The sequence below is a fragment of the Zea mays genome, chromosome 1 (genome assembly GCF_902167145.1).
Source record: "Zea mays cultivar B73 chromosome 1, Zm-B73-REFERENCE-NAM-5.0, whole genome shotgun sequence".
Taxonomy (NCBI): Eukaryota; Viridiplantae; Streptophyta; class Magnoliopsida; order Poales; family Poaceae; genus Zea; species Zea mays.
In genome coordinates, this window is record NC_050096.1 from 151,474,111 (window position 1) to 151,546,199 (window position 72,089).

Below are 72,089 nucleotides of genomic sequence, written 5' to 3' on the forward strand. Positions count from 1 at the left end.
ATTCTGGGTGACATAAGCAAGGGAGTAACTACTCGCTCAAGATTAGCTATTTTTTGTTAGCATTACTCGTTTGTCTCTTCTACTGAGCCTTTCAGGGTAGAAGAGGCCTTGCAAGATCCGGACTAGGTGTTGGCCATGCAGGAAGAGCTCAACAACTTCAAGAGGAATGAAGTTTGGAGCCTGGTGCCACGTCCAAAGCAAAACGTTGTGGGAACCAAGTGGGTGTTCCACAACAAGCAAGACGAGCACGGAGTGGTGACAAGAAACAAGGCTCGACTTGTGGCAAAAGGTTATGCCCAAGTGGCAGGTTTGGATTTCGAGGAGACTTTTGCTCCTGTGGCTAGGCTAAAGTCTATTAGAATATTATTAGCCTATGCCGCTCACCATTCTTTCAGGTTGTTTCAAATGGATGTGAAGAGCGCTTTCCTCAACGGGCCAATAAAGGAGGAGGTGTACGTGGAACAACCCCCTGGCTTTGAGGATGACAGGTACCCCGACCATGTGTGTAAGCTCTCTAAGGCGCTCTATGGACTTAAGCAAGCCCCAAGAGCATGGTATGAATGCCTTAGAGATTTCTTAATTGCTAATTCTTTCAAGGTTGGGAAAGCTGATCCCACTCTTTTCACTAAGACTTGTAATGGTGACCTTTTTGTGTGCCAAATTTATGTCGATGACATAATATTTGGTTCTACTAATCAAAAGTCTTGTGAGGAGTTTAGCAGGGTGATGACTCAAAAATTTGAGATGTCAATGATGGGCGAATTGAACTACTTCCTTGGGTTCCAAGTGAAGCAACTCAAGGACGGCACCTTCATCTCCTAAACAAAGTACACTCAAGATCTTCTCAAGCGGTTTGGGATGAAGGACGCCAAGCCCGTGAAGACACCGATGGGAACCGACGGACATGTCGACCTCAACAAAGGAGGTAAGTCCGTTGATCAAAAGGCATACCGGTCTATGATAGGGTCATTACTTTATTTATGTGCTAGTAGACCGGATATTATGCTTAGCGTATGTATGTGTGCTAGATATCAATCCGACCCAAGGGAATGTCACCTTGTGGTCGTTAAGCGGATTCTTAGATATTTAGTTTCTACGCCTTGCTTCGGGATCTGGTATCCAAATGGGTCTACCTTTGACTTAATTGGATATTCAGACTCCGATTATGCTGGATGCAAGGTTGATAGGAAGAGTACATCAGAGACGTGCCAATTCCTAGGAAGGTCCCTGGTGTCTTGGAGTTCAAAGAAACAAACCTCTATTGCCCTATCCACCGCTGAGGTCGAGTATGTTGCCGCAGGACAGTGTTGCGCGCAACTACTTTGTATGAGGCAAACCCTCCGTGACTTTGGCTACAATCTGAGCAAAGTCCCACTCCTATGTGACAATGAGAGTGCAATCCGCATGGCAGATAATCCTGTTGAACACAGCCACACTAAGCACATAGACATCCGGCATCACTTTTTGAGAGACCACCAGCAAAAGGGAGATATCGAGGTTTTCCATATTAGCACCGAGAACCAGCTAGCTGATATCTTTACCAAGCCATTAGATGAGAAGACCTTTTGCAGGTTCGTAGTGAGCTAAATGTCTTGGATTCGCGTAACTTGGATTGATTTATAGCATACATGTGTTTTATGCCTTTGATCAAGTTACTTTATGCATTTATGAAATTTGTTGATTATTTATGGTGCTCAAGTTGTGCAAGGGATCCCCGGACCTCACAAGTCCATGTGTGAATGATGCACAGATTTAGGGGGAGAAGTGCTACAACTTGACCCTTTGAGACTAACCTTTGTGTTTAAGTGTACTTGATGTAGTCTCAAAGGTGCATTGAAAGGGAAAGGTGAAATTGGACCATGCAAAGACTTCCACTGCACTCCGGTATTAGTGTACTCACCTCCAAGTCCATTCTTATGCTCTTATTGCCTTTTGCTCTTAATTGACAATTTTGGTGAGGCAATGGGGTTAAAGGGCCAAAAATGATCCTGTTTTGGTGCTTGATGCCAAAGGGGGAGAAATCAAGGCCAAAGCAAATGGATCAGCTACCACTTGAGAATTTTGAAAATAGTAGAGTTAGAATTTTTGGTTTGCCAAAATACTCTTATTGCAAAATTTGGTCTCTTGTGAGGAGAACTTATAATTATGGGGAAAAGGGGGAGTTTTTGGATCTTGTTCAATTTCACTTTTGGAATATCTCTCTTCATGCCCAAACAAGTGAGTTTGACTTAGAGATAGGAAAATGAATTTGATTTGCAAAAACAAACCAAGTGGTGGCAAAGGATGATCCAAATATGCCAAATTAGAGTAAAAAACAATTTGGTCTTCAATTTGATTCGATGTTGCATGTTTTGCATGGCTTTTTGTTGTGTTGGCATAAATCACCAAAAAGGGGGAGATTGAAAGCAAAATGTGCCCTTGGGCCATTTCTATAATGTTTTGGTGATTAAGTGTCCAACACAAAGTGAGTGAAATATTATGTGCCAAACAAGCAAAAGATGCAAATCATGTAACAAGGTACGTTTCTAGACTTAGTACATTGTTTTGAGTACTAACATATGTTGTCTAAGTGCTAGAAACAGAGAAAAGAAAAGAACCAAAAGACTTGGCTCGGTGCAGCCAAATCTCTGCTCAGTCTGGCACACCGGACTGTCCGGTAGTGCACCGGGCAGTGTCCGGTGCGCCAGGCTGGACTCCGGTGAACAGGCCGCTCTCGGGAGAATTTGGCGGCGTACAGACTGTCCGGTGAGCCAATGGCCGCCAGCGCAACGGTCGACCACGCAATCCACGGGCGACGCGTGGCCCGCGCCAACGGTCGGCAGGGGGCACCGAACTGTCCGGTGTGCACCAGACAGTGTCCAGTGCGCCAACTGCCACGAATCTGCAACGGTCGTCTGCGCCATAATAGGAAGGAGATCGCGCACCGGACATGAACAGTGGCTGTCCGGTGGTGCACCGGACTGTCCGGTGCGCCACCCGACAGAAGGCAAGGATAGCCTTCCTTGTTGGCCTCCAACGGCTCCTAGTTGCCTTGGGGCTATAAAAGGGACCCCTAAGCGCATGGAGGAGTCACCCAAGCATTCACTAAGCATTCTAAGACTCCCACACTCCGTCTCCGCGCACTTGATCGATCGTGTTAGTGATTTGAGCTCCGTTCTAGTTGTGAACTCTTTGTGTTTCATCTTGAGCTCAAGTCTTGGCTTGTGTGCGTGTGTGTTCTGTGAATTTGTGTATGTTGCTCCCAACCTTACTCTTGTGTGTTCATTGTGATCTTTTGTTGTAAGGGCGAGAGACTCCAACTTGTGGAGATTCCTCGCAAACGGGAAAAAGAGAAAAGCAAGAAAAGTCGTGGTATTCAAGTTGATCATTGGATCACTTGAAAGGGGTTGAGTGCAACCCTCGTCCATTGGGACGCCACAACGTGGAAGTAGGCAAGTGTTACTTGGCCGAACCACGGGATAAAATTGTGTGTCTCTTGTGATTGTTTTCTCTTTGATTGTCAGTGTTCACAAGAGCTCGTTTCAAGCCACTTAACCGTTCTAACCTTCATAACCAAAGTTTTGTGGCTATTAGTGTTGAATTTTACAGGATCACCTATTCACCCCCCCCCCCCTCTAGGTGCTCTCAGTACCCCCTGTCCAGAATAGAAGATCTATTTGACTAGCTGAGAGGAGCCAGTGTGTTCTCGAAGACAGATCTAAGGCCCGATTATCATCGGCTCAGAATCCGACCTTCCGATGTACCGAAGACCACATTTACCACCAAGTATGAGTTGTATGAGTTCACAGTGATGTCATTTGGTCTGACCAATGCATCAGCTTTCTTCATGTATCTGATGAATAGTGTGTTCATGGATTATCTGGACAAGTTTGTGGTGGTGTTCATTGATGATATTCTCATATATTCTTGGACTGAGGAAGAGCATGTGGATCACTTGAGAAAGGTGTTGCAAAGGCTACGAGAGCACCAGTTATATGCCAAGCTGAGTAAATGTGAGTTCTGGATTCATGAAGTCCTGTTCTTGGGTCACATCATAAACAGAGATGGATTAGTCGTGGATCCAAAGAAGGTAGCAGATGTTCTGAACTAGAAGGTGTCGAAGGATGTTCGTGGAATCTAAAGTCTCATTGGAATGACTGGATACTATCGCCATTTCATTGAAGGTTTTTCAAAGATTGCGAGACCCATGACAGCCTTGCTAGCAAACAAAGTTGAATTCAAGTGGACCCAGAAGTGTCAAGAGGCCTTTGAAGCGATGAAAGAGAAGTTGACTACAACGCTAGTCTTATTTCTACCTGATGTCCACAAGCCATTCTCAGTATATTGTGATGCTTCTTACACCGACTTGGGTTGTGTGCTAATTGAAGAAGGTAAAGTTGTTTCGTATTCGTGATTGTTGCATTTTGGGGTATAATTTTTTTTTTTGCTCTGTACTCAAAATTCAGGTGTTACCCTTTCCTTTCTTCGCTCTTCTTTTCCTTTTATCAAAACAATAGAGAGTTATTTTATTCTATGTTGGCATGAGCCCTACAAGTGTCATGATTGTTGCATTCATGATATTGCATAGTGTTTCTAAGTGCAAGAAGTGTTTGAAACATGTTAATATATCTTGTAGAAGTCTCCCGCAAAATTTCATATTTTTATGAATATTTTTCTATTTTCCAAAATTCAAAATCTATTTATTTGAGGTACTTAAAAACATTTTTCAAAAGTTCTAAATATGTTTTTGCATTAACTGAGTGCCAAATCATGTCTAGGAATTTTCCTAGAATCTTTAGAACCTTTGAGATATGTTTCGGATATTAAAAACGATTTCAGCCTTTTTCTGAAATTACTTTTAATTTTAAAAATGGGATAATTACGGAAAAAATATCTTCAAACCCTTGCAATATATATGGCTGGAATCCTCTTGTAGAGCCCTTTCTGAATTTCGAAACCGCACCCCCAGTCTAGATCCGAAACTCCCAGAATTGCTCACCGAAGTTCGGGACGGTTCCAACTCCGACGAGCAATAACTTTTGATTCGTGTGTCATCGGCGGAATCCGAGGGTACCACTGCATGTGTCTCGTCGAGAGCTTCGTCCCGGTGCTTTCAATTCGTCGATCCGACCTCCGGTTCACCGTCAATCGACGGATTTCTCCTCGGCTCCGGCGAACTTCATCTTCTCCGGAGAGCCTCCACCATTATTGCACCTAGGGTTTTCTCGTTTTTCCATTTTCCTGTCTGTGCAGGGGGCCCTCTACCTTCCCTCACCTCCCCTGTCGGCAGCGCCCCCTCCCCCTTCTCCCCCCCGGGCACGGCCTGCCCGCCCGCTCGCCCCTGCACACGCACGCCCAGCTCGCCCTCCCCAGCGGCCGGCACGGCCCCCTGCGACGCCCCCCCACACCGTGCGCCCAGCCCTCCCCTGTGTGCCCCCTCCCCTCTCCCTTCCTTGCCATGGTGAGAGAAGGAGGAGGAAGAAGAAGATGGAAATTTTGTGAAAAAACCCGTGGCGAATTCAAAATGTGCACACAAATTTAGTTCAATTTAGAACTATGATAACTTTTGCGATTTAAATCCGATTCAATTCATTCAAGTTACGTTAGATTCGTATTAAAATTGTCTACATGTTAGAAACATTATTTCTTGATGTTGCACATTTTATTTAATTTAATTTAACGTTTGTTTGACCGATGGTTACTAGAACGACGTTTCAATTTAAATCTAATTTAGAATTTTGATTTGCGCATTTATAAATCAACATCAGCGTGGTTAATCTTAACTAAATTATTCTTATTAAATAATTATTTAGTTTAATCATGCTATCTATTAATTAGTTCTCGCGTGTCGTGTCGGCCCGCACGCCGTATGCGTGTTGTTGTGTGTACTGTGCACGTGTCGCCGTGCTGTTTCGCGCGTTGCGTTTTTCGTCTCGCGCTGTTATTTCGTATCGCTTAGAGTCACTAATGTTATTTAAATTACTCATCTAACTGAAAGTTGTTAGCGTAGCAAATTAATTAAAAACTAGGCGATAACTTTAGTTGTATTTAATAAATGTTGTTTAATGCGAGTATGCCGAATTAAATGTTCTATTTCATATTTCCATCGTAGCTTCGATATCAGCGTTTATTTTTCTCGTGTGACCATAGAAACGAGCGCTATTTTGTATTTCACATGTTTTCCCTTGTATGGTTTACTGTTTCTTTCTGTTCCAAGAATGTTAACTGTATGTTCGCACTCGCTTAGATAACATTCCATCCGCGGAGGCCGAGGAAGTTGCAAAAGAAGCCCCTGAGCAGCAACAGTTTGGTGAAGACAAGTGTCCTCTGACCTATTATGTCCTATCTACTTTATTATTCACTGTCCCGCATACTATGATTAACCTAAGTATTGACTAGCTTTCAATTTATCCTTTCCTTGATTACCTTTTTGGGTTGGGTTATTATAATCAGTTACTTGCTAGTGCTTTACTCTAATCAACGAACATGATGATAATAACTTTATGATATTATGATTCATTATGATTATGATTATGAACTTGTGACATTTTAGGGGGCTCAGGCAGTTTCCCAAGTGCCTCTTTGTAAGGACCTGTTCATTGAGAGACCACCCGGGACAACAATACAACCATGAGGGTGGAATGAGACACCCTTAGCTGATCAATTGGAGGAACCTGGGGGTGTAGTTTGCTTCGCCGTTGTGCCGTCAATGGGGGCTGGGGCATAGTGCTTGCTCTGCTAAGGGTGGGTGCCGAGGTTCATTCGATTTGGTTTTGTTAGTCACCCACCTTAGGGAGGAGTACCGTGTTTGTACGACCGGCGAAACTTAACAGGCGGCTACACACCAGGAGAATCTTTGTAAAGGCTACGTAGTGAATCCCTAGACATTCACCTCAGTAGTGAAGATTGGGTCTTGCAAACCCAGACTGGAGAGGGATCACGACTCGTAGGTAAAGTGTGCAACCTCTGTAGAGTGTTAAAAACTGGTATATCAGCCGTGCTCCCGGTTAAAAGCAGTCTTGAGATCCTCTTTGATTAGAGATACTCTGGATTCAATTATGTTGATGGTTTATTATGATGGCTATAATTATGATATATGGTACTTTCCTCTTGGAGGAAGTGCTTTCTTTTGGGAATATCAACTTAGATTATATGATAAAACTTGGCTTCTATTAATGATAAATACCTGACCCATTAAAAGCAAATGCTTTGAGCTTAACCTCACACACAGCTAGTCCACTTCAGCCAAATAGAACATTTATTGAGTATGTTGATGTGTACTCATCCTTGCTTAAACGTCAAACTCCAGGTTGTCCCTATTACAACCATTGCTCAGGAGAAGATGAAGGAAATGCAGAGGATTTCCAGGAGTTTCAGGACTTCGAGGAATTCTAATCTAGACTAGCGGCGAACCCCCAGTCGGCTACCTGTGAAGGCCTTATCTTATTACATTTCGTTCGGCACTTTGGTTTATGTTTAAGTTAATGACTTTGTGGATGTTTTGGGCATCATGATGTAATAAAGTTATACTTATTTCCGCTATTATGTGTGCATTGTGTGATGATGTCCAATTATGTAATTGCTGTGTACGTGAATTTCTGATCCTGGCACGTGTATGGTTCGCATTCGGTTTACTTTCTAAAACTGGGTGTGACATTATGACACACATACATTAGTAAGAAATGCTATTTTGAATGTAAAATTAAAGGTTCATCCACAATTTAATATTTACTACTTATTAAGTTTTAGGGGAAGTTAATATATAACCTCTACCATGCATTATTTTAGTTCAAACATTTTTAAAGAGTGGTTTAATTATGTAAAGGGAATAATATCTAGATTGAGAGTCCCTCTCTTATTTGTTGCTCCAACTTTTAGTTTTAAGTGTTGGTTCTAAGTTTTGAGCTACCAAACTATTTATTTACTTTTAGGGGAAATATATTTTATAAAGAAAGGAATCATTATTAAAAGATATTTGATCTCAAATCTTTTTTTGGAGAACTCACTCTAAATCACCAGACTGAGATTTTGGGCGTTAGAAATTCTACCCTATAAAAATAATCTCGTACTTGAGATTAGTAAGAAAGGGATGCAGAAGGTCTTGTTTGTAGTTTCACTTTTAGTTTTCAATTGGATAAAAACTAGGAAGTTTCTTTCTAATTAGCAGGTGGTTTATCTTTCATGTCTAGCCACCTATTAGGCAAGAAGAGAGGTGGTTAAAGCAATGATTGGTTGGGGTACGGAAGACTTACAACAAGGAAAAACTCCATCCCAGTTGGTGGATCTTGACTCATCTGGTGATTTGTTTGCCTCCTTCCTTCGTTAACGAGGTTGATCTCCTTCTTGGGTCCTGGTGTCTTCATCCGAGTTAATGATATATAGTTAATACAGATTTGTAGGTAACCCAAATAGCTTAGTAGGTAGAGCAGGTGGCTTAGTAGGTGACTTAAGCTAAATGAGATTAAGCATAATCTGGTTTGGTTGTTTTTGCTTCTGGATTGGGCTAGATAGGTTATACAACCCACTATGTAAGTTAGGTTGTTGTTCATGCCCGAGTTGGTCTAAATCACCAATTTAGGATTAAGTGAAACTAGGCGAAAAAAATAAATTCTAGGTGTAGGATTTAATCTATTAATTAATATGGGTTAATTTGCTCTACCCTTTAAATTGGTGCAAGAAATATGTGCCGATTAGACTAGGTTTTATTAGATTAGATTAGATCCGATTCATTTTGATTAGATCAAACTAGTCTTAGGTAAGATTATATTTATCCACATTAGTTTAGAATAGATTAGATCACATTAGTTTACATTAGATTGGATGGGATCTAGATTAGATACGATATGACTAGGTCTTATTGGATTAGATTATAGATTATGGTTATTCTTATAGGTTGGGATAATTAGATTCATTAGGATAAGATGGAACCTATTAAGCTAAGATAGAATCTTCTAAGGTAAGATGGATCTATTTTTTATGTGGGATAATCTAAGTTGACTTGGTTTTCTTTATAAACGTATTTTATGCCTATATATATGCAGATGCAATTGCGAGCATTACTCCACAACTCATCACACTCAATCAAAGAACCAAATCAACCAAGGTTCATAAGAACAAGCATTCAAGCATATTGGTACTATAAAAATAGTTTTTTTCTCTTATGATTAGGTGCTTTATTCTTAAGGATCACTTTAAGTACATGATTCCAAGGTGTGAAATCCAATTTGTCTTTTAGGGGCGAAAATGTAAGAGTAGTCAGAGTAAAGCAGCAATAGATGAGAAAAGATTCAAAAAAGTTTAGAAAGAATCAGAGTAGCATAAGAAATTAGGTAAGGGTTTGTCTAGGTCTATCTACGTTACGTCATACAGTCAACATTGCTCTGATACCACTTCTGTCACACCCGGATTTAAGGACAAATCCAGATGCATTTCATATGTACGCCAAATAAAAATCCAGACATACAATGACTCAGTGTATAGAGACGAATGTTATCAACTTTATTACATAACGAGATGTCAAGAGTGTTAGTCCAAACAAAGAAGCAAGAAACATATTATAATGTATGTGTAACTTATTCAAGTACTTAAGCTTATTTTTTGTAGCTTTACCCAAAGTTGCACTTTTGGCCTTCCAATTCAACTTATTTGGACTTCTTGTCTTCAATTTTCTTTCTCTAAACCTGTGCTCATGTTCATATCAAGAGTGTTAGTCCAAAGTGGTGTGTTGAGTACTAAATCACCAAAACAACTAGCAATGGCACAAAGGTACATTTGCCTTCATTTCAAGATTTTTTTGTAATTCACTTTTGATGGAAATGGAAGTTCTATAAATGGGATGCGCTACATAGATAGGGCTGGATATCGAGCCAGCTCGGCTCGTCTGAGTTCGAGCTAGCTTGTTGAGCTAACGAGTTGGCTCGGTTCGACTCGTTAAGCTAACGAGCTACATAGTCACCTCGGCTTGGCTCGACTCATTTAGCTCGTGAGGCAGAATAGAAAAAAATAATATGTATATAATAATCAATTTCTAATTAATTACAAAATAATTTAACAATATAAAATAGTTATTATACTCGTAGTTTCACAGACCATATCAATGTAACATCAAATTAACACAACTCATCACTCATCAATTCATACACATGTTCATCAGTTTAACTCACGGTTATATTCACATATACCAATTAAACAAATATACACAGTTCATCAATTACTAGTTTAACTCATAGGTCATTGACACCACACATACATATTACATGTTAATCAACTAGTTTTATTTTGCTGAAATGTGATAGCTCGTTTAGCTTACGAGCTGGCTCGTTAATAAACCAGTTTGACTCGTTAACGAACCAAGATAGGATGTTAGCTCAGCTCGTAAAAAAATCAAACAAGTTGATCCAAGCCAATTCAAACTGACATCAAACCAATCGAACTGACGAGCCATGAGCATTTAGTCCAGCCCTCACAAACAAGAATTTCGTCGTCCTGGAGCAAAACGCTAGCAAAGAAAGGGCTTTGCTTCACATGGACGCAGAGCTAATAATGATTAGCAACGTTTTTGGAGGGAATATGCTAGGTAGATGTTGCGCAAGGACAGAAGTGCCAATCTTTGACAAATGAAAAAGGGCTTCGAAAAGAGTACGCACATTGTACCTGGACGTGAGACGTGACGCTTGACTGTTTTATGGAATTTCAGGGAGAAAATTCCTTCAATGCCACCCAAATTTATACCAATCACTTCAATGCCATCAAAATTTATAGCTTCCCTTTAATACCATCAAATTTAAATTTTAATCCTTTGAATATCATCACCGTTAGTTTGAAGTTAACGTCGTTAGTTATATTTAAAGCAAATCCCTCCAATGTCATTAAAATCTATACCGATCCCTTCAATGCCACTAGAAATTGGTTTGATCTATTTGAGTTTTAAAAATTTTAGAATAGAAAAATTTTTGAACCCAAAATTTTTGAAACGTAAATATACCACATTGATTTTAAAATTTATCTCCCTCTGTTATCATTAGTGTTTGTTGTTAGTTTGAAAAAATATTAGGAATCAAATAGACCGAACAGATGTAGTGGAATAATTTTTGATGTTTACAAAAAAAATATGTACTAAAGTTTTTGAAAATTGTGGAATTGGTCCATATTTTTTTATTCTAGAATTTTTAAAATTCAAATAGATCAAACCAATTTCTAGTGGCATTGAAGGGATTGATATAGATTTTGATGACATTGGAGAGATTTGCTTTAAATAGAACTAACGGCGTTAGCTTGAAACTAACGACAATGGCATTTAAGGGATTAGAATTTAAATTTGATGGCACTGAAGGGAAGCTATAAAATCTGATGGCATTGAAGGGATTAGTATAAGTTTGGATGGTATTAAAGAGATTTTCTCAATTTCAGGACGTCTGACTATCTATGGAATTTCAAGTTATTTTAAGCGGTATAAAAACCGATAATATGAAAACGCATATAATTTGCTAGAAGTAGTCTGCGAGGCTATAAAAATTTCTCTCTCCGTCTTAATTTATAATCCATTTAACTTTTTTAGACTCGTCTTATTAACTTTTTTTTGAAAAAAATGACAAATTCAAAGGTACACTTAAATTATATTATGTGCTAAACAATATCACAGTAAAAATTAAAAATATTTATCAAAATTTTAAAATAAAACGAGTCGGTTAAACTTGAGTTACGAACTGTAAATTAAAATGGAAGGAGTACTTCTCAATGCTCGACACCAACAAATGGAATAAAGTTTTACAGCCAATTGACATTTTGGAGAAAATTCGTTTGACTTTTTTACGCACATCTTATTCAAATTTTTTGAAAAAATGACAAGCTATACTTAAATTATATTATACGCTAAATGGTTTCATAGTAAAAATTAATAATAATTATATTTTTTTTAAATAAGACGAATCAGTTAAACTTGAGTTAAAATTTCTCAATGCCCACTACCAACAAAATGGAATAAAGTTTTACAAGTTAACATTTTGGAGAAAAAACTGTTGATTGAAGTTGTATTTAGGACATGCAAAACTTAACTTGAATTCAAGGCATAGATAAATATCATGTTCACTTCAGATTAAGGCCTTGTTTGAGAGGGCTTCACTTAAAGAATTATAGCTTCAGTTTTTGTCGGGGACCATAATTAGGGGTGCCCCCAAGACTCCTAAATCTCAGCTGGTAACCCCCATCAGCACAAAGCTGCAAAGGCCTGATGGGTGCAATTAAGTCAAGGCTCGGTCCACTCAAGGGACACGATCTCGCCTCGCCCGAGCCCAGCCTCGGGCAAGGGCAACCGACCCCGGAGGATTTACGTCTCGTCCGAGGACCCCCTCCAGCAACGGACACACCTTCGGCTCGCCCGAGGCCTAGTCTTCGCCAAGAAGAAACCTTGGCCAAGTCGCCACACCGACCGACCGTATCGTAGGAGCATTTAATGCAAAGGTGGCCTGACACCTTATCCTGACGCGCGTCTTTCAGTCGACTGAGCCGAAGTGACCGCAGTCACTTCGCCGCTCCACTGACCAGCCTGACAAGAGGACAGCACCGCCTGCGCCGCTCCGACTGTTGTGCCACTCGACAGAGTGAGGCTGACAGCAACCAAGTCCGGCCTCGGGCGCCATAGGAAGCTCCGCCTCGCCCGACCCCAGGGCCCGGACTCGACCTCGGCCCCGGAAGACGACGAACTCCACATCGCCCGACCCCAGGGCTCGGACTCGGCTTCGACCCCGGAAGACGACGAACTCCGCATCGCCCGACCCCAGGGTCGGACCTGGCTTCGGCCCTGGAAGACGACGAACTCCGCCTCACCCGATCCCAGGGCTCGGACTCGGCCTCGGCCCCGGAAAACGACGAACTCCGCCTCCCCCGACCCCAGGGCTCGGACTCAGCCCTGGCCTCAGCCGACAGTCTCCGCCTCGCCCGACCCAGGGGCTCAGACTCGACCTCGGCCTCGGAAGACAGACTCGACCTCGACCTCGGAGGAGCCTCCGCCTCGCCCGACCCAGGGCTCGGACCGACCACGTCACAGGAGGGGCCATCATTACCCTACCCCTAGCTAGCCCTGGCTACGGGGAACAAGACCGGCGTCCCATCTGGCTCGCCCCGGTAAACAAGTAATGATGGCGCCCCGCATGCTCCATGACGACGGCGGCTCTCAGCCCCCTTACGGAAGCAAGGAGACGTCAGCAAGGACTCGACAGCCCCGACAACTGTCCTTCCGCCAGGCCCCAGCGCTCCTCCGACGGCCACGACATCACACAAACAGGGTGCCAAAACCTCTCCGGCTACCACGACGGCATGTACTTAGGGCACTAGCTCCTCTCTGCTAGACACGTTAGCACACTGCTACATCTCCCATTGTACACCTGGACCCTCTCCTTACGCCTATAAAAGGAAGGTCCAGGGCCCTCTTACAGAGGGTTGGCCGCGCGGGGAAGGACGGGACGGCGCGCGCATAGGCCTCTCGCTCCCTCCCGCGCGGACGCTTGTAACCCCCTACTGCAAGCGCACCCGACCTGGGCGCGGGACAAACACGAAGGCCCCGGGTTTCTCCTTTTACGCCAGCCTCCCTCCGGCTTTCTCCCCCCTTCGCGCTCCGTCTCGCGCCGACCCATCTGGGCTGGGGCACGCGGCGACAATTTACTCGTCGGTCCATGGACCCCCCGAGGTCGAAACGCCGACAATTTTACAGCTTCACAATGAAACAACTTCAACAGATTGGTAAGGCGAGATTCAAGAGTGTTTGGCATGTACATAGACTACTCTAGCTTCCATAATACAATTAATTTGTGTGATTTTTCTTAATTACCCTTGATGATTAGTAGGTGGAGAAAGATACCTAAATCGGTAGGTCATGTAACCAATGACATGGTGGGCAATTTTTGTGCAATTATCATGAGGATGTATGAAAACAGTGTTTTCGAAGCACCCTTTGAGGAGCTTCAAAAGTTTCATGAAATTGACCTCTAGTTTCAGTTTTTTGAAACTAGAGCTCGTGGAGCTGTACCTGTTTGGATAGAAGCTGAAATAGATTTGAAAATTTTGAAGTAAAGCTCTCCCAGCCTAAAGCCAGCTGTTTAAACTATTGTAACTGTAATCATAGAAAAAACACTATATAAATAAAAACCAAACCAAGGGGCTCAAATAGAAACCTCGCAGAAAGCCTGCTTGTCGAAAGGTACACAGTTACTAGCTATGTAGTATTTTTATCGTTCTCTTTTCATTTTTTCATGTTCCTTTTCACTCCATACTTTATGAAGCAGTGTAATCTGACCGACTATTATGTTAGCTCACGGATGGAGCTACCTAGACCAGGCAAGGCTTCCAGACCACAACTGGCTTTAAATTTCACTCTTTTTTATTTTAACTATTTAAAACTAGAGCAAATAAAGTTATACGAGGCATGTCTGAGCTGCGGCTCGAATAATTCGAGTGTTGATTCACCCTTAGGGCCTGTTTGTTTTATACTTAATTCATGTGGATTAAAGTAAATTGAGTGAGATTAAATTCTAAACAAGTCAAAATCCTCCTAATTTCAATTATATCTAATCCATGTGAGGTGGAAATAATTGAACAAGACCTTATTTAAATACATGTCTAGAGTCCAAAAAAGGTGGCTAACCAGAAATTTAGCACATCTTCTTTTTCTTCTACATCATGCTTAGGATCATACTCTAACGGACTCTAAATTTTATACTATAAAATTTAAGAATTAAATCATATTAGGATCATACTCTCTTTCTATTTATTTTTAAAGTTAGCTTAATTAAAGGCTCAAACGAATGCATATGGACATGACTAGATGTTTTGGTCAAAAGTATGCACTTCTAAAGTATAAAATTTATTTAAATCAAGTAGACACCTAAAAATAGAACTACCAGACTCTAGTTGTATCTTTTTACGTTCTCTTCGTTTGAAGTATAATAATTATATCTTTATATACATATTTACCATTTTTATCCAAAATTTATATTTTGAGACGGGAAAAAGAAAAAAAAGGTCACACTAATAACAGACACATGTGAAAAAAGCTGACCAAAATTGTGGCATGCAAGCATGCCGTTCCGGGACAGTTGAGTGGTATAGGCACCCACAAAAGGACCCTACACACCACACGCAACAAAAGCAAATCATATAAATGAGCACCAAAACAGAACTGGCAAGCATAATATAGTATAGATCTAGACAGTTAAAAGCCAAGAAATAATCCCGAGCCTATCCGAAAATTGCAGTGATAGCAGCAACCAATTTCCCAGTTGCCAACATTTTTTCTCGTCAAGGATGACAACACAGGTTGGCACTGGCAGCAAGTTAGATGGATAGGGACAGGGACAGGCGCTGTGTGGATCAACACAACACCCAAGAAAATATACAAAAGAAATTGAAAATTGCCGAAACAGAAAAAATGGGCATAAAATACTTTTTGAGAAGGCTACAAAATATCAAACAAAAACTAAGACCAGATGCATAAAATGCCACCAGGAGACCAGCAAGCAGCCCCGGCAGTTTTTTATTGCCATTATTATTACTACTATTGTATTTTATTCAATCTCCATCTGGATGCGTGTGTGTGACCGGTGAGCGAGACAGATTCCACAGCAATTTGCTCCTCTTCCACGCACAGGCAAGACTGCTCCCCAGAAAAGATTGTAGTTTTCATCGATTTAGCCGGTTTCTGCCCGGGGGGATCGCTGCTGGAGATCTCAGAGAACCGGGAGGCTCCGAGCTTTTGCTCCGTTTGCGTCGAATCTGCCTCGGGAGCGGAGAAAGGAGCGGCCTTCCGAGCTCGTAGGGGCCGTCCCTGAGAAGGCGAGAGGGGACGCGGCGGCGGCGGAGTCAGCTCTAGGGCGCTCGTGGAAGTCGGTGATGCCGGTGGTTTGAGGACGAGGCGGCCTCGGTGGTTTTGAGGAAGCCAGCCTCTGCCGCGGCAAGGATGGACTCCAGCGGGGAGGAACTCCTGAAGAAGATCCGGGAACTGGAGGTTGGGCAGGCGCAGCTCAAGCAGGAGATGTCTAAGCTAATACCCGGCGCTGGGGAGCGTCGGCGCTCGCAATCCGTCTCGCCGCGGCGCGGCGTGCCGGTGCCGCCGCCACCGCCGGCCAAGGCGAAGGCGGGGGCGCCAGGTAGGCGGCTGTCCGGGGGGTTTGAGGGCGGGCAGCGCGCGTGGGCCCGTGGGTCGGCGTCTTTCCCGCACTCATCACCGCTGCAGCGGGAGGGCCGCGCAGGCGCTGGAGACGCTAGCACCAGCGCTAGGCTGCCGGAGAGGCAGTACTCCAGGGTGCTTCAGTCAATGGGGCAGTCCGTCCACATTCTTGACCTCGACGGGAGGATCATATACTGGTTAGATTTCTGGTGCTTCACTGTGTTTTTTTTTATTTGCTTGCCTGCAGAGCTTGACAAATATTCGAAGGAATGCAGTAGTGGTCTTGCTGGTTTGATATGTTGATTATATTCTAGTGCCTGCAATGGAGTAAGTCTTGTGTAATTGAAGCTCTTGCAATAGCAATCCTTGACCCTTGAGCAATTCTTTTGTGTCATTTTGATCTATCAATAACATGTGATAGAGGTTGCAGTGGCGTAGTGCAAATGACAATCTGTTGCACTGTCGGCATCCTATAGAACCCTAGCTACGTAAGGATGTGTCATTACTTTTTTTTTCTCGCAGGAGAACTACGCATCATTATATTGAAAGAGAGAAAGGTCCGAAATGGACCAAAGTACAATGCCATAACAGGCAAAAAATAAAAAAGGAAAAACAGTACAACCTCATGCACTAGGAATAGCCCTGACCCTAGCAAATGCAGCCAGAAGTCCGAGACTCTCGAGCTGCTTCGCACCAGCCATACACCAGCACTCCACCTCATTCAAGAAAAGCCTCTGAATGGTGCTCAATGAAGGGTTGACACCATCAAATACCGCCTTATTGCGATGCAGCCATAAACACCAGGCCCCTAGGATAATGAGACTATGAATACCTTTTCTGATTTGCTTGGGGACTCTCCTTTGCACCTTGTCCCACCAATCCACAAAAGAGCCCGCCTCTCTAGTAGGCGTAAGATGTCCCAACCTCAAAGCTGAAAATATAACATGCCAAAATTGTCTAGCAAAACTGCAAGAGCACAAGAGGTGCAAGATAGTTTCCTGCTCTTGATCACATAATGGATAAACCACCGGGTGCGGTAGTCCTTTCCTCTGAAGTCTATCCGCAGTCCAACATTTATTCCTTATTACCAGCCAAACAAAAAATTTGCATTTGGGGGGTGCCCACGACTTCCACACCCATTTCCATGGCTGGAAAGAAATAGCTCCCATAAACAACGCCGAATAACAAGATTTTGAGGACAATACTCCAGAGCTCGAGTGCACCCACACATGTCTGTCCTCCTCCTGATTAAGCACCACTCCACTTAAAGCATCCCACAGCTGCAAATATTGCTGTAGACCAATCAAAGATAAATGATTCACGATATCGCAAACCCATTGCCAATTATGCAACGCCTGAGCAACAGTTCTCGAATTAAATGGCCTGCTACTCACCATACTTACAACTTCAGGGCCAAAATCATGTATCCTCTGCCCATTCAACCATCTGTCCGACCAGAAAAAAGTATTGGTCTCATTCCCAACAACAGAGACCACCGAAGATTTAAAAAATTGTCTAACTTGCTGCTGCACGGGGATACTCAAACCAAGCCAACACATTTCAGATCGTCCTCAATGGGTTTAACAAAAAGGACCACATCATCAGCATAGATAGAAAGCCTGTTACGGACTCTTGCCCCTTCCAAACTATGCAGCAATCCCCTACATTCAGCAGCCCTAAAAAGACTGCTAAGCACGTCCATGATCAGCACAAACAGCATAGGGGAGAGAGGGTCTCCCTGATGAAGACCTCTCCGATGCTTTATATGGATTCCAGGAAACCCATTCAATAACACTTGCGTAGAAGATGAAGCCAACAGATGTGTCATTACTTATTATCTGTGCGAAGTCATAGTAATGAAATGCTGGATGGGATGCCTAGACTTTACCTGGTTCTGGTGACGAGCTTGTACCTTGAAGTTCTACTACATTATTTATCATATTGGCATAACTATAATACCATGTTAAGGCACAAAATGCACCAGTCTATTTGCCATTTTAGCTGGTTCTGGTGACGAGCTTGTACTCTGTAGTTGTTGCTTGCTTGAGGGCCAACATTGATGAGTCACAAGATGCACCAGGAGCTCCCTACAAGATCAAAATTCGTTTTGAGTTGCATTTCTTATGTAAGTTTTGACAGAATATGCACTTTGTGTCATGACAGTCTATTTGTCATTTTTTAAATCTTAAAATGCTGCTGCTTTGCCCTTTAATCGGATAAACATCTTGGTTTGACAAGTATGTATGCTTCTTAATTTTGCTACATAAGCACAATAGGTTCTTCACAAGTGTTCTTGATCCCATTTTGTTCTTGTTTGTGCTTCCTGTTTCACCATATATTTTTTCATTTACTTATTATGTAGGAATCAGTCTGCGGAGAATCTGTTTGGCTATCCTGCATCAGAAGCCCTTGGTCAGGATGCCCTCATGCTTCTGGTTGATTCCCATGACCACAATGCGGTAAATAACATCTTCCAACGTATTTCTATGGGTGAAAGTTGGACTGGGAAGTTTCCAGTTAAGAACAAGCAAGGACATAGATTTTCAGCTGTTGCCACCAATACACCTTTCTATGATGAAGATGGCAGTTTGATGGGTTTCATTTGTGTTTCAAGTGATTCCCGCCAATTGGAGCAGATATTTTGTAAGCCTCCGACCTCTGCAAGGTCCCAGTCAGAATCATCTATGACATCTTGTGATGGGAGTTGCAGCAACACTAGTCACAGAATCAATTCGTTGAATAGAAGTTCTTTTGATTCTAATCTACCCCTGCAAAGCACTTTAGCATCCAAGATAACGAATTTGGTAAGTTGTTTTTTCATTATATAAAACAAAAGTTGTAGATGTACCACTACTTCATTTCCCAAATACATAGCATTCTACCTTATTCAAATATTGTTCTTATAATCATGCTAAAGTGCTAGTTGTGCCGTGTCGTGATCTGGACGCGGTGTCAAGTGAGCAAGGATCAGGTCGTCGCTTCCTAAGTGGCGCGCTACATCGGCGTCTGGATGTAGTGACAAATGTGCAAGGGTCTTAACATCTGTCTCAACGGGTGCGTGGGGTAAGGAAGCTAGTTGAGCTGACTAGGATTCATGTAGGTATTAGGAAAGTAGGATCTCTTACAGATAAGCTAAGAGAGTTAGTCGATGCAGTGAGCGGGAGGCGTGTTAATATCCTATGTGTCCAGGAGACAAAATGGAAGGGGCAAAAAGCGAAGGAGGTGGAGAACACTCAGGAACAATGGCAAACAAAAATGGAGTAGGTATCCTGATTGATTAGAGCCTCAAGGATGGAGTGGTGAATGTCAAAAGGCAGGGAGATAGGATTATCCTAGTCAAACTAGTTTTGTGGGATGTAGTCTTGAACATTATAAGTGCATATGCCCCTCAGGTTGGTCTCAGTGAGAGCGAGAAGAGAAAGTTCTGGGAAGACTTAGATGGCTTGGTTAGAGCAGTACCCACCAATGGGAAACTTTTCATAGGAGGAGATCTCAATGATCATGTAGGTTCAACAAATGCAGGTTATGAGCTGGCTTATGGAGGTTTCGGGTATGGTAGTAGGAATCAAGGAGAGGATATTTTGGACTTTGCTGTAGCCTTCAACCTAGTGATAGCCAACACTTTCTTCAGAAAGAGAGATTCTCATGTGGTGACTTTTAGCAGTGGCCATCGTTCAAGCTAGATCGATTTCGTTCTCACAAGAAGAGAAGATAAACAAGCATGTTTGGATTGTAAGGTGATACCTAGAGAGAGTGTTGTGCCCCAACATAATCTTGTGGTGGCTTACTTCCGTTTTCGGATCCGTACCCATATGGATAAACAAGCCAAATTTGCGAGGACGAAGTGGTGGAAACTCAAAGGGTAGACATTCGAAGTTTTTAAGGAAAGAGTTTCTGTGGAGGACACTTGGCCTGAAGAAGAAGATGCAAACAACATGTGGGTGAAGATGACAACTTGTATTAGGAAGGTGGTGTCAGAGGTGTTTGGACTTTGGAGTGACCAAAGGGAGCAGAGGTGAACCTAAAGATACTTGGTGGTGGACCGATGACGTTTAAAAGGCAATAAAGGAGAAGAAAGAATGTTACATGAGCTTGTTCCATGACAGGAGCACAATCAACATAGAGAGGTATAAGGTGGCAAAGAAGACTGCAAAGCGAGCTGTGAGTGAGGCAAAGGGCCGAGCCTATGATGATCTTTACCGAAGACAAGTACAAAGGAAGGGAAGAAGGATGTCCATAAGATGGCTAGGATTCGGGAAAGGAAGACGATGGACCTCAACCGAGTTAAATGCATTAAGGATGAGATGGATCAACTCTTAGTGAAAGGACAAGAAATCAAACAGAGGTGGCAGAGGTATTTTGACAATCTTTTCAATGGTGAGAATGGGACTATGGACACCCAGTTGAATGACTCCTTTGATGATCTAAATAGATGCTTTGTACGCAGGATCCAAGAGTCAGAGGTCAAAAAAGCTTTAAAGAGGATGAAAGGGGGCAAGGCAATGAGATCGGATGATCCCAATAGAGGTGTGGAAATGCCTTAAGGATATTGCTATAGTTTGGCTAACCAAGTTGTTCAACTATATTTAGATCAAACAAGATGCCCGTGGAGGAGTACATTAGTACCAATCTTCATGAACAAGGGAGATATTCAAAGTTGTACCAACTATCGAGGGATTAAATTCATGAGCCGCACTATGAAGCTATGCAAGAGAGTTATTGAGCATCGCTATGAACCAATTTGGATTCATGCCCGGAAGGTCAACCATGGAAGTAATTTTCTTAATAAGACAAGTCATGGAGCGGTATAAGGAGCAGAAGGATTTGCACATGGTTTTTATCGACTTGGAAAAGACCTATGATAAAATACCTAAGAATCTTATGTGGTGGGCATTGGACAAGCATAAAGTCCCAACAAAGTATGTTATGCTCATCAAGGACATGTATGACAAGGTTGTGACTAGCGTCTGAACAACTGATGGTGATACAAATGTTTTCTTGATTAACATAGGACTACATCAAGGTTCAGCTTTGAGCCCTTATCTATTTGCCTTAGTGATAGATGAGGTCACGAGAGATATACAAGTAGATATCCCTTATGTATGCTTTTTGCTGATGATGTTGTTCTAGTAGATGAAAGTCGGGAAGGAGTAAATAGAAAGCCGGAGTTATGGTGTCAGACCCTAGAGTCAAAAGGTTTCAGAATTAGCAGGACCAAAAGATGTGACTTTGGTACTACAATTAGTGATGATGGAGATGTAAGCTTGAGAGGCCAGGTAGTACCCAAGGACACCTTCCGTTATTTGGGATCGATGCTACAGAGAGATGATGATATTGATGATGATGTTAGCCATAGGATCAAAGCGGGGTGGATGAAATGACGTCAAGCGTCGGGAGTCCTATGTGATAAGAGAGTGCCACAGAAGCTGAAAGGCAAGTTCTACAAGACGACGATTAGGCATGCTATGTTATATGGGGCTGAGTGTTGGCCTACTAAGAGACGACATATCCAACAACTAAGTGTCGCAGAGATGCATATGTTGCGTTGGATATGTGTACACACAAGATTGGACCGAGTGAGAAATGATGACATACGCGATCGGCTAAGAGTAGCGCCAATTGAAGAAAAGCTCATTCAACACCGGATGAGATGGTTTGGACATGTCCACCGGAGACCCTCAGAGGCACTAGTGCACAGAAGCATCATAAGACGGGACAATAATGTGAAGGGAGGTAGAGGGCGGCTAAACTTGACATGGGATGAGGCAATCAAAAGGGACTTGAAGGAATGTAATATCCCAAAGGAGTTGTGTTTGGATAGAAGTGCTTGGAAAGAAGCTATTCATGTGCTCGAACCGTGATTAGGCCTATTCTCTTTTAGTTCTCTCAAAAGCTTTTCCCCCTCCTCTTTCTCTCTCTTTCTCTTTTTGGTGACTTCTTATTGGGTTTCAAGTTTCAACTCTAGCTTACCCAACTTGTTTGAGACTAAAATGCTATATTGATGTTGATGATAATCATGCTGTCTTGTGAATTGATATGGCTTTTTTTTCAATGGTCCATTCATAGTTCAAATAGCGTTTACCAGGCATGCTAGAATTTAATACCATCTCAAAACAACAACTCTAACTTATTGTGGGCTTTAAATGTGTGTGCATGGTCATTTCTAGATGTACCTTGATTCTTCTGCTAAATTCTAGAATGATATCTTTGGCATAACATGTGTAGTAATCAAATATGGTCTCTTTTTAGTATATATTCGTATTTGTTGCTGGCATATTCCTTTTTGATTTTTAGAATAATAACACAGGCTACCAAGGTCACAAATAAAGTTCGTTCTCGGGTCAGGACAGACGAGAATGACGATGGTGGCAGTGGTGAGAGCCATTGCTTGGATCGTGGTGCAAAGGAAGAGCCAACATCTAGCGGAACAAGCACACCAAGAGGGGATGCACCACATGGTCCCTTTGCTACAGAAGAGAACTCACCTGGGAAATCAACGAACCCAAACAGCGACGAATCAGAAGGAAAAGTAGGTCTGCACAAGATTTTGGGTTCTAAGGCAGAGGCACTATTGAACAAGAAAGGGATATCATGGCCTTGGAAAGGGCGCGAGAATGAGGGACCTGATGAAAGAAACCATGTGATATTGCCGTGGTTGCATGGTGGCCAAGAGAATGGTGTGAATCATCAGAAGGTTTCTGATTCTAGTATATCTCCAGACGCCCAAGGCGCTGAACACAACCAACCTAGCAAAAATGAGGCATCAGGTTCCTGGTCCTCTTTCAACAATAACAGCACAGGCAGTGCAAGCAGCACGGGAAGCACTAATAGCAGTGCTCTCTACAAAGTAGATCATGAAGCAGATTGTCTGGATTATGAGATCCTGTGGGAAGACCTTGTCATTGGAGAACAAATAGGTCAAGGTAATTGCTTCTCCTTTTGTGAATGGTTGCTTGATCATATGGAATTTTTTGTTCATGGTTTCATATTTGGTTTGCTTCAAATGGAAACAGCTTCATCTTTCTTTTGTGCCGTTTATTAATTGTTCTTCGGCAACATTTGGCTTGTGCTCTTGTCTGCATTCTGCATTTCAGAGTGGCTACTTTATCTCTAGATTTGTTTGCACATTCTCTATTTCTGAGGAGAAAAACTAGACATGCACCACAGTTGGAGATGTGAACCTGTTTTTGTGGAAAAGCTAGACATGCCCATATTCCCTAAACCATGTTGGCCCTACATTCTTTCTAAATTTATTTGAAGTGGAAACCATGTCCTCATGATGAAAACCTAGTGCTAAAACCTTTTTTTGGGGGGTGGAGGTGGGGGAGGAGGTGCTAAATAGCTTGAAATATCAGGCTTAAATTTCAAAAGTTGATGGTGCTACTAGTTTGTATGTTCATCATGTTCAAAGCACTAATGCTCTGAACCTCTGGAGAACTTAGATCACCAGTGTGCTCTTGAAACTTCCATACATTTAGTCTTCAACGTTTCTTTTTAATAAGCCATGGATTTAACTTTGCCAAATAAGTCTTAGCGTGATCTTTCTTATGGTGATACAATAGGAATAGTCTTCACTTGAGGTTCATATTAAAAAAGAGTCTTATGTACAAGCTTGACAGACATCCAACTAAACCACACTGCGGTGTACGTGTATTGCTTTCTATTATATTTAATGTGTTCTAATCGTTCTCTGTTTAACTTCTACATGTCCAGGCTCTTGTGGGACAGTATATCATGCTTTGTGGTATGGTTCGGTATGTTATGTTTCTTGACTGTTGCATTTAATTACTAATCTTTGTTTACTTTTGGTTTTAGCTTCATCATCTTATGTTACATGTTCTGGCAGGATGTGGCTGTTAAAGTTTTCTCCAAGCAAGAATATTCAGAAGAAGTGATACTGACCTTTCGACAAGAGGTAGATATCCATCCCCAGCTACAACTTCTGTACAGCTTCTAACAGGTGGATATGCAGGCATGCAGCTCATCCTAGAACTGCAGAGGAATTATTAGGTTATGGACCAAAATAAAGAGACTTCAAACAAATGAATACAAATTGTGTTTCAATTTCAGGTTTCCTGCCTAACCTACCAACCTTGCCACCAAATATATTGATGTAGATAGACAAAAAAAACATGCTCACAGATCTTCATATATGTTTTCTTTAGAGTTTATTCTGGAAAGTGGTAGTGAAGCCTATGCTAACTTCAGATTTTGTGACTTTCATACCAAAGGTGGCACACTTAAGTTATAACACGGATATCATTTATATGTGAAGGTATCCCTTATGAAGAAATTGCGCCATCCTAACATACTGCTCTTCATGGGTGCGGTTATGTCTCCACAACGCCTTTGTATTGTATCAGAGTTTCTCCCCCGGTATGTTTGCAAGTGTTTCTTATTCTGTGGCATTTTCTCACTGTTGCACATCTACATGAGTTTAGCCGAGAAGTTTGTTTGCATCTGGTTGATGGTCGACTACAACAACAATTGTTGCATAAGGAAAGGAAATTTAAATTCAGAAATCCTAGGCTTGGTTAAGTTGAGAAGTCATTTTGCATTCATTTTTCTGTTGGAAGTGGTGTATCCTGTAAAAGTTGGATTGGTTTGGTTGCATGTTCAAACTACTGTCAAGCACCCAAACACCTTTTTTTTGTTCATTTTCCTATTTTCATCCTGTCTTTTCAAATGCAGTGGAAGCTTGTTTCGCTTACTTCAAAGGAGCGCTACCAAGTTGGATGTGAGACGGCGTGTCCACATGGCTTTAGATATTGTAAGTGCATTTTTTTGGTTGGTAATATGACTCCACTATTCACATGATTCAGTTAAAAGTTTGGGGCCAGCTAGTTCGTGTTTCATATTTGAGCAAAAACTGCCAACTCTGTAGCAATTTATTTCATTGTTTCTGTATGTATGCTGCACTGCAACCCCTTGGTCATTGTTTTGTATTTATGCAGGTAAGGGGCATGAATTATCTTCACCATTCCAGCCCGCCTATCATTCATCGAGATTTAAAATCATCTAACCTTTTGGTCGACAAGAACTGGATTGTGAAGGTAACATTGCGGTTTATTTGTCTTCCAAATATGTTGTATTTCCCTGCTTGCCTGGTCTCATTTCTTCTGACTCAACCAGGTGGCAGACTTTGGTCTTTCACGTCTCAAGCGTGAAACTTTCTTGACAACAAAAACAGGAAAAGGAACAGTAAGTTGGGTTCAAGCAAACTTAATTCGAGTACTTGATGTATCGAATGTGATTGATATAAAACTTTGACCTGTGTTATTTTTGGTTTAACTTATTTGATGTGGTTTTCCTACCCAGCCCCAATGGATGGCGCCCGAGGTGTTGCGCAATGAACCTTCCGATGAGAAGTAAGCTGTGGACAATTTTAATCGAAGGAAGATCCTCTTATCACCTCTGTATATTAACTAATATTTTCTTTATGGTGCGAATGCAGGTCTGATGTGTACAGTTACGGGGTTATCCTGTGGGAACTTGTTACTCAGAAGATACCCTGGGAAAATCTGAACTCAATGCAGGTACATCCCTGTTGTATGTTTTGTGTTAGTTATTAACCTTTGAACTTGACCATATACGTTTGCTTACAACTTGTGACCATGATACTGTGAGCTTAACCGCGAGTTCTGCACAAAGATAAAATAATTAGGAGTGATAACAAAGTAATGAAATTTGAAGCAAGCAATGATAATGGAGTTACTTCTCATTCTGGGTTGTTTACTGACACGATGGACTAGTTGACTGCTTCAAGTTTTTCCTTTTAGATTGTGATTACTGCTAGTATAAGTGGCTACATGGAAATGATAGCTACTCAAATTGCTAGGTTCTGCGGAGCACACTTTTACCCAGTAATTCTTTTCAAGATAATCCTTATCTTCCTAGTTTTGACAATTTCTATGTAGGTCATTGGTGCAGTGGGTTTTATGAACCAAAGGTTGGATATCCCAAGTGAAGTAGATCCTCAGTGGAAATCAATTATCCTGAGCTGCTGGGAAAGGTACTTACTGCTTAATGCTTATCCCTTCTGTCTGTACTGCTTTTAGGGAAGGGTAAATTTTCAGGCTAAGCGCTAATGATCTTGAACTGTCTGTCCCTGTAGAAGAAAGCTATTGTACTGTGCTTAACTATTCCTGTTAACGATTTCCCTTGCTGTGAGCAGCGACCCGCAGCAACGGCCGTCGTTCCAGGAGCTTCTTGAGAGGCTCCGGGAGCTGCAGAGGCACTACGCCATCCAGCACCGGAACACAAAGAACAGCATCGAGGAGTAAAGAACACAATGCGACCTCTCAGAGCGGCTTGCTTCGAAGCATTTTGCGAGCGAACGAACGAAGAACCCCAGGTCTCTAGAAGGGCCTGGACCCTCCTGTACTGTATGGTTTTGCTTCTGCGGAACAGCCAAGGCTGGAAGAAGTTTGTTGTACAGACGGGGGTACGTTCTTCTTTGTTTGACAGGGCAATTGTGACTGTAATCTCTGGGTCCTGACACCCAAGGGTAGGGTAGAGACTATAGAGTGAGTAGTGACTGAGCTCCGGATTGCTGGCGCATTTGGGTTCTTCTGATTCGTGGCAATGCAAATGCGTGGTTAACAATAACATCCAATCCGGGGCTTGTGTTTCTGGAAAAGGGCATGATGATGTGTAGATTGTTTGCTCTGACAAGAGTGGTGCGTACATGTGATCGGTTGTGATCATGCGTGATTGTGAGTTTAATCGATGTAGTAAAATCTTAATATTCTAAAATGCCTGCGTTTCCTTGAAAAATAGTAAGGCCACGGCAACAGATAAATCTCCATTATCGGATTCGGACCGGGACAAAAAACAAAAGAAGCAACAGGTAAATCTCCATCGTCGAATTTGGAGCAAGACAAAAAAAAAGGAACATTCGACCATCCTCTAGAGTCTTCAAGTGAGGTTAAGCCGTCAGCCGATCTATTCTCATCCTCCCCTTTTCTTATAAACAAAAAACGAAAAAAAAGACTCTAGAACTCTTGCAGCTGGTTGTCGATGTTCCCCACAGAGCTACAGATCTCCATCCTCCTACCTCAGTGAGTTCCTCCACGACCCCGTCAACCTCCCCTCCTCAATATGGTTGGTTGTTTGCCCCCATAGCCTACTGGGGAGCTCTGGCGCTCAGCAATCCCAAGTGTCTCTGTCACGACCCTATCAGAAAAGTATAGATGCAGACAAGGTAACAAGAGGGGATAGAGTAATACAGCTGTAAGCTGCTGGCATCCAGCTGTAATAACTGATTAGATCTGTCATCTAGCTGTAATCCAGCTGTAATAGCTGATTAGCAGTTAGAGCCACTTTGGGTTGCTATAAATCTGAGTATTTATAATGGAGAAGGCAAGAAATGAAATAAAACAGAAATCCAGCACTACCACATACCTGTGTGATTTAGGGTTCTTGTTTGATTCGGCCAAGGGGGAAACCTCACATCGGATGAACCCTAGGGAGAGGGAAAGCCATACCTGGGCACAGATCCAAGGGTGGGCGAAACCCTAGACCAGGGTTCCTCACAATTGGTATCAAAGCTGTCGAATCCTTGGAGGAGAGATTAGCGGGAAGACAGTTTGACACAAGTTTGAAAGAAGGGAGGTGCTCAGAAAATTTTGTTCATCACGACACCTTCAATTAAGCCGTCGGCCCAGTCCCGGTTGGTGATCGAGGCTATCACCATGGAAGCAAAGCAGGCTGAAGCACGCTGGGAGAAGATGATGCTGGCCATCGAGAAGCTGACAGGAAAGGTTGATGCCATGGAGGAAGAGAGGACGCTGTTTCGCAAGCAAATGGAGGAGACCGGGAAGGCTGTTTCTCTTCTTCGGGTGGAAGCCATGGCAAGGGATATGGATCGTTATGGGAATGAAGGAGCAGGAGAAAGAGACAGCATAAATTCTCAGAACAGAGGAGAAAGAATGCACAGAGGTAGAGAGGAGAGTTCTGGGCAACTGGACAGAGATGGGGAACAGTTGCAACAACATATACCAAGGATGCCCTTCCCAAAGTTTGGAGGAACAGATCCAGCCATTTGGATCATACAATGTGAAGATTACTTCAACCTCTACCGGGTCCCTGATTTTTTGAAGTCCACTGTGGCGTCTCTCAACTTTGAAGGTACTACAACACGATGGTTGCAGGTAGTCAGGTTGAAGCAAGGGTTGGGTGATTGGAGGAATTTGTCTAGGCTGGTATTAGACAAATTTGGAGCCGAGGAATACCCAAGAGCGATGAGGAAATTGTTGAATATGAGGCAAAAGGGGGGAGTAGAAGAATATGTGAAGGAGTTTGAGGAAGCAAGATATGCTACTGTTGTTCATAATCCTATGATGGATGAAACATTTTATGTCAGTCAGTTTGTCAAAGGACTGAAGAATGAAATTCAGTATCCAGTTATGTCCCAGCTCCCTGCTACTGTTCACAAGGCACAACTATTGGCTCAAGTTCAGCAGGATATTATTGATAAGGGAGGAATGAAGTTTACCAAGCAACCTGTTCTTGGTAGATTGGGAGGAGGAAATAGAGCAGATGGTAAAGGTGTTGAGGTGGGAGGATGGAGTAAGGAGAGACAACTAAAGGAGTATAGAAGAGTGAATGGTCTATGCTTCACTTGTGGAGAGAAATTTGAACCTGGTCATCAAGCAAGGTGCCAGAGAGGGAATGCAGTCCAGTTACATGTTCTAGTTCCTGAGGACATGGAGAAGGTTTTACTCCTGAAGTATTGGAGCAAATAGAGCAAGAGGAGAAACAGGAAGAAGAGGAACTGAAGCTGTCTCTAAATGCTATTAATGGGGCTGATGATTCTCAATGTATCAGACTTAGAGCATTGATTCAGCATCAGATGCTATTAATGTTGGTTGATTCTAGAAGTTCTACCAGTTTTATTAGCAAGCAGATGGTGGAGAAGTTAAAGTTGGAGGTGGAAGAATGTGACCCAGTGAAGGTCAAGGTGGCTAGTGGGGATATTATGGTCAGCACTCAGAGAGTAAGGGAAGTAAAATGGTGGACTGGAGGGCACACCTTTGTTTTCCCTATGAGAGTGTTGGACATTGGAGTATATGATTCCATTTTGGGATTTGACTGGTTGAGGGCCCATAGTCCTATGAACTGTGACTGGGATAACAAGACCTTGGAGTTTTACCATCAGGGACAGAGAGTCCAAATACAAGGAGACTGTGCTAAGGTTACAGAAGTTTCTCAAGTGCATGTTTTTCAGGTGCAGAAATGGTTAAAAGGGAATGAGGTCTGGGCTTTTGTGTTGCTGGAACAGGTGGTACCAAAGAAAGAAGAGGTGAAGGGGCAGTTAGCAGCACTACTCACAGAATTTCAGGATTTATTCGCTCAGCCTGCAGCCTTACCTCCCAAAAGGGTGTTTGACCACTATATACCTTTGCTGCCAGGGTCAGTTCCAATGAATGTCAGACCATATAGATACTCTCCACTACACAAAGATGAGATAGAGAGACAAGTGGCAGAATTGCTCAAAGCAGGCTTAATTGTTCCTAGTGTAAGCTCTTTTGCTTCTCCAGTATTACTGGTACAAAAGAAAGATGGAACATGGAGGTTTTGCATAGATTACAGAAAGCTCAATGATATGACAGTGAAGAATAGGTTTCCAATGCCTTTGGTGGATGAGATTTTAGATGAATTGGCAGACACCCAATATTTTTCCAGTTTGGATATGACAGCTGGGTACCATCAGATTAGAATGGGCGAAGAAGATGAGCACAAGACTGCCTTTAAAACCCATCATGGGCATTATCAATTCAGAGTAATGCCATTTGGGTTGACAAATGCTCCTGCCACTTTTCAGTGTGCTATGAATAGTATTTTGGAACCCTTCCTCAGGAAGTTTGTGCTTGTTTTTATTGATGATATTCTCATTTACAGCCCAACATTGCAAGATCATGTTCAACATTTGAAGCAAGTTTTCACTGTGTTAAGGCATCACCAGTTTTATCTCAAAAGGAAGAAATGTGTGTTTGCTCAGGCGGAATTGCAGTATTTGGGCCATATTATTTCTAAGGAAGGGGTTGCTACTGATCCATCCAAGACTGAGGCCATGGTCAGGTGGCCAGTGCCTACTTCTGTCACTGAGTTAAGAGGTTTTCTAGGTTTGACTGGGTATTACAGGAAGTTTGTCAGGCATTATGGTACTTTGGCAAAGCCTTTGACAATATTACTTCAAGGCAAGAAGGCATGGGTGTGGACGATTGAAGCTCAAAGGGCTTTTGAACATCTTAAGAAGGCCATGACTCAAACACCTGTTCTAGCTTTACCAAGGTTTGAGATACCTTTTGTGGTTGAGACTGATGCTTGTGATGAAGGCATAGGAGCTGTTCTTATGCAGGAGCACAAACCATTGGCTTTCTTGAGTAAGGCCCTGGGTATGAAGAACAAGCAACTATCCATTTATGAGAAGGAATTTCTGGCCTTAATCATGGCAGTCGACAGGTGGAGACCTTATTTGCAAAGGTCCCCTTTCACTATTATGACAGACCATCAGTCTCTGTCTTTCTTGGGAGAACAACAACTTCAGTCTGAATTGCAAAGAAAAGCTATGGCTAAGCTTATGGGTCTCCAGTTCAAGATAGTGTACAAGAAGGGAAAAGATAATGTGGTGGCAGATGCTTTGTCAAGGGTGGGGCAGCCATGACTTTAGCACTGGTTTCAGAGGTCCAACCGGTTTGGCTTCAGGAAATTTTGAACTCTTATGCCACAGATTTGCAGGCCCAACAACTTTTACAGAAATTGGTAATACAGAGTCCTGATGAAGATGGCTATTTTCTTCAGCAGGGAGTTGTCGGGGACCATAATTAGGGGTACCCTCAAGACTCCTAATCTCAGCTGGTAACCCCCATCAGCACAAAGCTGCAAAGGCCTGATGGGTACAATTAAGTCAAGGCTCGGTCCACTCAAGGGACACGATCTCGCCTCGCCCGAAGCCCAGCCTCGGGCAAGGGCAGCCGACCCCAGAGGATTCACGTCTCGCCCGAGGACCCCCTCAAGCAACGGACACACCTTCGGCTCGCTCGAGGCCCAGTCTTCGCCAAGAAGCAACCTTGGCCAAGTCGCCACGCCGACCGACCGTATCGCAGGAGCATTTAATGCAAACATTTAATGCAAAGGTGGCCTGACACCTTATCCTGACGCGCGCCCTTCAGCCGACAGAGCCGAAGTGACCACAGTCACTTTGCCACTCCACTGACCGGCCTGACAAGAGGACAGCGCCGCCTGCACCACTCCGACTGCTGTGCCACTCGACAGAGTGAGGCTGACAGCAGCCAAGTCTGGCCTCGGGCGCCATAGGAAACTCCGCCTCGCCCGACCCAGGGCTCGGACTCGGGCTCGGCCCCGGAAGACGACGAACTCCGCCTCGCCCGACCCAGGGCTCGGACTCGGGCTCGGCCCCGGAAGACGACGAACTCCGCCTCGCCCGACCTAGGGCTCGGACTCGGGCTCGGCCCCGGAAGACGACGAACTCCGCCTCGCCCGACCCAGGGCTCGGACTCGGCCTCAGCCCCGGAAGACGACGAACTCCGCCTCGCCCGACCCAGGGCTCGGACTCGGCCTTGGCCTCAGAAGACGACGAACTCCGCCTCGCCCGACCCAGGGCTCGGACTCAGCCCTGGCCTCAGCCGACGGTCTCCGCCTCGCCCGACCCGGGGGCTCGGACTCGACCTCGACCTCGGAGGAGCCTCCACCTCGCCCAACCCAGGGCTCAGACCGACCACGTCACAGGAGGCGCCATCATTACCCTACCCCAAGCTAACTCAGGCTACGGGGAACAGGACCGGCGTCCCATCTGGCTCGCCCCGATAAACAAGTAATGATGGCGCCCCGCATGCTCCATGACGACGGCGGCTCTCAGCCTCCTTACGGAAGCAAGGAGACGTCAGCAAGGACTCGACAGCCCCGACAGCTGTCCTTCCGCCAGGCTCCAGCGCTCCTCCGACGGCCACGACACCACACGAACCGGGTGCCAAAACCTCTCCGGCTGCCACGACAGCATGTACTTAGGGCACTAGCTTTTCTCTGCTAGACACGTTAGCACACTGCTACACCTCCCATTGTACACCTGGATCCTCTCCTTATGCCTATAAAAGGAAGGTCCAGGGCCCTCTTACAGAAGGTTGGCCGCGCGGGGAAGGACGGGACGACACGCGCATAAGCCCCTCGCTCTCTCCCACGCGGACGCTTGTAACCCCCTACTGCAAGCGCACCCGACCTGGGCGCGGGACAAACACGAAGGCCGCGGGTTTCCCCTTTTACGCCTGTCTCCCTCTGGCTTTCCCCCCCTTCGCGCTCCATCTCGCGCCGACCCATCTGGGCTGGGGCACGCGGCGACAATTTACTCGTCGGTCCAGGGACCCCCGGGTTCGAAACGCCGACAGTTGGCGCGCCAGGTAGGGGCCTGCTGCGTGTTGATGAACAGCTTCCCGTCAAGCTCCAGATGGGCAGTCTCCAGCAACCTTTCCAGCCCGGGATGGTGCTCCGTTTCGGGAGTCTTGAGTTCATGTCCCTCGACGGTAGCTACGACATGATACTCCTTCCCCCGCCGCACGACAGCGATAATGGCGGCCGACAACCCGCCCGCCGGCGGCGGAATCGACGACGTCTTCCCCACATGGCGGAAGAACAACATTCGGGCTTGTCCCGTCCCCTCCCCCGCCGACGGAGGAGGAGGCGGGGCAACCAAGGCCAAGCAGGAGGCGGCACCTCGTCGGCTGTCAAGCGAGTCGACGACGTCGGCGCCCCAACGGGGGACACGTCGGGCATCGACCTCGCGTCTGAGACGAAGACGAGCGTCGTTTCCCCGCAACACGCCAACCCCAAGCAAATGAACGACGCCAGCACGCTCGCAAAGGACTTGCTGGGCGTCACCCTCATACCTGAGACGACGGTGCAGTCTACCCCTGACGTGACTTCGTCACCGCCCGTCGTCCAAGAGGTACCGACCGATTCCCGTCTCGTGCCTTTTGGATTCAGCCTCGACCCACCAAGCGACTTAGCTTTGGTGGACGCTTTCGTAGAGGCAAGTCCAAACCCTCCGGGGTATCGTATGCGGTCACCCTGGGACCGGCTGACAGCCGCCTCGACCATGGGCCCTTGGGTTCCGAGGAAGATGACGAGCCCGACTTTAGTTGGGATTTCTCCGGACTTGGTAACCCCAGTGCCATGCGGGACTTTATGACCGCATGCGACTACTGCCTCTCCGATTGTTCCGACGGTAGCCGCAGCTTCGGCGACGAGGACTGCGACCCAAGTCGTGAATGTTTCCACGTCGATCTAGGAGGTCCCGGCGAAGGCAACCATCTTGGTACACCGGAAAACAGTGATCCCCCTAGGCCTGCGCCTCGCGTTGACATCCTTCGGGAGCTAGCTGTGGTCCCCGTCCCGGCGGGGGGTCATGACCCACAGCTCGAGCAAATCCGTGAGATGCAGGCCAGGCTCGACGAGGGAGCAGGAACGCTTGAGCCGTTCCGCCAGAACATCGGGTAGGAATGGGCGGGCCAACCTCCGGCCGAAGAAGTGCGTCATCTACCCCAGGGCATCCAGCACCGCATCGCCGACGATGTCAGGGTAAGGCCGCCATCGGTTTCCAGTGGGGTCGGCCAGAACCTGGATGCAGCGGCAATACTTCTCCGCGCGATGCCGGAGCCATCTACCACCGAGGGGCGGCGTATCCAGGGAGAGCTCAAGAATCTCCTAGAGGATGCCGCGGTCCGACGGGCCGAAAGCTCTGCCTCCCGAAGGCAGGGATACCCCTCGAAACATCGCGCCGCGACTTCTCGATTCATGCGGGAAGCCTCGATCCACACCGGGCGCATGCGCAACACAGCGCCTGCGGCCCCGGGTCGCCTCGGCAACGAGCACCATCACCGCAACCGTCGAGCCCACCTCGACGAGAAGGTGCGCCGAGGCTACCACCCCAGGCGTGGGGGATGCTACGACAGCGGGGAGGATCGGAGTCCCTCGCCCGAACCACCCGGTCCGCAGGCTTTCAGCCGAGCCATACGACGGGCGCCGTTCCCAACCCGGTTCCGAACCCCGACTACTATCACAAAGTACTCGGGGGAGACGAGGCTGGAACTGTGGCTCGCGGACTACCGGCTGGCCTGCCACCTGGGTGGAACGGACGATGACAACCTCATCATCCGCAACCTCCCCATGTTCCTCTCCGATACCGCTCGGGCCTGGTGAGAGCACCTAGAGGGGGGGGTGAATAGGTGATCCTGTGAAACTTAAACTTATAGCCACAAAAACTTGTTAAGTGTTAGCACAATAATCGCCAAGTGGCTAGAGAGGAGTCTCAACAAAACACAATACCACAAGAGATCAAACACAGAGATGACACAGTGGTTTATCCTGTGGTTCGGCCAAGACCAACGCTTGCCTACTCCACGTTGTGGCGTCCCAACGGACGAGGGTTGCAATCAACCCCTCTCAAGCGGTCCAAAGACCAACTTGAATACCACAGTGTTTTGCTTTTCCTTTCAATATCCCATTTGCGAGGAATCTCCACAACTTGGAGCCTCTCGCCCTTACACTTGAGATTCACAAAGAAATACGGAGTAAGGGAGGGACTAGCAACGCACACAAGACTCAAAATCAGAGCAACAGCACGCACACAAGTCGCAACAAGAGCTCGCAACACAACTCAATGAGTTCACAACTCAACAAGAGCTCTAGATGCTATCACAATGAACCAAATGCGGGGAATCGATGTCTTGGTGCTTAGGAATGTTGTAGGAATGCTTGGTGTGTCCTCCATGCGCCTAGGGGTCCCTTTTATAGCCCCAAGGCAGCTAGGAGCCGTTGAGCGCAAATCTGGAAGGCCATCCTTGCCTTCTGTCGTCGGGTGCACCGGACAGTCCGGTGCACACCGGACACTGTCCGGTGCCCGATTTCCTTCCTAAAATGGTGCAGCCGACCGTTGCAGATCTGGGAGCCGTTGGCGCACCGGACATGTCCGGTGCACACCGGACAGTCCGGTGCCCCCTTCCGACCGTTGGCCCGGCCACGTGTCGCGCGCAGATTCCGCGGCCGACCGTTGGCCCGGCCGACCGTTGGCTCACCGGACAGTCCGGTGCACACCGGACAGTCCGGTGAATTTTAGCCGTACGCCGTCGGCGAATTCCCGAGAGCGGCCACTTCACGCCGAGTCAGCCTGGCGCACCGGACACTGTCCGGTGCACCACCGGACAGTCTGGTGACCCACCGGACAGTCCGGTGCTCCCAGACTCAGCAGATTCTTGGCTGCTCGAGCCAAGACATTTCCAATTGGATTTTTCCTGTTTCCAGCACTTAGACACAATACATTAGTCCATAAAACAATGTACTAAGTCTGAGAAACATACCTTAATTCTTGATTTGTACTTTGTCCACCTTTTTACACTTAGGCACTTGTGTTGGACACTAAATCACCAAAACACTTAGAAATGGCCCAAAGGCACATTTCCCTTTCAATCTCCCCCTTTTTGGTGATTTATGCCAACACAACATAAAGCAAGTAGAACAAGTACAAAATCAAATCAAATAAGAACTCAAAATTGTTTTGATTCAATTTTGACATATATGGATCACTCTATGCCACCACTTGGTTTGTTTTTGCAAATCCAACTCAAATTTCTATCTCTAAGTCAAACACACATGTTAAGACATAAAGAGAGTCATTCCAAGAGAAATTGATTCAAGATTTCAAAAATTTCCCCTTTTTCCCATAATCAACACTTCTCCCCACAAGAAGCCAACTTTTGACAAGAGAGACAACAAAAGAGTTTTGACAAACCAAAAGCTCTATTCTACTGTTTTCAAAATCTCTCAAGTGGTAGCTGATCCATTTATCGCTTTGGCCTTTATTTTCTCCCCCTTTGGCATCAAGCACCAAAACGGGATCAATCTTGGCCCTTTAACCCCATTGCCTCACCAAAATCTTCAACTAAGAGCAAATATGCAATAAGAGTATAAAGATGAACTTGGAAGAGTTACTCTTTTCATCGGAGTGCAGTGGAAGTCTTGCATGATCCAAGTCCACCTTTTTCCCTTTCAATTATCCTTGGAGACTAAAACAACCAAACTCAAGTACATGGTTAGTCTCAAAGGGTCAAGTTGTAGCACAACTCCCCCTAAATATGTGCATCACTTGCAAACAGGACTTGTGAGGTCCAGGGAGTGTTTGTACAACTTGAGCACCATAAGTAAGCAACGAAATGCATAAGGAACATGATCAAGGGCATAAACACATGTATGCTATAAATCAATCCAAGTTCCGCGAATCTAAGACATTTAGCTCACTACGCAACCTGCAAAAGGTCTTCTCATCTAGAGGCTTGGTAAAGATATCGGCTAGCTGGTTCTCGGTGCTAACATGAAACACTTCGATATCTCCCTTTTGCTGGTGGTCTCTCAAAAAGTGATGCCGGATGTCTATGTGCTTTGTGCGGCTGTGTTCAACTGGATTTTCCGCCATGCGGATAGCACTCTCATTGTCACATAGGAGTGGGACTTTGCTCAGATTGTAGCCAAAGTCCCGAAGGGTTTGCCTCATCCAAAGTAGTTGCGCGCAACACTGTCCTGCGGCAACATACTCGGCCTCAGCGGTGGATAGGGCAACGGAGGTTTGTTTCTTAGAGTTCCACGACACCAGGGACCTTCCTAAGAATTGGCACGTCCCTGATGTACTCTTCCTATCGACCTTACATCCAGCATAGTCGGAATCTGAGTATCCAACCAAGTCAAAGGTAGACCCCTTTGGATACCAGAGCCCGAAGCAAGGCGTAGCAACCAAATATCTAAGAATTCGCTTTACCGCCACTAAGTGACACTCCTTAGGATCGGATTGAAATCTAGCACACATGCATACGCTAAGCATAATATCCGGTCTACTAGCACATAAATAAAGTAAAGACCCTATCATTGATCGGTATGCTTTTTGATCAACGGACTTACCTCCTTTGTTGAGGTCGGTGTGTCCGTCGGTTCCCATCGGAGTCTTTGCGGGCTTGGCGTCCTTCATCCCAAACCGCTTCAGCAAGTCTTGCGTGTACTTTGTTTGGGAGATGAAGGTGCCGTCCTTCAGTTGCTTCACTTGGAACCCAAGGAAGTAGTTCAACTCGCCCATCATCGACATCTCAAATTTCTGCGTCATCACCCTGCTAAACTCTTCACAAGACTTTTGATTAGTAGAACCAAATATTATGTCATCGACATAAATTTGGCACACAAAAAGATCACCATTGCAAGTCTTAGTAAAAAGAGTTGGATCGGCTTTCCCAACCTTGAAAGCATTGGCAATTAAAAAGTCTCTAAGGCATTCATACCATGCTCTTGGGGCTTGCTTAAGTCCATAGAGCGCCTTAGAGAGCTTACACACATGGCCGGGGTACCGTTCATCCTCGAAGCCAGGGGGTTGCTCTACGTACACCTCCTCCTTGATCGGCCTGTTGAGGAACGCGCTCTTCACATCCATTTGGTACAACCTGAAAGAATGGTGAGCGGCATATGCTAGCAAGATACGAATTGATTCTAGCCTAGCCACAGGAGCAAAAGTCTCCTCAAAGTCCAAACCTGCGACTTGGGCATAACCTTTTGCCACAAGTCGAGCCTTGTTCCTCGTCACCACCCCGTGCTCGTCCTGTTTGTTGCGGAACACCCACTTGGTTCCCACAACGTTTTGCTTGGGACGAGGCACCAGTGTCCAAACTTCATTGCGCTTGAAGTTGTTGAGTTCCTCCTGCATGGCCAATACCCAATCCGGATCTAGCAAGGCCTCCTCTACCCTGAAAGGCTCAATAGAAGAGACAAAGGAGTAATGCTCACAAAAATTAACTAATCGAGATCGAGTAGTTACTCCCTTACTAATGTCACCCAAAATTTGGTCGACGGGATGATCCCTTTGAATCACCGCTCGAACTTGGGTTGGAGGTGCCGGTCGCGCTTCTTCCTCCATCACGTGATCATCTTGTGCTCCCCCTTGATCACACGCCTCCTTTTGATGAACCTGTTCATCGTCTTGAGTTGGGGGATGCACCGTTGTTGAGGAAGAAGGTTGATCTCGTTCATCTTGTTCCTGTGGCCGCACTTCTCCAATCGCCATGGTTCGTATAGCGGCCGTCGGAACATCTTCTTCATCTACATCATCATAATCAACAACTTGCTCTCTTGGAGAGCCATTAGTCTCATCAAATACAACGTCGCTAGAGACTTCAACCAAACCCGATGATTTGTTGAAAACTCTATACGCCTTTGTATTTGAGTCATAACCTAACAAAAACCCTTCTACAGCTTTGGGAGCAAAATTTGAATTTCTACCCTTCTTTACTAGAATGTAGCACCTGCTCCCAAATACACGAAAGTAAGATACATTGGGTTTGTTACCGGTTAGTAGCTCATACGAAGTCTTCTTGAGGAGGCGATGAAGGTAGACCCTGTTGATGGCGTGGCAAGCCGTGTTCACGGCTTTCGACCAAAAACGCTCGGGGGTCTTGAATTCTCCAAGCATCGTCCTCGTCATATCGATTAGCGTCCTGTTCTTCCTCTCTACCACACCATTTTGCTGTGGTGTGTAGGGAGCGGAGAACTCGTGCTTGATCCCTTCCTCCTCAAGGAACTCCTCCACTTGAAGGTTCTTGAACTCGGACCCGTTGTCGCTCCTTATCTTCTTCACCTTGAGCTCAAACTCATTTTGAGCTCTCCTGAGGAAGCGCTTGAGGGTCCCTTGGGTTTCAGACTTATCCTGCAAAAAGAACACCCAAGTGAAGCGGGAAAAGTCATCAACAACAACTAAACCATACTTACTTCCTCCTATGCTTAGATAGGCGACGGGTCCGAAGAGGTCCATATGTAGCAGCTCCAGGGGTCTTGATGTGGTCATCACATTCTTGCTGTGATGCGCTCCTCCCACCTGTTTACCTGCCTGACAAGCTGCACAGGGTCTATCTTTTTCGAATTGTACGTTAGTCAAACCTATCACGTGTTCTCCCTTTAGAAGCTTGTGAAGGTTCTTCATCCCCACATGTGCTAAGCGGCGATGCCACAGCCAGCCCATGCTAGTCTTAGCAATTAAGCATGCATCTAGACCGGCCTCTTCTTTTGCAAAATCAACTAAGTAAAGCTTGCCGTCTAATACACCCTTAAAGGCTAGTGAACCATCACTCCTTCTAAAGACAGATACATCTACATTTGTAAAAAGACAATTATATCCCATATTGCATAGTTGACTAACAGATAGCAAATTGTAACCAAGAGACTCAACTAAAAACACATTGGAGATAGAGTGCTCATTAGAAATTGCAATTTTACCTAACCCTTTTACCTTGCCTTGATTCCCATCACCGAATATAATTGAATCTTGGGAATCCTTATTCTTGACGTAGGAGGTGAACATCTTCTTCTCCCCCGTCATATGGTTTGTGCATCCGCTGTCGATAATCCAGCTTGATCCCCCGGATGCATAAACCTGCAAGGCAAATTTAGGCTTGGGTCTTAGGTACCCAACTCATGTTGGGTCCTACAAGGTTAGTGCAAATATCCTTAGGGACCCAAATGCAAGTTTTGTCTCCCTTGCATCTTGCCCCTAATTTTCTAGCAACTATCTTCCTATCCTTTCTACAAATAGCAAACGAAGCATTTAAAGCATGATATATTGTAGAAGGTTTATTAACTTTCCTAGGAGCATTAACAACATTTCTCCTAGGCATATTATGAACATCATTTCTCCTACCAACATTTCTATCATGCACATAAGAAGAACTAGAAGCAAACATGGCATGAGAATCAAAGGCATTATATGCATTACAACTCCTATAACCATTTCTAGATTGTCTCCTATCATAGTACATAAAGGCATGGTTCTTTTGCACACTACTAGCCATAGGGGCCTTCCCTTTCTCCTTGGCGGAGATGGGAGCCTTATGGCTTGTCAAGTTCTTGGCTTCCCTCTTGTAGCCAAGTCCATCCTTAATTGAGGGATGTCTTCCAATTGTGTAGGCATCCCTTGCAAATTTTAACTTATCAAATTCACTTTTGCTAGTCTTAAGTTGGGCATTAAGACTAGCCAATTCATCATTTAGTTTGGAAATTGAGACTAGGTGTTCACTACAAGCATCAATGTCAAAATCTTTACACCTAGTGCAAATCTCAACATGTTCTACACAAGATGTTAATTTACTAGATTTTTCTAGCTTAGCATTTAAATCATCATTAAAACTTTTTAACGTAGCAATAGTTTCATGACAAGAAGATAATTCACTAGAGAGCATTTCATTCCTCTTAATTTCTAGAGCAAGAGATTTCTGTGCTTCTACAAATTTATCATGTTCTTCATACAACAAATCCTCTTGTTTTTCTAAAAGCATATTCTTGTCATTCAAGGCATTAATTAATTCATTAATTTTGTCTACCTTGGTTCTATCTAATCCCTTGAATAAGCATGAGTAATCTATCTCATCATCATCACTAGACTCATCCTCACTTGAAGAAGCATAAGTACTAGTATGAGTGCTTACTTTCTTCTCTCTTGCCATGAGGCAAGTGTGACGCTCGTTGGGGAAGAGGGATGACTTGTTGAAGGCGGTGGCGGCGAGTCCTTCATTGTCAGAGTCGGAGGAGGAATAATCCGAATCCCACTCCTTTCCGATATGTGCCTCGCCCTTGGCCTTCTTGTAATGCTTCTTCTTCTCCCTCTTGTTCCCTTGGTCCTGATCACTATCATTGTCGGGACAGTTAGCGATAAAATGACCAAGCTTACCGCATTTGAAGCATGAGCGCTTCCCCTTGGCTTTGGTCTTGCTTGGCTGCCCCTTGCGACCTTTAAGCGCTGTCTTGAAGCGCTTAATGATGAGGGCCATCTCCTCATCATTGAGCCCAGCCGCCTCAACTTGCGCCACCTTGCTTGGTAGTGCCTCCTTGCTCCTTGTTGCCTTGAGAGCAATGGGTTGAGGCTCATGAATAGGACCGTTCAACGCGTCGTCCACGTATCTTGCCTCCTTGATCATCATTCGCCCGCTTACGAACTTCCCAAGAACTTCTTCGGGCGACATCTTGGTGTACCTGGGATTTTCACGTATATTGTTCACCAAATGAGGATCAAGAACGGTAAATGACCTTAGCATTAGGCGGACAACGTCGTAGTCCGTCCATCGCGTGCTCCCGTAGCTCCTTATTTTGTTGATAAGGGTCTTGAGCCGGTTGTATGTTTGGGTTGGCTCCTCGCCCCTTATCATCGCGAACCATCCAAGCTCGCCCTCTACCAACTCCATTTTGGTGAGCAAGGTAACGTCATTTCCCTCATGAGAAATCTTGAGGGTGTCCCAGATCTGCTTGGCGTTATCCAAGCCGCTCACTTTGTTATATTCATCCCTGCACAATGAAGCTAGAAGAACAGTAGTAGCTTGTGCATTCTTATGGATTTGCTCATTAATGAATATAGGACTATCCGAACTATCAAAGTGCATTCCACTATCTACAATCTCCCATATACTAGGATGGAGAGAGAATAGGTGACTACGCATTTTGTGGCTCCAAAATCCGTAGTCCTCTCCATCAAAGTGTGGGGGCTTGCCGAGTGGAATGGAGAGCAAATGTGAATTTGAACTTTGCGGAATACGAGAGTAGTCAAAGGAAAAGTTCGAATTAACCGGTTTCCTTCTCTCGTAGTCGTTGTGGTCGTCGTCCTTTTGGGAAGAAGTAGACTCATCGCTGTCGTCGTAGTAGACGATCTCCTTGATGCGCCTTGTCTTCTTCTTCTTCCCTTCCTTTCGTCTATGACCAGAGCCGGAGTCGATAGGCTTGTCATCTTTGGGCTCGTTGATGAAGGACTCCTTCTCCTTATCGTTGATCACTATCCCCTTGCCCTTAGGATCCATCTCTTCGGGCGGTTAGTCCCTCTTCTTGAAGAGAATGGCCCTGATACCAATTGAGAGCACCTAGAGGGGGGGGTGAATAGGTGATCCTATGAAACTTAAACTTATAGCCACAAAAACTTGTTAAGTGTTAGCACAATAATCGCCAAGTGGCTAGAGAGGAGTCTCAACAAAACACAATACCACAAGAGATCAAACACAGAGATGACACAGTGGTTTATCCCGTGGTTCGGCCAAGACCAACGCTTGCCTACTCCACGTTGTGGCGTCCCAACGGACGAGGGTTGCAATCAACCCCTCTCAAGCGGTCCAAAGACCAACTTGAATACCACAGTGTTTTGCTTTGCCTTTCAATATCCCGTTTGCGAGGAATCTCCACAACTTGGAGCCTCTCGCCCTTACACTTGAGATTCACAAAGAAATACGGAGTAAGGGAGGGACTAGCAACGCACACAAGACTCAAAATCAGAGCAACAACACGCACACAAGTCGCAACAAGAGCTCGCAACACAACTCAATGAGTTCACAACTCAACAAGAGCTCTAGATGCTATCACAATGAACCAAATGCGCGGAATCGATGTCTTGGTGCTTAGGAATGTTGTAGGAATGCTTGGTGTGTCCTCCATGCGCCTAGGGGTCCCTTTTATAGCCCCAAGGCAGCTAGGAGCCGTTGAGCGCAAATCTGGAAGGCCATCCTTGCCTTCTGTCGTCGGGTGCACCGGACAGTCCGGTGCACACCGGACACTGTCCGGTGCCCGATTTCCTTCCTAAAATGGTGCAGCGACCGTTGCAGATCTGGGAGCCGTTGGCGCACCGGACATGTCCGGTGCACACCGGACAGTCCGGTGCCCCCTTCCGACCGTTGGCCCGGCCACGTGTCGCGCGCAGATTCCGCGGCCGACCGTTGGCCCGGCCGACCGTTGGCTCACCGGACAGTCCGGTGCACACCGGACAGTCCGGTGAATTTTAGCCGTACGCCGTCGGCGAATTCCCGAGAGCGACCACTTCACGCGGAGTCAGCCTGGCACACCGGACACTGTCCGGTGCACCACCGGACAGTCCGGTGACCCACCGGACAGTCCGGTGCTCCCAGACTCAGCAGATTCTTGGCTGCTCGAGCCAAGACATTTCCAATTGGATTTTTCCTGTTTCCAGCACTTAGACACAATACATTAGTCCATAAAACAATGTACTAAGTCTGAGAAACATACCTTAATTCTTGATTTGTACTTTGTCCACCTTTTTACACTTAGGCACTTGTGTTGGACACTAAATCACCAAAACACTTAGAAATGGCCCAAAGGCACATTTCCCTTTCACCTGGCTGGAGCACCTGCCTCCGAGGCAGATCTCCAACTGGGACGACCTGGTCCAAGCCTTCTCTGGCATTTTCCAGGGCACGTACGTGCGCCATGGGAACTCTTGGGATCTCCGAAGCTGCCGCCAGCAGCCAGGGGAGTCTCTCCGGGACTACATCCGGCGATTCTCGAAGCAGCGCACCGAGCTGCCCAACGTCACCGACTCGGATGTCATCGGCGCGTTCCTCGCCGGCACCACCTGCCGCGACCTGGTGAGCAAGCTGGGTCGCAAGACCCCCACTAGGGCGAGCGAGATGATGGACATCGCCACCAAGTTCGCCTCTGGCCAGGAGGTGGTTGAGGCCATCTTCCGGAAGGACAAGCAGCCCCAGGGCCGCCAGCCGGAAGATGTTCTCGAGGCGTCCACTCAGCGCGGCACCAAGAAGAAAGACAAGAAGAAGTTGCAAGCGAAACGCGACGCTGCCGACGCGGACCTTGTCGCCGCCGCTGAGTACAAGAACCCTCGGAAACCTCCCGGAGGTGCCAATCTCTTCGACAAGATGCTCAAGGAGCCGTGCCCCTATCATCAGGGGCCCGTCAAGCACACCCTTGAGGAGTGCGCCATGCTTCGGCGCCACTTTCACAAGGCCGGGCCACCTGCGGAAGGTGGCAGGGCCCGCGACGACGATAAGAAGGAGGATCACAAGGTAGGAGAGTTCCCCGAGGTCCACGACTGCTTCATGATCTACGGTGGGCAAGTGGCGAACGCCTCGGTTCGGCACCGCAAGCAAGAGCGTCGGGAGGTCTGCTCGGTAAAGGTGGCGGCGCCAGTCTACCTAGACTGGTCCGACAAGCACATCACCTTCGACCAGGGCGACCATCCGACCGCGTGCCGAGCCCAGGGAAATATCCGCTCGTTGTCGACCCCGTCATCGGCAACGTCAGGCTCACCAAGGTCCTCATGGACGGAGGCAGCAGCCTCAACATCATCTACGCCGAGACCCTCGGGCTCCTGCGGATCGATCTGTCCTCGGTCCGGGCAGGCGCTGCGCCTTTTCACGGGATCATCCCCGAGAAACGCGTCCAGCCCCTCGGACAACTCGATCTACCCGTCTGCTTTGGGACACCCTCCAACTTCTAAAGGGAGACCCTCACGTTCGAGGTGGTCGGGTTTCGAGGAACCTACCACGCAGTGCTGGGAAGGCCATGCTACGCCAAGTTCATGGCCGTCCTGTGGCAGAACCTCCCAAGTTATTGGGCCCACATGCACCTGTCCTTGTCTCAAAGACCCCAGACAGCTATGCATGTGCACTAAATAACTTAACAGGATCCGTCCGATTGCCCCAAGGACATCGGATAAACCACTTACAACCAGAACCGCGGGATTAAGTAACACCAATCACACACACCAATATTTTTGCAGCGGAAATCTTATTACCAAATTTTACAAGTTACAAAAATTTTACATTATTTTATCGGAGTGGTTACAAAAGTGATTCAAAGAATTAAACTTTGAAATATTATAAATTATTTATAAGTTTGAAATATATGCTAGCTTAAGTGACCATCCTCAGTAAGAAGTATAGAAGGGTTACTTAGACTTATAAGAAGGCCGAGCCCACCGGCACTTAACACCATCAACAACAGCACAAAGTTAAAACCTGAAAAACAACAGGGAATAAAACCCTGAGTATGGAATTACTCAGCAAGTCTTACCCGACTAAAGAAAAGACTCTCAAGGATATGCTGGATTTGGGAATCAAGGAGAGGCTTTAGCAAGAATCAACTAAGATACTTTTGCAGAAATATCTTACTAAAGTGAGTCCTTACTTTCAATTTTTAACGCCAGATTAAATATTAATAGACTCTGTTTGCATCTGGTCTAATTTCACCATCTCATCAATACAACATCATTTTTATTCATGAGGTTCACATCCTGACTTAGGTTGCAGGGCAGCGATCAAGTCTCCACTCTCCGGGGATATAACGGCGATCCGAATCGATTTACTCAGCTGAGGATCTCTAACCACACGACATATGTAGCACTTAACCCTTGCATATGTTAACCGTTCCCACGGATCCTCCACTACATGAACAGGTCCACGCCACCCGAGAGCACACCACCCCTTTTAGGCGATCCTTTGCCAGGAGGGTACGTGCCACTCTCGCCATCTCTCCACTCCCAGTGCGCGATTGTCTTTTCATGTATGGAATAGCCGGGTTCAAGCTTACCCTGTCCCATATCCAGGGCATGTGGCTAGTTAAGATAGTCCTTGATCATACAGGCCTACATACGCATCCAATCCTTAACTAACTTGGGCGGAGCATCACCTGTTCCTAGCCCAAGTCCCGATTTAAGTATTTCCACCCTTAGGATTGTTTGTGTTCCTTAGGATGAAAAGAGCATCACAGGGAACTTTGCAGTAAGATCCCACCACGCTCTCAATGAAAATATTCCTGCAGGTAGAAGCCATCTTTCCTCAGGATAACCCCTGAGCAAGACCTTAACGCAAAAGACAACCTCTATCCACAAGATCTGAGCAGGGCTAAGCATTTTTGTAAATCATATTTTGATACTTCACCAGAAGTATCTATAAAGGTATGGATTTCAAGGAAGGCAATGCATCAAAGGGTTTCCAAGCAACTCCTATAAACCTAATGCACATTTCACTAGACTTAAAGTGTGCAAAAATTATTTAAAAACACAAGGAAGGGGTTGCATGCACCGGGGCTTGCCTGGAATAACACTAGGTTAGTGTTGTTAGACGTTGTCCACTTGGCGATCATCCTTTGTTCTGATACTTGTTCCGATTATCCATCTTCAGGTTAATCCACCAGCATCATCTTGCGAATTAGTCCGCGCTTGGGGTCGACTTGAGTCATCTTCCGCATCACGTGATTAATTATCGCACCTGAATGAAATGCATTATGCATATGAATGCATATAGAAAGGAATATCAAAAACCCTAAATAGTGCTACGCGATGACGAATTTAAACACTTAGCGGCGAGGCGTTGTACAATTTTGTACAGAAACACTAGTTATTAATATATGACTACGCGCAATAATTACGCTTCTCTAAATTAACCGAACCTAACGCGAACATCACAAAACAACAAATTATACACCTTTAATACAATTAGCCTAACCACAACTTATCAGCTAATTAATTGAATTCTAAACTTATCCCTTGTTTTATGAATTATTCTACATCGCTCACAAAGAACTATTTTAATTTTATTTTACTCCTCACATGTTTTTCATGTCAACAATTACTCAAACATTTCTTTATCACACAGGCCTACTAATATTCTACTCGGTACATTAATTCAGCTAATTAACCGAAATAGCGAAATAACTCGCTATAACTGAACCTGGCTCGATAATCGCAATAACTGTGAAGTCGACGAGAGTTTCGTGACTTATGCAATTTATCGAGCACCTTAATGCGCCTCACACTAGCATATTAATTTATTCATCGATCGAACTATTCTGAATAATTTATCAGCTTACCGTTTCCACAGCTGACACGAATCCGTGAGATCGGTAGCGATTTTCCGATCCAGGCAATTTGTCGAGCGCTTGGGGAATATCGCGCTGCTAACTTCGTCTTCACCCGATTCTTGAGATTGCTTGATCACGCACGGATTGACGACGACCTTCGATTGTAGTCTTGAGCGAGCTGGTGAGTGGGGGTTGAGCAGGAGATGACGGGTTTGACGACTGGACTGTGAATGACACAACGACGAGCTGGGACAGGATCCGAGCTAATAGACACAATATGGAATAGTGACCAGCACGACGGACGAACTAAATCGTGGCGAGGTCGACGACGAGATAAGGATTTTAAAGCCGAGCGAGCCGAGAGAGCACGCTGGCGAGCAGGAACAGGACGCGCGGCGAGACTCGACGAGAAAACTCGACACGCCGTGGCGAGCAGAGAACCTCACGCGCGCAATAGAGGAGCTCGACGACGACCGGTTAAAGGGAGCTTGACACGCGCAGCAGGAACGAGCAGCAGGCGCCGAGCTGAGGAACAACGGCGAGGTCGCGGCCGAGCCGGGCGAGGAACACGCGACCAGCACCAAGGGCGATTCACCTGCGCAGGGGCGAGCTGCGCGCGACAGTAGAGCTGGAGCAGGGAACGTAGGAAGTGGAGGCGAGCTGGACTGCTGGCCAGTGACTCACGGCACGGCGAGCACGAGCACAGAGAAAGGGAAAGCACAGGGCCGAGCAGTGAGCCGGCGCGTGCCAGGGAAGAACAACGCTTGCGCGGGAGCCTGACAAGGGCACGGCAGACAGCTTCGACGGCGACCATGGAGGGGCTCCGAGCTGTGGTCGAGAAACGGGAGCGCGACACCAGGGAGTTTCACGGCGCCGGAGCTGGAGGAGGAAGGAGAGCGGGTGGGCTGGGCGCTGGCTAAGGGAGAAGGAGCTCCGGCCAGCTGGAAGTTGGAGGCGGGCTGGGGCAGAGAGGAGCAGCCGGTGCTGGAAAAGATGGGTGCTGAACAGGGAACCTGCGTGCAGCACATGGAGGAAGCGGAAGGAGCAGAGGCCGGATGAGCTCGGAGAGGAGTTCGGCTGGGGATAAAATAGCAGTGCTCAGCGGTGAGATTTTTCCGAGCGGCGTGATTTTTCTAGGAAGCCGATGAAGCCAGTACGGTTAGCGGCAAAAAAAATCTGACGACACCGTGAATTATTAGAGGAGAGGGGATAAGAAGAGGCATCCGGTGGAAAAAAAATCTTCAGGAGATGGACACCAGCGCGCGGCGGTGGAAAAAATCAGACGCTCGCTGGGCATCGAGCTGGGCGATGGAAGGGTCTGGCACGTACGATGGCTGGGCTGGATGCCGACGTGAAGAGATTTTTTTTGCTGGAGATCGAGCGTGGATGGATTAGGCCAGAGAAAAGACACGTTGAGGAGTAATGTGACGTGAAGAATAATCCTGCTTCATGAACGGTGGGTTAAAGGATAAGGAAAAGGAGGATTTATCCTCATTTTCGTTTTTTACCAACTATATATACACGTATATATATTGCCCATAATGTAACGTTTATTACCTCTAATGATTCTTATCTAAGACACTAAATGAGAGCTTGATTCAACTTGAGTATGCGTCACCAAAATTTTTGAATTATCGATTCAGACTTAAATTTAAATCCAGATTAAATCAAATTTGTGTTGATCCAAATTAATGATAGACGAAGGTAATTAGGACATAGAGACCATTATCCTCACCGATAATTCTTACTTACATCCATACTCTCTGTGTTTGATTTAATTGAAACCAGATAAATCTCATCTGCTAATGTACACTTGACTTCGTCACCAAAACAGCGCGCTGAAGGATAAATTGGATCATAACCTCGCGCACGATTTCAGTCGGACGATGCGCGATTTGGATTATTTTACCCCAAACATTTTAGTCGTCGAGTTTAAACTAATTTGCTCGGGATAAAATCGTCCGAGTGGGTCGGGCTTCCGAATTCGTATTCGCGCGAGCGATGAATTTTAAATAATCACCGGACGCACCGATTTTCGGAACGACGATGTTCCGAACATCACGAGAATTTAGGAAGAGCCCGGATAAAATAAAAACGATGTCGAACTTGCGACAGACAAAACAGATGCGATATAAAAATCGCGATAGACGAAGATAATTAAAAATTAATATCTGTTTTATCCACTGATCTTACGTGCTTAAATCCATACTCATTGTCGAGCAGAATATAAACACCAAGGGTGTTACAACCCTCCCCCCTTAAAAGAATCTCGTCCCGAGATTCGGAGCGAAAGACTTCTAAGAGTAGAGAAGCATGTAACTCATATCCATATCAGCGATAATCATGAGACAGTTCCAAATAAAGGCGAGTGCCTCAGGATGTTGTTTCTCTAGTGGACATAACATGTATCGTCTTAGGCTAACTTAGAACAGTTCACCACTAGAGACGATGCCTGCCAGAGGAACACATAAGGTTCCATGTGCGCAGTTTGCTTTTTCTGATGACACTGTATTATCTGAGTCTGTTGAGCGAGCGGCAGATACGCGACTTTACCCAAACAGAATCAGATGCAACCTCTTAGGTAAAACACACAGAAGGAGGTTTACCAACAAGTGGCCATTTAAGGAATTCAAGTTCCAGGAAGATAATGAAAATTAGAGGAACACATTAGTGAAGATGATCAACAAATGTTGACTTCACAATCAATCCCCTTTATCGAGCACTAAGCATGACTCGACCGGATCACTCATGCTGAAAAGCACACGTGAGATGATCGAGGCATGACTAGAGCGATAATTAGGTGGTTATTGGCCGACTTAATCTCGATTCTTGAAAATACTTCCTTAAGAGGGGTTGTACAAAAGTGAGTTTAGACAGCTCGACAAAACGATTTCTAAACTCAGCCTTTGTTCTTTGGGCAGTTACAAGTTAGTAAAGCCAACTTGTTGAACTACTTTTGACATCGAGCAAGTCCTCTCAGTACCATCGGCAGTCCAATGGTCGAGAGTTCACTCCGGTTAACAAGAGATCATGTATTTGAATAGAAGTCCATTTGGTCAGGTTGTTCACCCGTTTCTTCATGTGAGATGAATTATCCACTTGGTTAGGGAATACTTGGATTAAATAAGAGAGCGAATGAACAAACTCCTGCATCTCAACAGCAGGGAAAAATCAATCTTCATTTTGAGAGCTAATCAGTTGTCTCTCGACACTAAAAAGCTCCAAGGCTTCACCTTTACACAAAGGATGTAAAGGGAACTTGTATAAGTAGTCACTACCAAGATCCAAAGAAAAGAGACCACACATGGAAAGTGGTATGCCCTTTTGATCGAACAGAGATGATAGATGTTGCTTGATCACTTGACAAACAACAAAGAAATTATTTCAAGGGAAGGTCGACGGAAGATAACACATCAGTGTAATTCCATAATGGATCATGACTAGAGACCTCGATACTAGCATACACCAAGCAACATAACCTTGCGTGTACATTCACAAGGGGCTCTCAGTTTCGCTGCGGCACCATAAGTCATTACCCATGACACCACCACTGAACTAGCACCAATAATGAATCTCACGTGGTAAAACTAGATTGTGCCAAGATAACACATTGATATAGTCTCATAATGGATTACAACTACTAACTGTGATACCAGCGCGTGCCGAGCAGCACGACAATGTGTGTACATTCACAGGAGGCCCTCGGTTTCGTCACGGCACCATCGGTTTTAGTCATAACACCATTACTAGACGTAACCAATAAGAAATCTCGTGCCACACTAATAGGTTGAGCAAGGGTGACAATATACAAAGAGACTCTACCTGTCAAAACGGTTACAAGTAGAGAGTCAAATAGGTCATGGCCCAATGAAATGAACAAGGCATGGCCATAACCTAAACTTGATGGAAGGAGTATGATGGGAGACTATTAATTCAGCCCCAAACATATTTATATGCCCATCATAGGGATTACAAGGTCAAGGATTAGTATCTGACTAGATGCGGAGTAAAAATAATCATGAGATTAAGTTGGTATGCCTTCGATAGAAATGAGGAAATCAAAGGCATCAAACTAAAGAAAAATGGTCGGACATGCCTTTCCTAGGTTAGGTTGATAAAGCAACATGACGACCCTTAAGAACAGGCAAACTGGAATAGAGACATTATCTTGCACAAATCGAACAAGAGAATGATTTTTAGAAGGAAACATGACTCGAGATTCTTGTTTCAAGTCCGGGTACACTTTAGGTCCAACAAAGAAATTATCTAGGCATTTACTTTTATGTGTTTGGTCATGGAGTGATAACGGAAAATACAAATTTGGGTCATGGTTCACTAAATAAGAACATGGCCTAATTTTCGGTTTAAACAAACAAACTACCAACCTTCTATCGGTACATCAAGCACCGGAGCAAACACATATATAACACCTAAATAGGTTACCTAAATAACATAGGACAACTATTCTTTCGAAGTTTATAATTCAGCATTACACTACATTATCTACAATCAATGGTTACTGGAATAAAGATGAGAGAAGCATTTTGGGTGTATAGGTGACAAACATGATGCAACAATCAGGATGCATGCTCGTCCTATTCGTCCTCACTGATTTTGCCAACATAATGTGGCAATAACGTTCTATATCGGTGGCATTCTTACGACTCTCACGATATTTTGCTAGTCGTCAACTACACATACGTTTTTGAGGTTAGTGTACCTGCAGAAAATTTCATCACAACCCAATTTCCCATGATGCAATTCACACATGACAGTTTATCACAGTTTATACTCCATATATTGCTATATGGAGGCCAGCTCATCATTAAGCGCCGAGCCACGCATAGGCGCCATTGCCACACTTTAACCATAGGGCAACCCATTATGGTAACTTACCTTCTTACCTAAGCGTAGGTGCGTCGTTACAAGTACAATACACTTCTCAGCATTCCCATGTTTGTATACCCATACACATCCATGGGGTACTGAATTCCCAGAAAAGTAAATACTCCACATCGCAGCTTTCGTATATACATATGTAGAACATGTATATAGTCAAGCGCCACAATTAAGCACTTCCCTAGACCGACGATTGTTCGGTCATGCTCTCACATCTCACCTTACCTTAAGCGTCGATCCATTTAAAACTGAATGGCTTTCAAAAATAACATTACACATGTATGCAATACCCACCCGGTTGTGGGGTAGTGGTTTTGAACTAAGCCACCTAATAGTCCTTAGTTTAGGGCTTAACAGAGGATGTCGCTAGCATTATTTTTTTTAAAACTGTTTTTCAAAACCAAACAATGTGTTTAGTTGAAATTAGGTTTTCTAAAACCAAAACTTTGTTTTAAAAATAAGTATGTGATCGTATATACTTAATCCTGCTCCGATACCAGCTGTGGCAGAACCTCCCAAGTTATTGGGCCCACATGCACCTGTCCTTGTCTCAAAGACCCCAGACAGCTATGCATGTGCACTAAATAACTTAACAGGATCCGTCCGATTGCCCCAAGGACATCGGATAAACCACTTACAACCAGAACCGCGGGATTAAGTAACACCAATCACACACACCAATATTTTTGCAGCGGAAATCTTATTACCAAATTTTACAAGTTACAAAAATTTTACATTATTTTATCGGAGTGGTTACAAAAGTGATTCAAAGAATTAAACTTTGAAATATTATAAATTATTTATAAGTTTGAAATATATGCTAGCTTAAGTGACCATCCTCAGTAAGAAGTATAGAAGGGTTACTTAGACTTATAAGAAGGTCGAGCCCACCGGCACTTAACACCATCAACAACAGCACAAAGTTAAAACCTGAAAAACAACAGGGAATAAAACCCTGAGTATGGAATTACTCAGCAAGTCTTACCCGACTAAAGAAAAGACTCTCAAGGATATGCTGGATTTGGGAATCAAGGAGAGGCTTTAGCAAGAATCAACTAAGATACTTTTGCAGAAATATCTTACTAAAGTGAGTCCTTACTTTCAATTTTTAACGCCAGATTAAATATTAATAGACTCTGTTTGCATCTGGTCTAATTTCACCATCTCATCAATACAACATCATTTTTATTCATGAGGTTCACATCCTGACTTAGGTTGCAGGGCAGCGATCAAGTCTCCACTCTCCGGGGATATAACGGCGATCCGAATCGATTTACTCAGCTGAGGATCTCTAACCACACGACATATGTAGCACTTAACCCTTGCATATGTTAACCGTTCCCACGGATCCTCCACTACATGAACAGGTCCACGCCACCCGAGAGCACACCACCCCTTTTAGGCGATCCTTTGCCAGGAGGGTACGTGCCACTCTCGCCATCTCTCCACTCCCAGTGCGCGATTGTCTTTTCATGTATGGAATAGTCGGGTTCAAGCTTACCCTATCCCATATCCAGGGCATGTGGCTAGTTAAGATAGTCCTTGATCATACATGCCTACATACGCATCCAATCCTTAACTAACTTGGGCGGAGCATCACCTGTTCCTAGCCCAAGTCCCAATTTAAGTATTTCCACCCTTAGGATTGTTTGTGTTCCTTAGGATGAAAAGAGCATCACAGGGAACTTTGCAGTAAGATCCCACCACGCTCTCAATGAAAATATTCCTGCAGGTAGAAGCCATCTTTCCTCAGGATAACCCCTGAGCAAGGCCTTAACGCAAAAGACAACCTCTATCCACAAGATCTGAGCAGGGCTAAGCATTTTTGTAAATCATATTTTGATACTTCACCAGAAGTATCTATAAAGGTATGGATTTCAAGGAAGGCAATGCATCAAAGGGTTTCCAAGCAACTCCTATAAACCTAATGCACATTTCACTAGACTTAAAGTGTGCAAAAATTATTTAAAAACACAAGGAAGGGGTTGCATGCACCGGGGCTTGCCTGGAATAACACTAGGTTAGTGTTGTTAGACGTTGTCCACTTGGCGATCATCCTTTGTTCTGATACTTGTTCCGATTATCCATCTTTAGGTTAATCCACCAGCATCATCTTGCGAATTAGTCCGCGCTTGGGGTCGACTTGAGTCATCTTCCGCATCACGTGATTAATTATCGCACCTGAATGAAATGCATTATGCATATGAATGCATATAGAAAGGAATATCAAAAACCCTAAATAGTGCTACGCGATGACGAATTTAAACACTTAGCGACGAGGCGTTGTACAATTTTGTACGGAAACACTAGTTATTAATATATGACTACGCACAATAATTACGCTTCTCTAAATTAACCGAACCTAACGCGAACATCACAAAACAACAAATTATACACCTTTAATACAATTAGCCTAACCACAACTTATCAGTTAATTAATTGAATTCTAAACTTATCCCTTGTTTTATGAATTATTCTACATCGCTCACAAAGAACTATTTTAATTTTATTTTACTCCTCACATGTTTTTCATGTCAACAATTACTCAAACATTTCTTTATCACACAGGCCTACTAATATTCTACTCGATACATTAATTCAGCTAATTAACCGAAATAGCGAAATAACTCGCTATAACTGAACCTGGCTCGATAATCGCAATAACTGTGAAGTCGACGAGAGTTTCGTGACTTATGCAATTTATCGAGCACCTTAATGCGCCTCACACTAGCATATTAATTTATTCATCGATCGAACTATTCTGAATAATTTATCAGCTTACCTTTTCCACAGCTGACACGAATCCGTGAGATCGGTAGCGATTTTCCGATCCAGGCAATTTGTCGAGCGCTTAGGGAATATCGCGCTGCTAACTTCGTCTTCACCCGATTCTTGAGATTGCTTGATCACGCACGGATTGACGACGACCTTCGATTGTAGTCTTGAGCGAGCTGGTGAGTGGGGTTGAGCAGGAGATGACGGGTTTGACGACTGGACTGTGAATGACACAACGACGAGCTGGGACAGGATCCGAGCTAATAGACACAATATGGAATAGTGACCAGCACGACGGACGAACTAAATCGTGGCGAGGTCGACGACGAGATAAGGATTTTAAAGCCGAGCGAGCCGAGAGAGCACGCTGGCGAGCAGGAACAGGACGCGCGGCGAGACTCGACGAGAAAACTCGACACGCCGTGGCGAGCAGAGAACCTCACGCGCGCAATAGAGGAGCTCGACGACGACCGGTTAAAGGGAGCTTGACACGCGCAGCAGGAACGAGCAGCAGGCGCCGAGCTGAGGAACAACGGCGAGATCGCGGCCGAGCCGGGCGAGGAACACGCGACCAGCACCAAGGGCGATTCACCTGCGCAGGGGCGAGCTGCGCGCGACAGTAGAGCTGGAGCAGGGAACGTAGGAAGTGGAGGCGAGCTGGACTGCTCGCCAGTGACTCACGGCACGGCGAGCACGAGCACAGAGAAAGGGAAAGCGCAGGGCCGAGCAGTGAGCCGGCGCGTGCCAGGGAAGAACAACGCTTGCGCGGGAGCCTGACAAGGGCACGGCAGACAGCTTCGACGGCGACCATGGAGGGGCTCCGAGCTGTGGTCGAGAAACGGGAGTGCGACACCAGGGAGTTTCACGGCGCCGGAGCTGGAGGAGGAAGGAGAGCGGGTGGGCTGGGCGCTGGCTAAGGGAGAAGGAGCTCCGGCCGGCTGGAAGTTGGAGGCGGGCTGGGGCAGAGAGGAGCAGCCGGTGCTGGAAAAGATGGGCGCTGAACAGGGAACCTGCGTGCAGCACATGGAGGAAGCGGAAGGAGCAGAGGCCGGATGAGCTCGGAGAGGAGTTCGGCTGGGGATAAAATAGCAGTGTTCAGCGGTGAGATTTTTCCGAGCGGCGTGATTTTTCTAGGAAGCCGATGAAGCCAGTACGGTTAGCGGAAAAAAAATCTGACGACACCGTGAATTATCAGAGGAGAGGGGATAAGAAGAGGCATCCGGTGGAAAAAAATCTTCAGGAGATGGACACCAGCGCGCGGCGGTGGAAAAAATCAGACGCTCGCTGGGCATCGAGCTGGGCGATGGAAGGGTCTGGCGCGTACGATGGCTGGGCTGGATGCCGACGTGAAGAGATTTTTTTTGCTGGAGATCGAGCGTGGATGGATTAGGCCAGAGAAAAGACACGTTGAGGAGTAATGTGACGTGAAGAATAATCCTGCTTCATGAACGGTGGGTTAAAGGATAAGGAAAAGGAGGATTTATCCTCATTTTCGTTTTTTACCAACTATATATACACGTATATATATTGCCCATAATGTAACGTTTATTACCTCTAATGATTCTTATCTAAGACACTAAATGAGAGCTTGATTCAACTTGAGTATGCGTCACCAAAATTTTTGAATTATCGATTCAGACTTAAATTTAAATCCAGATTAAATCAAATTTGTGTTGATCCAAATTAATGATAGACGAAGGTAATTAGGACATAGAGACCATTATCCTCACCGATAATTCTTACTTACATCCATACTCTCTGTGTTTGATTTAATTGAAACCAGATAAATCTCATCTGCTAATGTACACTTGACTTCGTCGCCAAAACAGCGTGCTGAAGGATAAATTGGATCATAACCTCGCGCACGATTTCAGTCGGACGATGCGCGATTTGGATTATTTTACCCCAAACATTTTAGTCGTCGAGTTTAAACTAATTTGCTCGGGATAAAATCGTCCGAGTGGGTCGGGCTTCCGAATTCATATTCGCGCGAGCGATGAATTTTAAATAATCACCGGACGCACCGATTTTCGGAACGACGATGTTCCGAACATCACGAGAATTTAGGAAGAGCCCGGATAAAATAAAAACGATGTCGAACTTGCGACAGACAAAACAGATGCGATATAAAAATCGCGATAGACGAAGATAATTAAAAATTAATATCTGTTTTATCCACTGATCTTACGTGCTTAAATCCATACTCATTGTCGAGCAGAATATAAACACCAAGGGTGTTACACGTCCCCAACTACACCTACCTCAAGCTCAAGATGTCGGGCCCCAACGGGGTCATCACCGTCGGCCCCATGTACCGACACGCGTACGAATGCGACATGGAGTGCGTGGAGTACGCCGAGACCCTCGCCGAATCTGAGGCCCTCATCGTCGACCTGGAGAGCCTCTCTAAGGAGGCGCCAGACGTGAAGCGACACGCCGGCAACTTCGAGCCAGCGGAGACGGTTAAGTCCGTCCCTCTCAACCCCAGCAACGACGCCTCCAAGCTGATCCGGATCGGCTCCGAGCTCGACCCCAAATAGGAAGCAGTGCTCGTCGACTTTCTCCGCGCAAACGCTGACATTTTCGCGTGGAGTCCCTCGGACATGCCCGGCATACCGAGGGATGTCGCCGAGCACTCGCTGGTTATCTGAGCTGGGACCCGACCCGTGAAGCAGCCTCTGCGCCAATTCGACGAAGAAAAGCGCAGAGCCATAGGCGAGGAGATCCACAAGCTAATGGCGGCAGGGTTCATTAAAGAGGTATTCCATCCCGAATGGCTTGCCAACCCTGTGCTTGTGAGAAAGAAAGGAGGGAAATGGCGGATGTATGTAGACTACACTGGTCTAAACAAAGCATGTCCGAAAGTTCCCTACCCTCTGCCTCGCATCGATCAAATCGTGGATTCCACTGCTGGGTGCGAAACCCTGTCTTTCCTCGATGCCTACTCAGGGTATCACCAAATCAGGATGAAAGAGTCCGACCAGCTCGCGACTTCTTTCATCACACCCTTCGGCATGTACTGCTATGTTACCATGCCGTTCGGTATGAGGAATGCGGGTGCGACATACCAAAGATGCATGAACCACATGTTCGGCGAACATATTGGTCGAACGGTCGAGGCCTACGTCGATGACATCGTAGTCAAGACGAGGAAAGCCTCCGACCTCCTTTCTAACCTTGAAACGACATTCCGGTGTCTCAAGGCAAAAGGCGTAAAGCTCAATCCCGAGAAGTGTGTCTTCGGGGTCCCCCGAGGCATGCTCTTGGGGTTCATCGTCTCCGAGCGGGGCATCGAGGCCAACCCGGAAAAAATCGCGGCCATCACCAGCATGGGGCCCATCAAGGACTTGAAAGGCGAACAGAGGGTCACGGGATGCCTTGCGGCTCTGAGCCGTTTCATCTCGCGCCTCGGCGAAAGAGGCCTGCCTCTGTACCGCCTCTTAAGAAAGGCCGAGTGCTTCACTTGGACCCCTGAGGCCGAGGAAGCCCTCGGGAACCTGAAGGCGCTCCTCACGAACGCGCCCATCTTGGTGCCCTCCGCTGCCAGAGAAGCCCTCTTGATCTACGTCGCCGCAACCACTCAGATGGTTAGCACCGCGATCGTGGTTGAGAGACGAGAAGAGGGGCATGCATTGCCCGTCCAGAGACCAGTCTACTTCATCAGTGAGGTACTGTCCGAGACCAAGATCTGCTACCCACAAATTCAAAAGCTGCTGTACGCGGTGATCCTGACGCGGCGGAAGTTGCGACACTACTTCGAGTCTCATCCGGTGACTGTGGTGTCATCCTTCCCCCTGGGGGAGATCATCCAGTGCCGAGAGGCCTCGGGTAGGATTGCAAAGTGGGCGGTGGAAATCATGGGCGAGACAATCTCGTTCGCCCCTCGGAAGGCCATCAAGTCCCAAGTCTTAGCGGACTTTGTGGCTGAATGGGTCGATACCCAGCTCCCGACAGTTCCGATCCAACCGGAACTCTGGACCATGTTTTTCGACGGGTCGCTGATGAAGACAGGAGCAGGCACGGGCCTGCTCTTCATCTCGCCCCTCGGGAAGCACCTACGCTACGTGCTACGCCTCCATTTCCCGACGTCCAACAATGTGGCCGAGTACGAGGCTCTGGTCAACGGGTTGCGCATCGCCATCGAGCTAGGGGTCCGACGCCTCGACGCTCGAGGTGACTCGCAGCTCGTCATCGACCAAGTCATGAAGAACTCCCACTGCCGCGACCCAAAGATGGAAGCCTACTGCGATGAGGTTCGGCGCCTGGAAGACAAGTTCTACGGGCTCGAGCTCAACCACATCGCCCGACGCTACAACGAGACTGCGGACGAGCTGGCTAAGATAGCCTCGGGGCGAACAATGGTTCCTCCGGACGTCTTCTCCCGAGACCTGCATCAACCCTCCGTCAAGACCGATGACACGCCCGAGCCCGAGAAGGCCTCGGCCCAGCCCGAGGCACCCTCGGCTCGACCCGAGGCACCCTCGGCTCGGCCCGAGGCACCCTCGGCCCCCGAAGGTGAGGCACTGCGCGTCGAGGAGGAGCGGAGCGGGGTCATGCCTAATCGAAACTGGCAGACCCCGTACCTGCAATATCTCCACCGAGGAGAGCTACCCCTCGACTGAGCCGAAGCTCGGCGGTTGGCGCGGCGCGCCAAGTCGTTCGTCTTGCTGGGGGACGGGAAGGAGCTCTACCACCGCAGCCCCTCAGGCATCCTCCAGTGATGCATATCCATCGCCGAAGGCCAAGAGCTCTTACAAGAAATACACTCGGGGGCTTGCGGTCATCACGCAGCACCTCGAGCTCTTGTTGGAAACGCCTTCCGACAAGGCTTCTACTGGCCGACCGCGGTGGCCGACGCCACTAGAATTGTCCGCACCTGCCAAGGGTGTCAATTCTATGCAAGGCAGACCCACCTGCCCGCTCAGGCTCTGCAGACCATACCCATCACCTGACCGTTTATTGTGTGGGGTCTGGACCTCGTCGGCCCCTTGCAGAAGGCACCCGGGGGCTACACTCACCTGCTGGTCGCCATCGACAAATTCTCCAAGTGGATCGAGGTCCGACCCCTAAACAGCATCAGGTCCGAACAGGCGGTGGCGTTCTTCACCAACATCATCCATTGCTTTGGGGTCCCGAACTCCATCATCACCGACAACGACACCCAGTTCACCGGCAGAAAGTTCCTGGACTTCTGCGAGGATCACCACATCCGGGTGGACTGGGCCGTCGTGGCTCACCCCATGACGAATGGGCAAGTAGAGCGTGCCAACGGCATGATCCTGCAAGGGCTCAAGCCGCGGATCTACAATGACCTCAACAAGTTCGACAAGCGATGGATGAAGGAGCTCCCCTCTATGGTCTGGAGTCTGAGGACAACACCGAGCCAAGCCACGGGCTTCACACCGTTCTTTCTAGTCTATGGGGCCGAGGCCATCTTGCCCACAGACTTAGAGTACGGCTCCCCGAGGACGAGGGCCTACGCGGACCAAAGCAATCGAGCTAATCGAGAAGACTCACTGGACCAACTGGAAGAGGCTTGGGACACGACCTTACTGCACTCGACGCGGTACCAGCAGTTCCTGCGACGCTACCACGCCCGAGGGGTTCGGTCCCGAGACCTCCAGGTGGGCGACCTGGTGCTTCGGCTGCGACAAGACGCCCGAGGGCGGCACAAGCTCACGCCTCCCTGGGAAGGGCCATTCGTCGTCGCTAAGGTTCTGAAGCCCGGAACGTACAAGCTGGCCAACAGTCAAGGCGAGGTCTACAGCAACGCTTGGAACATCCGACAGCTACGTCGCTTCTACCCTTAAGATGCTTTCAAGTCGTTCATACACCTCGCTCACACACAAAGTCTAGTCATCAAGGAAGGGTCAGCCTTGCCTCGGCAAAGCCCGACCCTCCCTCAGGGGCTAAAAGGGGGGAACCCTCTCTGCGTCAAAATTTTCCTCGGAAAAAGATCCTTTCTGCCAGAATGTCTTTCGTGCTTTTCGACTACTTCGAAAGTGGATCCTAAAAACGACGGGTACACGTAAGCAGCCAAGGCTGACCGAGCCGAGGGACTCCTACGCCTCCGGGATACGGATACCTCACTCGTCACCTTCTGCGATAAGTAACTCACGCTCGGATAGGTGATTCCGCGGACCGAACAAGTCTTCACGCTCGAAAACTCTTCTGCCGAAATGATTTTTCGGGCCTTCTCGACTACATCGATAGCAGAATCCGACGGACGAGTAAGAGTACACGTAAGCGGCAAGGCCGACCGAGCCGAGGGATTCCTACGCCTCTGGGATACGGATACCTCACTCTTCACCTTCCGTAAAAAGTAACTCTCGCTTGGACGAACAACTCTGTTACCGACAAATAAGTCCAGATACTCGAAGCAAGAGGAAAAGAAATGCAGCTTTACAACACGACGACAGTATGTTTGGGCCTCGGCGGCCGCAGAAAACATACGCACACTACAAGATAACCCGATCCTGCAAGCTCGGACCTTGACGGTTGAAGGGAGCAGCAGCACCCTCGGCGTCAACTACACCTTCGGCGAGGTCCGACCTAGCCTCGGACGGCGACGCGGTCGGAGGATCTCCACCCCGAAGGACGACATCAGCACCACTCCCGGACCATCACCGGCGGGGTCTTCTCCAAGAATCCGGCTCGAGCAGACGGCTCGGCCGGCCACCCCGAAGCCTTAGCCAGCTGTCCCCCGAGGACATCAGCCCGGCTCGTGGCCTCGGCAACTCAACTCCGGCGTCGGTCCCGCCAGTGGACGACCCGGCCAGGCTCCGGCCGACCAAATCTTCTTTTCGAGCCAACTATGCCTCTGTCCATGCTGACACCGCTGCCTCCGGCTTCGGCTCATCGAAGAGCGGCCGAGGGTTTCCTTTAACTAAGTAAGAGAAGCCTCGGGCGGCAAGGCCGACCGAGCCGAGGGATTCCTACGCCTCCGGGATACAGATACCTCACTCGTCACCTTCGCACGAGGCAACTCACACTTGGTGAAGCGGTTCAGATAGCCGACAAGCGAGTCTTAGTGCTCGAAATAAGGAAAAAACACGGCTCCGTGCCGAAGATACATACATGTTCAGGCCCCGACAGCCACAATCAACAAAACACCGGCACTCAAGGTGCCATTACAAACGGAACTCCGGTTCCACCTCCGCAGGTACGAACAACCCCACACGATTGGGGGGCCTGCGGAGCAACAGAAGGTCGACGGGTGGCTCGCCGCCGCCCGCTCCAGCAGCAACAACAACGACCTCCGCTCCGGGTGGCCGAACTGCAGCAGCAATGGCCTCAGGGCGGACGCCGCTGCAACAATGCCCTCGCCCACGTCTACGCTCGAGGGGCGAGGACAAGTACAAAGAGCCGGAGGCCCAGGGCGCGGATGGTGGCGCTGATCCCGTCGGCGACGAGGACTTCTTCAGCCGCCGCCACCTCAGCACCGACGGTGGAAGCCGTATGCCCACCGGCAGATCCCCACTCGGATCCTCCCGGACGAGCGGAGCACCGACCTCCGCGCAGAGGCGCCGTACCGGGGCAAAGGCAGGACAGCCCCAGAACACGAACGCCACCCTAGCAGCACGCGACATCTTGGGCGGTCCTCCGGTGCGCGCGGCACGACAACTGCTCTTGCGACAGGAGGGGCACCGGGAGCCGAGCCAGAGCCAGCTGAGCCAGCGAGCCCAACGCGCTGAAGCTGACGACGCTCGCCGCCGACCAGCCCCGCGTTGTCGAAGTCCGGCCCTCCCGCTAGGCCGGTGAGCGACCTCTCCCTTGAATGCTGAGGGAGAAGGTGACCCACAAACCCGCGCGGGAGGTAGAGCTCCGGCTCAGCCCGGTCTCCGCCCCAGCCAGGATGATGAAGATCCTCGAAGCTGAGGGCGGGACCAAGGTCGCAGCCCGGCTCGCTTCTCCCCACCATCGAACTGGTGGTCACCGTCTTGGGTGACCGCCGGCGAGGGGATGCGGCTGGGCCGCCTGATGAAAATCCTTGAAGCCGAACGATGGCTGAAAGGTACCAACTCTCGTGAAGTTGCGTTCCTCCAACGACAAGGCGGAAGGATTGCGAGTGTTCCCCATCCGGGGGCGCGGAAGGTGGAAAGACGTGATGCATAAGGGAGCGCGAAGACATGGTTGCCTTTCAAGGGGGTCACCCTCCTTTTAAAGGCAACTCTCCCCACTTGCGTCCTCAGCCATCGCGGGCTGAGTCTTCTCCAACACGCTCCAAGGTCCTCCCCCTATGACACGGGGGCTGGGTCCCACGCGTCATGCAAGCTGGCCCAGGGCAGAAGAAGCCAAACCGCTGCGCGCGGTGCGCGCAACTGCCCAGCGGTTACAAGCATTCCTCCACTTTCGCCCAGACCAGCGGGTGAAAGGGCGGACAGCCATGCAGTCGGCATGCAACCGTGCCCAGCATGGAGGCCCAGGCCCACACGTCATGCAACCGGCGCGCTGATTGCTATGTGCGAGCAACTGCACCGCCCCTCGCACCACTACCGTGCCTCCTCGACTGCGGAACCAGTACCGCGACTCGAGGAAACCCTGCGTATGACCCAACAGTGCCAGCCAGGCACATCGATCACGGGCCAGTCAGCCGCGGGAGGAGGCGCGACGGTCGATACGGCCAAAAATGGGCCGGCAGTAATGGCGGTGGCAGGCGGGCGGAAGCAGCGGTCGCGTCGTCAGCCAAGCTCACGTCCCATCCAGGGACAACAAGGGAACCCTCTCTCACGGCGTGAAGACGGCGCGCTCGTGTTCCGTTCCTCGAACGGCTCGCACGCGCGCAACGGCTGCCTCGTGAACCACTCGTCCCGTCGCATTAACTCTACGGCAGGACAGGCGTCACCTTTGGCGAGCGAAGCAGGCGACGCTTCACCTCCGCCATAACGACCGCATCAAAAAAAGGTGTGCCACGTCATTCGATTTCGTATCCTTTTCCTCTTCCTCTTTCTCTCTCTTACAACAGGGACCGGGAAAGGGGATACCCCGAAAGGGATCCTTCTCCGCGAAGGAAACGGGCCCCGAGCCCCCCTACTGATCAGAGGTTCGAAGGCTGGCCCCTCGGAGGGGTTCAACAGCCGCCTCAGAGCGCTTGGGCTCCGCGCCCACTACTGGTCAGAGGTTCGAAGGCCGGCCCCTTGGAAGGGTTCAACAGCCACCTCAGGCCACTCGGGCTCCGCGCCCACTACTGATCAGGGGTTCGTAGGCTGGCCCTCGAAGGGTTCACAGCCACCTCAGACTCAGAGCAAGGGATGACCCTGGGTACGTTCGATACATAACCAAGGCTCGAGCTACGCTCCCGAGGTACCCTAGGACATTTCCGAGACCAGCGGGAACGATCTTGTAACGGAATCCCATCAGAGGGAGGCATCGAGCCCTCGGACCCCGTCAAAAGGGGACTGGGTCCGGCAAATCACCCGCAGGTACTTTTGGAGCGCGCCTCCGGGCCTCTAGCCGACCCCTAACAAATGGGGCACGGGCGTCCACTCGGATTACCCGTTAGCAGCTCACTGGAGACACCATGTTCGGCGCCCCCCAAGGGCAACATGGCGCTTCCCCCTCCTCCTTGCGGAAAGGCGACGCAGGGGCGTATGTAAAAAAGTCGAGTCTGTCCTTGACCGTCCTCTCGCTCTGTGCGGAGGCTCGGGGGCTGCTCTCGCAAACTCGGCTCCGGCCGAACCGTTGACAGCGTCAACATACCAGCCCGAGAACTTGGGACCCGACCGTGCACCCGGGCTACGGCCAGCTCGCATGAGGGAACAACCAGACCGGCCGAAGCATCGCGAAACGCATTAAGACCTCGAAGGAGTCAAACCACTCCTCCGAGGCCTCGGGGGCTACACCCGGCGGGTGCGCTCGTGCGCACCCACCGGAACAAAACGCAACCGAGAAAGGTCGGTCCCCTTGCAAAAAAGTGCGACAAAAGCCTCCAAGCGAGTATTAACACTCCCTTCAAGGCTCGGGGGCTACTGTCGGGGACCATAATTAGGGGTACCCTCAAGACTCCTAATCTCAGCTGGTAACCCCCATCAGCACAAAGCTGCAAAGGCCTGATGGGTACAATTAAGTCAAGGCTCGGTCCACTCAAGGGACACGATCTCGCCTCGCCCGAAGCCTAGCCTCGGGCAAGGGCAGCCGACCCCGGAGGATTCACGTCTCGCCCGAGGACCCCCTCAAGCAATGGACACACCTTCGGCTCGCCCGAGGCCCAGTCTTCGCCAAGAAGCAACCTTGGCCAAGTCGCCACGCCGACCGACCGTATCGCAGGAGCATTTAATGCAAACATTTAATGCAAAGGTGGCCTGACACCTTATCCTGACGCGCGCCCTTCAGTCGACAGAGCCGAAGTGACCACAGTCACTTCGCCGCTCCACTGACCGGCCTGACAAGAGGACAGCGCCGCCTGCACCACTCCGACTGCTGTGCCACTCGACAGAGTGAGGCTGACAGCAGCCAAGTCCGGCCTCGGGCGCCATAGGAAACTCCGCCTCGCCCGACCCAGGGCTCGGACTCGGGCTCGGCCCTGGAAGACGACGAACTCCGCCTCGCCCGACCCAGGGCTCGGACTTGGGCTCGGCCCCGGAAGACGACGAACTCCGCCTCGCCCGACCCAGGGCTCGGACTCGGGCTCGGCCCCGGAAGACGATGAACTCCGCCTCGCCCGACCCAGGGCTTGGACTCGGGCTCGGCCCCGGAAGACGACGAACTCCGCGTCGCCCGACCCAGGGCTCGGACTCGGCCTCGGCCCCGGAAGACGACGAACTCCGCCTCACCCGACCCAGGGCTCGGACTCGGCCTTGGCCCCGGAAGACGACGAACTCCGCCTCGCCCGACCCAGGGCTCGGACTCAGCCCTGGCCTCAGCCGACGGTCTCCGCCTCGCCCGACCCGGGGGCTCGGACTCGACCTCGGCCTCGGAAGACAGACTCGACCTCGACCTCGGAGGAGCCTCCACCTCGCCCAACCTAGGGCTCGGACCGACCACGTCACAGGAGGCGCCATCATTACCCTACCCCAAGCTAGCCCCGGTAAACAAGTAATGATGGCGCCCCGCATGCTCCATGACGACAGCGGCTCTCAGTCCCCTTACGGAAGCAAGGAGACGTCAGCAAGGACTCGACAGCCCCGACAGCTATCCTTCCGCTAGGCTCCAGCGCTCCTCCGACGACCACGACACCACACGAACCGGGTGCCAAAACCTCTCCGGCTGCCATGACGGCATGTACTTAGGGCACTAGCTTTTCTCTGCTAGACACGTTAGCACACTGCTACACCTCCCATTGTACACCTGGATCCTCTCCTTACGCCTATAAAAGGAAGGTCCAGGGCCCTCTTACAGAAGGTTGGCCACGCGGGGAAGGACGGGACGGCACGTGCATAAGCCCCTCGCTCTCTCCCACGCGGACGGTTGTAACCCCCTACTGCAAGCGCACCCGACCTGGGCGCGGGACAAACACGAAGGCCGCGGGTTTCCCCTTTTATGTCTGTCTCCCTCCGGCTTTTCCCCCCTTCACGCTCCGTCTCGCGCCGACCCATCTGGGCTGGGGCACGCGGCGACAATTTACTCGTCGGTCCAGGGACCCCTCGGGTTCGAAACGCCGACAGGAGTGATCTGAAAGGATCAACAAATTTGGGTAGGGGAGAATTCTGCCCTCAGAACCAAAATTATTGCAGCTTTGCATGATTCGTCATTGGGTGGTCATTCTGGAATCACTGCTACTTACCACAGAATTAAAAAGTTGTTCTGTTGGTCAGTCCTAAAAGCTGATGTGGAATTATTTGTGAAACAATGTGCGGTTTGTCAGCAGGCCAAAAGTCCCAAGCAGTATCCTTCTGGGTTACTTCACCCATTGCCTGTGCCAGCAGGAGCTTGGCAAGACTTAACTATGGATTTCATTGAGAAGTTACCCCGGTCAGAAGGATATGATACGATTTTGGTGGTGGTAGATCGATTCACCAAGTATGCTCACTTCTTTCCCTTAAAGCACCCTTTCACTGCTCAGGGAGTGGCCCAAATCATGGTAGATTCAGTCATCAAGCTGCATGGGGTGCCCAAAACAGTGGTATCTGATAGGAACAAGATTTTTACGAGTGCTTTTTGGAAACATTTGTTCAAGCTCTTGGATATTAAGCTTGCTTTAAGCACAGCCTATCACCCTCAGACAGATGGGCAGAGTGAGAGAGTTAATCAGTGTTTGGAGATGTATCTCAGATGTGCTTTCCACTCCAACCCTCAGAAATGGAAGTCTTGGCTATCTTTAGCCGAATTATGGTATAATACCACTTTCCACTCATCATTGGGTTGTTCACCTTTCCAGGCCCTTTATGGCTATGAAGCATCTGTTCTTGGAATTCCTTCAGTCACAGGGCAGGAGGATGAGGGAGCTGTCCAGTTTGTCCAGCACAGAGCTGAGCATAGTGAGATGTTGAAGGCCAACTTGGCTAGAGCTCAACAGAGGTATAAACATTTTGCAGATAAGAAGCGGGTTCGCAAGGAGTTTCAGGCCGGGGAACAGGTTTTGCTCAAGCTCCAGCCTTATGCTCAAAATTCTATGGTCAATAGACCTTGTCCCAAATTTGCATTCAAGTATTTTGGGCCTTACACAGTGACTGAGAAAATTGGGCCAACTGCTTATCGTTTGGCTCTTCCACCTGAAGCTCAGATCCACCCAGTCTTCCATGTTTCCCAACTCAAACCATTTGTTCCAAATTATACTCCGGTCTTTGATACTCTTCCTCGACCAATGGGTTTGGACAGGGGATCTCTGGCTCCGGTAGAGATCCTGGATCGCAGAATGGTCAAGAAAGGCAATGCGGCTGTGGTCCAAGTGCTCCTCAGGTGGTCTGGGTTCCATCATCATGTGCTACTTGGGAGGATTTTACTGTGGCCAAGACCAGATTTCCAAAGGCCCTTGCTTGGGGTCAAGCAAGTTCTCAAGGGGGGGGCGGATTGTCACAACCCTACCAGGAAAGCATAGATGCAGACAAGGTAACAAGAGGGGATAGAGTAATACAACTATAAGCTACTGGCATCGAGCTGTAATAACTGATTAGATCTGTCATCTAGCTGTAATCCAGTTGTAATAACTGATTAGCAGTTAGAGCCACTTTGGGCTGCTATAAATCTGAGTATTTGTAATGGAGAAGGCAAGAAATGAAATAAAACAGAAATCCAGCACCACCACATACCTGTGTGATTTAGGGTTCTTGTTTGATTCGGCTAAGGGGGAAACCTCACGTCGGATGAACCCTAGGGAGAGGGAAAGCCATACCTGGGCACAGATCCAAGGGTGGGCGAAACCCTAGACCAGGGTTCCTCACAGTCTCCCAGATCTATGGTAGCAAGCCAAGCAACGGCAAGATCCAAGATTCTTCGGTTCCATGACTCACAAAAAGCTATCAAATTTCGCAGTTGCTTCTCGCTGCTCACCAGAAGCTCTCTCCATCGCGCTTATTTTTTTCACATTTGATCTCTCTCCACCGCACAAGTTATCATTGCTTCTATTCCATTTTTCTGCTAGGCTAATTTATTAGTGATGGGAGACATGGTTCTATTTCTATTCAGGCTCTGTTCGTTTAGTCCAGATTGGAGGCCGGAACCATTCCAACTATCAAGCTAATACAAATTTGCGAACTATTCCAATCCGGAACTAATCCAGTAAAGTATTCACGAAGAACTGAACCGACACTCAGTCAGAACCGTGCTGGAATAAAGCAAAAACAAAGTCTATGGACTCATAATAAGTACCTAACTAGATAAGTTGTATATATTTTTTTGTATAATCTAAACTTACAAGTCTAATTATATGCACGGGCGGCGTACACAAAGTGTATTTACTGTGACTTTATGATTAAGATGTTCGTTAAAATAGTATTGTTGTGGCTGCAACAACTAAGTTTAATTTAGAATCTGAAACATATAGTTGTATCTAGGTAGGTAATAATTCAACTGCATTAAAGTAGTAGGTGCCACCATGTTGCTTGATTTTTCTCGGACAACATACTGCTATATGATGGTCTCTAACAATGCTAAAAAAATATTAAGATTTATTTGACTCAACCATCATGTCTGCACCACTAGGACCACATGCTTGTAAAACATTATTTGGTACTTGCTCATCTGCTATATATCATTGCCTCTCTTAATTTCGGTCATCTGGCTGCATGGAAAGGCTTGAATTCTCATATAAAGAAAAAATATAAAGAAAAAATGATTAACTGAACATTCATATGTCTAGAATTATATTTTTCTTACATACATAGCTGCGTAAGTCATTTAGATTCAGTTATTATATCCTTCTTCTATGTTATTCATACGTCCTACTGTGCATGTGCTTAAGAAAAAATATATATTTGTAATATATTTACCATGTGTCAGCATGCATGTAGTTAAGAAAAAAATATTAGTAATATTCTTGTCATGCATCAGCATGACATTATTAGTATTTCTAAGTGTGCAGTGGATCCCAATGCGTCCTAAAATAATTTCACTGTTTGTATTGGCACGGCTAGAATTCTTCATGTTTTTTGAAATGGTTATGGTACATCAGTTTACGCTATTCTGTAGGCCATTTCACTACGATGGACATGCAGCCGACCATAAAAAATGAACATCTTCTTTACAACAATTAGCCTAACAGACAGAATAGGAGCATAAAATTTTGAATGTATTTATAGGCCAAGTTGAAAAAGTTCGATTTCGCCTGAATCTTACAATGACCTACATTTGATATTTTGGAAGAAACCTACATTTGAAATCTGACAGAATGATTTTTCAGACTATAGACAACCATGACAAATCTGACGCCTCGTTTGGATCATTGGAATTGAATTCCATTCTAATAATAGTAATTTAGGCATATATCAATTAAGCTAATTTGGTTTTATGCAAAATATATTTGTATATTATTATTAGTAAGATGTCGGAGATATTTATGTGCTACATTTTTACTATATAGAAGTGAGACGAAGAGTGTCATGTAAGTTATAGATTAGAAACCAATTCTAGTAATGCATAAAATTATTTCCCACCCTCCACCTCATGAATTTGAGATAGGCTTATATATGAACTTTGGAAAGTGGTGGAATGTCAAATTCTAAACTAAATAAGTTACTTTATTGAGTGAATTCCAATTCCTCTAAAATGAAGGGATCCAAACGCCCCGTGATCTGAAAGTTGCCCATGGAATTGATTACAACCTATTATCTTACAGTTTATCTAGATACCAATCTAGCAAATATGCTTCCCGATATGTTAAATTGGTAATTATGAACCATATGATCAGGACTGCAATAGTAGTAATAAAAAGCAAAGTTTACTAGAAGTCTCACCACCTTGCTAACCGAAAATAGAAATTACACCAAAAGAATAATACAATGGAAATAAAAAAAGTATGTGTGGCAACGCCGCACAAAAAATTATAGTCGACTCATAAAATCGACTCTATTTTTTTCCTTCACATAACTATAGACGATAAACCCAACGGTCCATCAACAGTATCTAATGGTGTAGTTGAACCAATCAGACATATATGGCTACTTTAATCGGATGTATTAGATTGGGAAGGGTGATGGACTATTAGTTTATCACCCTAGGGTGTGGTCCATCACCTGGACCAAACCAATGTGGCCCCCCTGCGTGGCTCTGCCCCGCACGCGGCTTGTTTCTTAGCCACACGTTGTCACCTCTCCCACGCGTGGCTCCCTCTACGCCACATGTCGGGTCCATAGGCACACACCTATTAAGTCATTTCTAATCTGTTTCAGACATTCCAGCGTACATTAAGTCATTATATCATTCTTTTATGTATCTCAGACAATCCTTGTTATTGGTTCAGTCATTCTAAGTAATATTCGGTCATTCTAGTGTCTAGACAACATTAAGTTATTTTAGAGTCCAATCAAAATCATTCAATAATTTCGACAACATTAAGTCATTCCAATCAACATAAGTCATTCTAGTAAATATTAAGTCTTTTTTAGAAAACAATAAGTTAATATTTGTTTTTCAACCATTTTTTCTAGTTTTTATCGTACATTTCTTTTGTTATTGGTTTAGTCATTTCAGAAAATATTAAATCATTTTATAGTCCAGACAACATTTAAGTCATTCTAGGTAACATTAAGTCATTCCCATGTCTAGGACTCTAGGTAACATTTAAGTCATTGTAGGCTACATTAAGTCATTTCAGGCGAGGTGGCTCGGCTCACGGTAAACGACTGGCTCGGCTCGACTCTTGCGCGGGGGGTAGCTCGGTCTCGGCCGATTGAGCAGGCGTGGGAAACGTGCCAGGGTGGTCTAAGTGATGGACTCCTGGTCTATCACCTGAGATGATGAATATATATATTAGCCCCTCATCGCAGCAGGTGGACGGGGAGCAACAGTTACAACTGTTTTTTAGTTCGTTCCATATCCCCGTACACCAATTCTCGATGCACCCCCGAGCAGCCCCATTCAGGAGGGCTTTCACAACTTCCAAACATGTTGTGGAAGTTTTCGGTTCTGGCGGAGTAGTAGCTGAGCGCCAGATCCCTGATTGAGGAGGTTTGTTAGGCTTAGGGGGCAATAAGATAGTTGGAAAACGCACCCCCGCCTGCCTTTGAGGTAAGGGCAGAGCAGCAGGAATAGAAGGACCTACAACACCCGCATTCGGATAAGGGTGGTGACCCGCGGCGTGTGCCACCTCACCCAAATGAGTAAAAACCACAAAAGTGGCAAAAATGCGAGCTGCCCTCACCAGGGAACGCAGCCATAAATGAACCAACATCTATTTGTCACCTAGGGTGACGCTTCACCTGAACCCAACCACGCCCCAACGCTGGGACCATCCCGATCCTGCGCGAGCGCCACCTGCTGGCGGCCAACGCAACACGCCCCGGATCTCGAAAAAAAGGCGGCAAAAAAAACATCGCGTGACACGCCCCTCTCACCCCTGACTAATTAAAAGCGGTGGGCTTCAATCTCGATGTAACCCTAAAAACATTGTTGGTACCGCCGTCGCTGCATTGCTTCGATTCATGTCGAGCGCACCCACCCGGCGGTCAGTAAGATCGATTGCGAGCCGCCGACTTCCTTTCTCAGCGATCGTCATCTGGTGTTGGCTCAGGATGTACGATCTGTCAGCAACTTCTCTTAACTCTACAATTGTCAATAAGTTCCTTCAATGCTACGATTTTGCAGTTATTTAGTTTTTTTTGTTTTTTTTGTTTTTTGTGGTATGTCGCCTTAACTGAACCACTACTTTGTAAATTTAACACTATTACTGAGAGGTGGTGATGTTACTGTTCAAATTTTTCAGAACTGGCTCCAACTGAGTTGAAGGCCTGCTTCAGCCGTTGCACGCACCGGTTGCCGAAGTCTAGACATTTGTCCTGAAGCTCCTTCAACGATTTTTGCAAATTTGAACTCTTCTCGACTTCGGCTTCGAGCTTCGCATCAAAATTCTTCTTTTCTTGCTCGAAGTTTTCTGACTTCAGGAGGAGTTCACTGTTTAACCTGGTAATTTCGGCTTGAGCTTCTGCCAATGAACCCTCCATTGATTGAAGAACAAAGTCTTTCTTTTCAAGAGCAGCTTCACGATCTTTGATTTTACTTTCCA

At 46.9% G+C, this 72,089-nt stretch overlaps 2 protein-coding genes across 3 annotated transcripts; one reads left to right on the top strand and one right to left on the bottom strand.

Moving 5' to 3' along the window:
• Positions 1-15,535: 15,535 nt before the first annotated feature.
• LOC100501094 (protein kinase domain superfamily protein) lies at positions 15,536-26,916 on the top strand. 2 transcript variants are annotated; one of them, NM_001195915.1, is made up of 13 exons: positions 15,536-16,335; positions 18,501-18,942; positions 22,446-23,061; positions 23,852-23,892; positions 23,985-24,053; positions 24,414-24,514; positions 24,830-24,908; positions 25,093-25,191; positions 25,271-25,339; positions 25,457-25,506; positions 25,593-25,674; positions 26,056-26,150; positions 26,313-26,889. In NM_001195915.1, exons 1-13 carry the CDS (start codon positions 15,929-15,931, stop codon positions 26,419-26,421), a joined length of 2,259 nt encoding a protein of 752 aa, NP_001182844.1. In that variant the 5' UTR covers positions 15,536-15,928; the 3' UTR covers positions 26,422-26,889. The 2 variants fall into 2 exon arrangements, with proteins under 2 accessions (NP_001182844.1, XP_008646798.1); XM_008648576.3 differs by lacking the exon at positions 15,536-16,335 and adding an exon at positions 16,385-18,263 and having other exon boundaries at positions 26,313-26,916.
• A 27,580-nt stretch (positions 26,917-54,496) lies between these two features.
• On the bottom strand, positions 54,497-55,304 carry LOC118473072 (uncharacterized). The gene is made up of 2 exons (XM_035961580.1): positions 55,086-55,304; positions 54,497-54,796 (listed from the first exon to the last, which is right to left on the bottom strand). Exons 1-2 carry the CDS (start codon positions 55,302-55,304, stop codon positions 54,497-54,499), a joined length of 519 nt encoding a protein of 172 aa, XP_035817473.1.
• Positions 55,305-72,089: the final 16,785 nt, after the last annotated feature.

Bases quoted from the DNA above. Each gene is read 5' to 3' on its own strand.
- LOC100501094 (NM_001195915.1), top strand. From the start codon at position 15,929: ATGGACTCCAGCGGGGAGGAACTCCTGAAGAAGATCCGGGAACTGGAG. The intron at 24,909-25,092 runs GTAAGTGCATTT...GTATTTATGCAG, and splicing joins TCCACATGGCTTTAGATATT to GTAAGGGGCATGAATTATCT. The intron at 25,507-25,592 runs GTAAGCTGTGGA...GTGCGAATGCAG, and splicing joins AATGAACCTTCCGATGAGAA to GTCTGATGTGTACAGTTACG.
- LOC118473072 (XM_035961580.1), bottom strand. From the start codon at position 55,304: ATGGTCGCCGTCGAAGCTGTCTGCCGTGCCCTTGTCAGGCTCCCGCGC. The intron at 54,797-55,085 runs GTGAATCGCCCT...GCCACGATTTAG, and splicing joins CGCAGCTCGCCCCTGCGCAG to TTCGTCCGTCGTGCTGGTCA.